At 44.8% G+C, this 72089-nt stretch overlaps 2 long non-coding RNA genes across 2 annotated transcripts; both read left to right on the top strand.

The window, feature by feature from the left end:
* Positions 1-40637: 40637 nt before the first annotated feature.
* LOC123386827 lies at positions 40638-45602 on the top strand. Its single transcript, XR_006601269.1, has 2 exons — positions 40638-40800; positions 45254-45602. It is a non-coding gene; the product is annotated as an uncharacterized LOC123386827 (long non-coding RNA).
* Positions 45603-63953: 18351 nt separating this feature from the next.
* LOC123386826 lies at positions 63954-66370 on the top strand. Its single transcript, XR_006601268.1, has 2 exons — positions 63954-64223; positions 66124-66370. It is a non-coding gene; the product is annotated as an uncharacterized LOC123386826 (long non-coding RNA).
* The last annotated feature ends 5719 nt before the right edge of the window (positions 66371-72089 follow it).

The following is a 72089-nucleotide window of genomic DNA, read 5'->3' as shown; positions in this document are numbered from 1 at the left end:
ACGTATTGATGTTACTATTGATTTTTACACCTTAAGGATATCGCTTCCAAGAATACTTTCTAAAAGCTGAAAAGATTGTACCTAACCCATAACTGCAGCAGGCTAGGAATGGATGGGGTTCCTGCAGTTAACCTTTTAAGATCAACTCTACCTATGCGCTCCAGAGCACTCGAGACCTGCAGAGCCATTTGCTTTTTCTAGAATGCAGCTGCTGTTTCTTACTTGCCCACGCATTCTCCCTTCACTACTCCACGTTTGCCTGGCAATTGTCCTCCGAAACAGACCTCAGGCATCACCTTCTGGAAAGGTGTCTCTACCCAAGACCCACCTAACTCCTAACTGCATTTCCACGCTTAGACGAGCTAGCACCCCGCTGTAATCAGTGATCTTCATTTCCTCTATGGGTGGTAAACTCTTTGAAGCTCACAATTTTTCGGGCTTTGTCTCCCAGCACCTGACCCAGTGCCTGGCACATTAGTGGTGCTCAGTCGATGTTAAATGACTGGTGCCAAGAGCTTTTGCAAGAGAGGCTGGAATGAGGAATGGAAATGCCAATTCAAGTCATTGTCTCCCAAAGTCTTACTTCAGCTCCCGAATGGATAGTCCTGGAGTACTTCTGTGTATTCCTTACCAGGAAGTTTAGCCAGGCCATTCAACAGCTTTGGTGGGTCAGGTGTTTCCACAGCTACCAGCAAATGGAACTCACCATCCAGTGGTGATAATTTCATCTCCCCCCACCGCTTATTTTTAAAAAGTCATGATGTACGAGTACACACGCAGAAAAGTACGTAAACCACACGTATATGTTTAACAAGTAAATGAATAAAAATAAAAAGAACGCCCAAATATCCACCAGCCAGGACAAAAGGAACACTGTCAGCATCATAGAAGATCCCATGGGCCTCTTCCTGATGACAACGTTGCCCTTTCTCCCTACAGATGACCACTGTGCTTTCATGACCATATTTCCTTGCCTTTTTCTAGGGTTTTACCACTCATGTATGCATAACTGTAAACAATAAAATTTTGCTTCCCATTTTTGAGGTTTATATAAATGGGACTATTCTATCCCTATTCTTTCATCTGACATTGGGTTGGTGGGATTCATCCACGTACCTGCACATGTTGGAGTACTGCCATTGCTGTGTAATGTTCCATTCCGTGAATAAACTACAAAGTAATTCATCTGTTCTTTCGTCCATGGGTATTTACGTCATATCAAAGTGGTAGGTGCCACAAACAGTGCTGTTATAAATATGCTTGTGTTTCTTGGTGCATCTGAACAAAATTTGGTAGGGTATATACCTAGGGATTCTATTTCTGGGTATTTATATTTCTTGGTAATATGTTAAATAATGCATAATTGATTTCTAGGTGGGTGCACTGACGCTCTGATCAGCAGTCAGGAAAGTTCCCAATGTTCTATCATCTCTTGCCTGTCAGATTTGAAGAGCTTTTGTCCATCTAGTGAGTATGGAAGGAATCCCATCCTGATCCTATTTGATTTCCCCAAAAATTTACCTTATATCTAAGTGGCAATCATACTTCCTTTTGGTGAAGTGTCTAAGACTTTTTCCCATTCTTCCTATGGGTTCTCTGCCTCTTATGGGTGATTTGGGGGGTTTCTTTCAATATTTTGAGTACCAATCTGTTGTTTGCTGTGTGTGTTGCAGTGTGGTTTATACTTTTTCTTTTTTATGTTACCATTTGTTGAAGAGAATGTCTTGATTTTAATGTCGAGAAAATTTACAAATGTTTTTCTTTGTACTTCATGTTTTTTGTGCGGCTTATTTAGGAAATCCTCACCCCAAGATCATAACAGTATCTTTCCTTATCGATTTTCCTTCTCCCCTCCACCTCTCAACCCAGGGAAACCAACTTTTATAGTAAGGTATGAGGTATAAAATCCAACTTAATTTTTTCCATGTGGATACCTCATTGCCCCAGCAATTTCCTGAAAAATCCTTGCTTTCCCCACGGATCTTGATGTCTGGAAAAGCCAGTGAGTTCTACTTTTTCAAGAGTGTCTGGGATATTCTTACGAACTCTTTGCATATCGATCTGAATTTTAAAATCAGCCAGCTAAGTTAAAACCACAACACCAACAACAAGTTTATGAAGTTTTACTTGGGTCTGCATTAAATTTATAACCTTTTGAGAACAAGTGACATCTTTCAAAAAACTGACTAATCTGATTCATAAACTTGGTGCTATCTCTCCACTTAAGTTCATTTTCTTTTTTAATGTCTCTCAATAACATTTTATAATTTTCTTGGTAGACATCTTAGACAGAAATATTTTGTTAGCGTTATTCCCAAGGGTATCATCTTGCTTTATGTGATTGTGGATGGTAGCCCTTTTATTTCATTTGCAATTTGTCGCTTGATTATATGAATGAAATTTATTGCTTAAGTATTGAATATGAGTACTATAACCATGTCAAACCCTCATAATAATTATAGTGATCTATCTATGAGTTCCTTTGGATTTTCTATGTGTAATTATATCATCTGTGAATAGTGACAGTTATTTTCCTCAACTTTTTAATTCTTATACCTTTTATTTCTTTGTATTGTATTAATGAGCTGGCAAGCAACTCCAGGCCAAGGTTAAATAGAAGAAGCACAACTGGGAATTCTTTTTTTGTTACAAATTTCCAAATGAGAATGATCAAAGTTTCAACATTTAGTGCGATGTTTGCAATAAAATTGTTGCAGATAGCCTTTGTAAAATTAAGGAAATTTCATTCTATTTCTATTTTCATAAGAGTTTCATTATGAATGGATGTTGACTTTTACCAAATACTTTCTCTGCATCTCTGTGATATGCCATTTTTCCCACTTTTTCTTTTAATGTGATGAATTACATGAATCACTTTTCCAAAGTTACACTAATCTTGCATTCCTAAGATAAACCCAAATTAGTCATGGTGTATTTTTTATGCATGTTGCTGGATTCAGTTTACTAATTGCAGTTTATGTTTTGCATTTACATTCACGAGTGAGACTGGGCTCTAATTTTCCTTTCTCATTTTGTCTTAGTTGAGTGTTAGAATCAAGATTACGGGTAGTGTCATAAAGCATAATGAAAGATTTGCCCCATTAACTCAATTATCTGAAGGAATGGGTATAAATTGGAAATCTTTCTCCCATGAACGTTTATAGAACTTTTTGGTAAAACTATCTGGGCTTAGAGAGTTCTGGAAAAGAAGATTTTGCTTTACTGGTTAGAGAAAAATTCAAAATTCTTATTTCTTCATGAGAAGGGTTTTGTATATTATATATATATTTCCAAGAATGTATACATTTTGTATTTATCTTCAAACATATTGGCATTAAGTTGTTCATATAGCCTATTATTATCTTCTCAATGTGTGCAGTAACAGTAGTAATATATACTTTTTCATTCCTGGTATTATTTGTGAATTTCTTCTCTTTTTTTTTAATCAATTGCACCAGAAGTTGTCAGTTTTATTCATATTTTTGAAGAACTATTGGTTTTGTTTATTTTCTTGATTATATTTCTATTTGGTATAATAATTTTCTATTCCATCAATTTCTTTCTTGTTTTCTTTCTTGTATTTTCGTTGTTTTTGTATTGCTTTGTTTCATCTAGTTCCTGAAATTAGAATTTCTAGCCTTTCTTTTTTTTCTAATTCATCCTTTTGAGGCTATAAATTTCCCTCAATATAATGTTTTAACTGCATCTCTTGGTGTTCTGTAACTAACTTGTGAGAAAGAAAGAAAGAAAGAGAGAAGAAAGAAAGAAAGAAGAAGGAACTACAAGAAAGAAAATGAAAAGGGAGGGGAAGGGAGGGAGAGGAGAGGGGAGGGGAGGGAGAGGGGAGGGGAGGGAGAGGGGAGGGGAGGGAGAGGGGAGGGGAGGGGAGGAGAGTAGTGGAGAGGGGAGGAGGAAAAAAGGAAAAATCCTGATATGTAGCATGCCAGGTCCATGTATCTGTGTTGTAAGTACTCCACCATGACTGATTTCAAGCTACTAGTGAGTTAACAACCAGCTATTTCTAGAATTTTTAGAAATTTCTTGAATATTTAACAACTGGCTCCAGCTCCAGCATGCTACTGGCTGTATGTCTCAGATTTTAAATAGCATTTTCACAATTGTTTAGTTCAAAATATGTTCTGATTAACACTAAACTTTCTTTTTGGCTATACTTCTTTGATTATTTAGAAGTGTCTAAATTTCTAATCAAATGAGAATATTCTAGTTAACTTTTGTTTTTTTATTTCTATCTTAATTGCATTTTTATTAGAGGTCATGTTTAATATGATTTCAATTCAATAAAATTTATTGAGATTGAATCAACATCCAGAAATAGTTGATTCTTATAAATATTATATGTGTGCCTGAAAGGAATATGTTTTCTGTAATAGTTTAATGCAATGCTCTATATCCAGCCATTAGGTCAACTTTTTATCTGGTTTAAATTTATCATTATGAGTTTTTCTGTAAGATGTATCTATGACTGAAAGAGGTGTATTAAAATCTCCCATTCTGACTTATTTTTTCCTTCATATACTTCTGTTGATTTTAAGTTTATATATTCTGAAGCTTTATTTTTTAGGTTTTTTCCATATTTTAAATTATAATATTTTTGTTAATTAAAACATGTCATTTGTGAAAGTATACTCTTTTATCTCTGAAAATGTTTAGTCTATTTTGCTTCATAGTTCATGAAACCTTCCAAGATAACTGTCAATTAGTATTTTCCTGCTATATTTTTCCCATCCTTTTATCTTTCACTTTTTGGTATCCTTATGTTTTAGACTTGTCTCTCAAAAATAATATATACAGGAATATATATCATATATAATCTAGCCAGAAAATCTTTGAGCTTTGTTGTTGTTGCCGTTTGCTAGAGCCCTTAACCCATTTAAATTTGTGTAAGTTCTAATATTTTGGGGTTAAAAATCTGCCATGTTATTTTGTGCTTGTATTTGCCCTACTAATATGTTTCTTTTTCTTTCCTTTATTGCCTTCCTTTGAATTTATTTATTTTTATTTGTTAGGGAGTTATACACTCTATTTCTATTCTACTATTTACTCCAAAAAATACACTATACAGGGGCACCTGGGTGGCTCAGTCGGTTAAGCATCAGACTTCGGCTCAGGTCATGATCTCGCGGTTTATGGGTTCGAGCCCAGCGTCAGGCTCTGTGCCGACAGCTCAGAGCCCGGAGCCTGTGACTCCCTCTCTCTCCCTCTCTTCCCCACTTGCTCTCTGTCTCTATCTAAATAAATAAATGTTAATTTTTTTTTTAATTTTTTTTTCAACGTTTATTTATTTTGGGGACAGAGAGAGACAAAGCATGAACCGGGGAGGGCCAGAGAGAGAGGGAGACACAGAATCGGAAACAGGCTCCAGGCTCTGAGCCATCAGCCCAGAGCCCGACGCGGGGCTCGAACTCACGGACCGCGAGATCGTGACCTGGCTGAAGTCGGACGCTTAACCGACTGCGCCACCCAGGCGCCCCAATGTTAATTTTTTTTAAATAAAAAACAATATACATAATTTATATAATTTTTAAAATTAACCAATACTCATGTCTATTACAGATAGTATAAAGACCCTAGAACACTTAACTTTATTTTCTCCCACCAACTTATATGTTTTTTTTTGGTGGATGTTTTCTTTTCTTTTTTTTTTTTTTTATTTTTTTTAATGTTTATTTATTTTTGAGACAGAGAGAGACAGAGCATGAACAGGGGAGGGTCAGAGAGAGAGGGAGACACAGAATCCGAAACAGGCTCCGGGCTCCAAGCTGTCAGCACAGAGCCCGATGCGGGGCTCGAACCCACGGACCGTGAGATCATGACCCGGGCTGAAGTCGGACGCTCAACCGACTGAGCCACCCAGGTGCCCCTTTTTGGTGGATGTTTTCATTCTTTTTTTTTTTTTCTTTTCAATTTGATCAGACTTACGTTACTATTGTTTCAACAATCAAGTATACTTATAATGGAATGCATATTCATAATTTAGTCCTTCCTTTCTTCCTTTGAGAAGAAGACCTGCCTGAAGGCAGATGTGTGTCATAAAGACTGGAAACCCGGAACGGATGGTGAGACAAGCTTCACGGTGAACACCGGGCGCTTGCTCTGATTGATGCAGCCAGATTCATGGGGCCATCTGAGAGCTGATGGTCAAGGCAGAGCTCTGGTCAGAGTTAGGAGAGAAGACAGAAGCCAGGAAGTCTAACTAATGAGAGGAGCCAAATTTTAGGCGAGCAGTTGGGAACCAGGGACTGGGGCAAGCAAGGGACAGGGAGGACCCAGCAAGTTGTCCTGAGCACAGGTATAAGGCATCACAATCTACAAATTGAGGCAACTCCCAGTACAATCAGGGAGCATCTTGCCATCTGCTGAGGGGGGCATGAGCCCACCGATGTGGCCAATAAGTAACGTCAGAGAGCTGGAGGCTGAAGAGAAATAGGGGTCAACAACAAGAGCAGATCCTATTGTATCTGTTGACACTTTCTGTTCAAAGTACTGATCTCCAGAGCATAGCACAATACCCAGCACTTCATAGGCACTCAGTAAATGCCTGTTGATTTATTTGCTACCTCTTATTAAATAAATGGGACTGTGCCAGCCTTTAGAATGATAAAAACATGGATTGTACCTGTTTCCTAACCTCAGGGCACTTATATTTAGGGGTTGAGATCAACATTTAACTACAATATAAAGCAGGATGACATCATGCTAAGCAGAGCTTAAAGTGCCAGGGTGGAGCCATGAGCTCTGCATGAGATTATCAAAGAAGGCTTCAGGTAGGACGAGGCAGGCTTATTGTCAGTGTCATGTCCTTGTCATTGTCATGAAGATGACAGCGTCAGGGGCCTCACTAATATTCCGAGCCTGTGCTTCCTGAGATACTAGCACGGGAGGTCAGGGTGGGACTTGCTCTGGGGTGGCCGGGACTTGCACAGGGGAAAGTCTGGCAAACGAGAGAGAGACTCCTTCTCTTCCCCTCTTTCCCCCCACCAGCCACCTGGGAGCACGGTTGTCTCTGCTTCTTATTACTTTCCTTCCCATCCTGTGATACTTGTCATATTCTATCTTGTATTCCAGAGAAACACATCCTGGGCCATTCAAAGCTTGTGAGACTGGGAAACGAACCAAGGCAGATTCGTAAGGATCCCCAAAGCCCTTGATGACAAACATCACTGGGATTCAGCACTAGGTGGAGGGCCAGCGGTGGCCTTTACCGCTTCCTCTCCCAGCCTAGACCCTACTGAGTTTTCACTGCAGCAAAGAAAGCAAGTGATGGGCGTACTGTGTAGCTTCCACACGCTATGCAGGAAGCCTCCAGGTCTGCTCCGACACTCAGCTTTGTCAGAATCCCATGTTAGCACCAGAGAAGTCTCTAGAAGGGGAAGCAACACAGAGACGCTGTCTGGGATCCTCTCACCTACAGCTTCCTGCCTATCAACAGCATCCCAGGACCCCAGACTGAGCACACGTAAAGCACAGCAGCACAGGCAGGAGCCCTCAGATTATTAGCGGGGTCCTATGTTCTATCAAGCAGCAAAAGATAACCTTTACCTGTGTCACTTCACAACCTGCCACCTTGTCCACAAGACTTTCCCTGTGATAGTTCCTTTCTTCGTACTGTTTTTGAACCTCTATTTAACACCTTTCCATCCCACCTTAGAGTTTCATATAGTTGATGTGTTGTCACCCACGAAGACTAGAAGAGTCTCGCGCGTAAAATCATGTCACATCTGTAACATCCCAGAGCTTAGTATAGTGCCACTCATCAAGTAATAGTCAAATTGCAGGTCAGGCAACAAATAGTTACGGTCGAGTGTTAAATGCCGGGAGCGTGCTACACTCAGAGACGTTCCATGGGAAGTAGCTTCCTCCCAGGGTTTGACTAATGCGCTCGTTTCCTGGGGCTGCCCTAACAAAGTATGATAAACTGGGTGACTTAAAAGGCAGAAACGTATTGTCCCACAGCTCTGGAGGCCGGAAGTCCAAATCACTTGTGTTGGCTCCTTCTGATGCCGTGAGGCAGAATCGGTTCCAGGCCTCTGTCCCAGCTTCCGGGAGTCTCCGGCATTCACGGGCTTCCAGATGGTGTTCCACCTATGTTTTCATTTGGCTCCATGATTAAGGTAATGTAATGAATATAAATGCATCTGAATAGTGTGGCTGTGTGCATGAAATGTTTTTATGTATCAATTCCCCGTGTAGAATTCACTTTATCTCTCTGGTTCTGCCATTTGCCATGTTGTGTGTGTTTCGAGCGGTTGTAGTTGGCGTGACGGTGCCATCTTGGTGTGTTCAGTACCTCCTCCGGTTTTGCAGAGGTGAGGCACTGCCTGATGTGATAGGGTGCCCTTTGTGACAGGTTGGTGGGGCCTTTGATCAAGAAGAGAGAAGTCAGCACAGATGGGCTCTCGGAAAAAGAGATTGAAGTCTCAGCCATCAACTCCTCCTAAAATATTATGTAAACTCATTTTCCATTCTGCAAGCATGGTCTTCTGTCCTGGATTGACAACTCCTGGGAGAGCGGCCTCTGCAGTCTGCTCAAGGCTAAGAGGAGAGTTTGTCACATGTCACCTTCACTCAGGCACCACATAATCCTTTAGCTTGCCCCAGCTGTGACCCAGCTGCCACTTTTGAGAAGGGCCACATGGCCATGTGCAAACAACGGATGCTTTGCAGATGTTTTTGGCATCAGCGATGGTGCTGATGGAAGCACTGGTGATGCTGGTAGAACATTCTGGAGGTGATGGTCATAGTAATGGTGACAGCGATGGTAGGAAATGTAGTACCTTAATCTATAGCTTTAGTGAGTGTCACAGGAGCCTGAAGTCTGGTGACAGGTGGAGTCAGGCTGTAGAACTTCTAATGTCCCTTCTAATGTCTGGCCCAGGACGCTTCCTATAGTAGATTCTAAGTCGAGATCTGACAATTGGACAGATATTCAATATTATCATTTCCTATCAACCTCACAGCTCCCTGCTTAGGAATTGAATCCTCACTCCGCAACTTATTAGCTCTGTGACCCCACAGAATTTATAGGAACAGATTTTGGCACTCTACCTGGACAGAGTAAGCTGTCAATTTATGAGCTTTGTTCATAGAATTATTATCCTCACTTGGAATTTAGTAAAAAAAAGAAACACCTGATGTCTCTATAGGCTAGTCATAGAGACGGAGAACCTCTTTGGCCACTTCAAACAGCAGCACGCAATGGGTGAACTGCAAAGGCCCTGACATTCCGCAGTCAGCACCCTTCTGTTTCTGCCCCTACGCAATGCTAACGGTGGGGTTGCAATGAAGGTGGCAAGTTTATAAATGACCGGCATGCCAATATGTGACTCAGCAATGAAGAAAGAACTGGGATTGTTGGTATTGATTCATTAAATCAAACTTCATTAGCTGTGACTAATGTCTCTAAGCCCTCTGTCTTCGGGAAGGAAGGACCAAGCACCTGACCTCAGATGCCACCTTCACCTCCCTATTGGGGCACTTTTCAGAGACGGGAGGCACGAAGTTGTAGATGAGGTCAGTGCCTCATCTACAAACGAGATTCTCTGCTAACGTGGGCTGGATTGCCTTTCCAATGTTTCTTGTCTATTTCTTTTTCCTGACTGCGGATTGCTCCTTCATACTCTCTCCCCATTCCCTCAGTGAGGTGTTAGACTGATTCATCTCATTTCTTCCTGAATGAGAAGAGGAACAATTTTAAGGAAAAGGTCAGGTCCATTTAAAATTCCTTATAAAGGCATCTCGGAGCTTGCAAGAGAGTGGTAGCAGCCTTTCAAGTAGCTGGCTCAGAGGAGAAACACTGCCCATCCTTGGTGTTAAGTCAGAAATTACTCATCAAGGTTGAAAATCTTCTATCTCTTGTATACACACGCATGCACGCACGCACACACCAGGCCTTCAGATTTAACAAACATTTTTAAACCAGCTCTTGAGGACGAGGTGACAGTTTAGGTAAAGAGACAGGTGCACAGGAGAGAACTGTGCCCTAGGCAGGGTGATCAGTACTCTGCTGGAGGTACAACGGTTTGCTGTGAGAACCCGAATGAGGCCAGCTGGGACGCTTGGAAAAGTCAGCTGCAGCCCATTTTAATCAGGGCTTTGTTTTTCCCAGCTTTGTTAGTAGCTGATTGTCTCAATTTTGTTGGGATCTGAATCAGCTGTTAGCATTGTGGAACTAACTAGACCAGCTATGCCTCTACATTCTTCTTAATAATAGCTCACATTTATTTCGTGCAGCTTTCCCACACAGCCTCTACATGCATTATTTCATTTTATCCTCCCACTATCCCTGTGAACTTGCTCTGGCAGAAAGTACGGATGGCCCAGTGCTGAGCTCAATGCTGCCACCCAGTAGAAACTCACCGGGTTTTGTTGAATGGGGTTGGCTGGCCAGCTGGATGAAGGAAATTTCCTATTTAGGTTAAGTGACTCTCCCAAAATGCCACGGGTCTTTAATACCAGAACTGGACCAGAATGTCCACTCTGTCGCCATGTGCCACATAGTCAGGGATCAGCCAGTCCCAAGGTGGGACTAGCCCTCTGCCCTGAACTATTTGACCTTACTGCAGTTGGCATATTTTTCATAGGGCCGCCATGATTATTTTCAGTTTCCATACTGATTTTCAGGTTTCAGGATAACAATCAAAGAAACATTTTCTTTTGGTTATCAGTATCATCACCATAGTTACCAAAACTCATTTGGTAAGAGTGTATGGCAAAAAGGCATAGGACATTTGCGTTGATCAAAATCACCTTTTTGCACTTCCATTCTTTGACCATACGGACTTCCCACTACTAATGGCCCTAAACTTCAAGTGAAATGGGTTATATGTTCTTTATGTTAATTATATTTATGCCCACATTTTTATTCAAAAGATAATATAGCCACAACCTGAAAGACATGGGAAAAATCAAAGTCTGACGGCATTAATACCAGCTTCATCTTCCCATATCACCTTCCCAGGTTTGTTGTCGAGCAACGTGATAGTTAAGATGCTAGTTTTGGACTCTTTTTTAAGCTTTTTTAATCAGTTACCAGTCTATTATATTTTCCATATAGCTCCATTCACATTATAACTACCATTTTAATAACTGCATAACATCCCACCATAGTGATGCACCACGATTTACTGAACCTTGTACCTCATTGTTAGGCATTAAGTTATTTCCAGTTATTTGTTATTATGATAACATTGCAGTGAAGATATTTTAATTACAGACCACAGTGTTTCGCTTTGATGCCCATGACTCACCAGGATGCCCAGATAGGAAGCTTGATTTGTAAAATTCAACAATGTTCATTGTATAGAAACCTGTGCTTGATGTTGTGTTGTGGATACTAGAATACTGCAAGACACAATTCTCTCCTTCGGGAAACTCACAGCTTTGCTGGGAATGGGGTAAATGAGCATGGGACCATGGAAGCTATAGAGGAAGGTGCAGTAAAATACCCTCATACAGCATAGACACAAAAGGCCCTGAGCACTTCGAAAATGTGAACGTCAAGGGAGGTGATTGGAAGGTAGACAGAGAGGATGAAGCGCAGTGTCTGCTTTCTTGCTGTTCTTACCTCCCCTGGGGCCTGGGTGCCTGCCCTCGCCCATGCCCACTACTTACCCAGTCCCAAGAAATTAGTGATGGGGAATAGGTGAGCCCCAAACTGTCAGGGGGAGGGATAAGCTGAGGGAGTCAGAGGAGAAAGACAGCTCACAGAATTGGGTCTCAGACCTAGAATTGCACTAAACAGGACAGGAAACACCCTCGGGGCCAAGGCATGGGCAAGATGCTCCGGGGGAAACAGGCATCCGTGTTGGCCTCACCCCTTCTACAAGGTAGAAACTGTCCGGAAGCATATTAATCCTATTGAACAGCATGATAATGTTTCATTTGGATACCATTTAGCAAACATTTCTAAGATAGCCACAGGGCTTCTGCATTCTGGGAGCTGTGCTAGGCTTTTAGGTACACATCTGAACAAAATGTGGCTATTTTAAAAAATCTTCTAATCCGTTTAAGGAGACAGACTTACCAACAACTGTCTATCTACAAGATAGAGCACAATGCAATCAGTGCTAAAACTAGAGTGGCGCATTTGATTGGGGCAGTCAACTAAAGAGTCTGAACAGATGTGGTATTTGAGTAGGGCTTTGGCGGCAGAGGATTTCAACGGACCGAGAAGGGAGCAGATGGTAGGTACTAGGGCAGCCGGTTTAGGCAAAGACCCAGGGGCACGAACAAGCAGGCCGTGCTTGAGTAGCTGAGAGCTGTATGTTGTGAGGGTACTAGAAGCTGTTCCCAGAGATGCGGTGGATGCTAAATTAAGAAAAGTAGGTGGGGCCAGGTCAGAGATTATCAATCAGTGCCAAGGGACGTGAATCTGAGCTTGGCATCCGTGAAGGGCTACCGAAGGAGCCAAAGAAGTTCCCCCACCCCTTGGGAGCCCTGGACTTAGAGGGGACTCGCTTCCAGCATCCCATTTGCCCACAAGCTGTGATTCTCGCTGGGACCCCACCAGGATCTGGAGTGTCCCAGAGCAATTGCAGCCTCCGGCTCTGACCACACAGCCACTGCCCCTTGCCCTCGTGCACAAGCCCGGATGGAGCACCTGCCCAAGCTGCGTTTTGCACCCAAACTCCTGGTTCCGAGCCGGTCTTGCCTTTGTGACCCCGCAGTGGTGCAGACCCCTAGATGACTGAGCCTACCTTGTCTCCAGGAGGAGGTGGAGTAAACCCTGAATAATCTAGGTTGCCAAGGTACGGAGCTGGGAGCCGCCATGGGGCTCTGAAAGAGCGCCATCCCAGGAATGCAAAGTCAGGAGGCCTCTTAAGGCACCTAGCCAGGGGCCCTTTGTATCGACTCTCCAATCCACGTGGCATTGGGCATTCTGCCCAGGACAGAAAGAGCATGGGTAGTGAAAAAGCCAGAATCTTTTTGACAATCAGGAGCAAAGAACAGAAAAGGACCATTTTCCGGTTCTAAAATCTAAGACTTAGAGGCCTCATTTTACGTGGTGCGTCTGTGAGATATTGGTTCACTCAACTAAATTTAACTGAGTAATTAATATTTGCTCAGAATTGTATTGAACGTTCTTTCAGATGCAGAGGTGAAGCTGACACAGAGCCTTCTCTCAGGAACATATAGTTTTCGTTAGAAAATGAGACATAGCCTTCAGAGAATGCAGGTGACGTGCTATAAACTCTGAGAGGAGGAATTGATTTCTTCCAGCTTGGAGAGAGAAAGAGGTGGGGCAGGAGGAGGCTTCAGGAAGAAGGTGATATTTGAATCAGGGGAAAGGAAGCGTTGAGGCAAGGGTGGAATCTGGGCAGGTGTAGATGGGGGCAGGGGGAGCATTCTAGGCGATAGAGACAGAAAGGTTAACAGCCCAGAGGTGGGAAGGAGGCAGAACTGGTAAGCTGCTTGAGATCAGAAATGTGGCCTTTCATTTCTGTGTCCTCAGTGCCTTGCGCAGTGGTTCAATAAATAGCTATTAAATAAATGAATGAGTGAGTGAATAAAGAGAAAGTAGTTTGATTTAGTTGAAGCATAGGGAGCACGAAAGGAGTAATGAGAAATCGTGTTGCAAAGGCCACACCTTGAATGGATGTGGACTTTATTCTGCGGGGAATAGAGAAGCCACTGAATGGTTTTTAACAGGGGTAGGGCGTGATGAAAGCTCTGTTGCAGGCAGATTGACCTGATATGTAAGACTGATCTGAGTGAGGCAGAGAGACCATTCAGCCGGTTACTGCTGTAGTCCAGGCAAGAGGTAATAAGCATCTGAATTAGGGCAACAGCAATGGGAACAGAGGAGGGGACAGGTGTGAGAGGTAACAGGAAGGCAGAATTGACAACAGCCAAGCTGTTGGGGGCAGGGGAAGGGGAAAGGGAAGCAAAGATAACAGGGAGATTTTGAGCCCGGGTGGCAGGGAGGATGGTGATGCATTAACAAAAATAGACAACACAGGAGGGGATGCGGGGTTAAGAGGGCAGATGACGAGTTCTGTTCTGCACACGCTGAGATGTGGAGACGCTTTCTTTTCTACCTGTAACATGAATCAACTCTTTACTGGGAAAATACATGAGAGTCGTGAATGGGCTCCCCAGGCAAGCGGCAGCATCGGCCCATATTTAGGGACTGGGTCAAGACCCAAGTCATTTCCTGAATGCTGATTTTGCCAACAGAATCTAATGGTGCTTGACACAGAGAAATGTTGGGGAAAAAAATAATTCTGTATTAATAACGATTTGAGATAAAAACCTGCCAGCGTTCTTCCTTTCCCTCATTACTAATGAATTAGGAGATACTCAGACCTAATAAAAAAGCACATAAAAGGCTTGTAAGCATCCTTCAGATCTTCCCTACCAGTCAGTCACTTTCATTTTATAAAGCCAGAATTTCCAGTTTTTAAATATTGCATAGGAGCAGCATTTGACTGTGGTTTTAACACTCTGTTTCGACAACAGAAGAAGAATGAAGGAGCACTCCCTATGGACTGGTACCATACCAGGAACTGCAAAGATAGTGTTGGAAAGAGGAAGCCACAGTCTAGTGAAAGGGATAAACAAATAAAAACAATGAGCACATACAGCATAGGATGTGCCAGAATAGAAATGTAAGTAGGCAAGAAATTTGAGAGTTATTTATTCTATCTCCAGAGAAGGAAGTAGAGAAGACTTTGTAGACGAGGTGACACTAGACAATGGATTTGGAGGACTATTGTGGAACAATGATGGGGAATTGTTCTACGTAAAGATAGGAGAGGATGAAAATGGAGACAATTGTCTGTAGAGGTTGAGTGGAAAGAAGGAGAGAGACAAAAAAGAGAATCGGAGGCCACATCAAGAAGGGCCATTACGTATGTCAAATGCTGAGGGACACAGACCTTGTTTTAATGAGGTGGTTAGACCAGCACTCTGGATGGGTCACTGTGGCAGCACCATAGAGAATGCCTTAAAGGGATGAGGATGTGAGATGGGGAGAGGACAGCAGTTAGAGGTATTGTCCCAGTCCAGTGACAGACGGTAAAGGTCAATGGAGATACAGAGGCAAGATTAAAACATAAAAGATGGTTTTAGGAGACAAAATCCACTGGACTTGTTGATTAAGCAAAGAGAGAAGTCTTAGGATAGATCTTAGATTGTGGAATGATGATTTGAACTATAGAAAAGAAAATCATAGGAGCAGAAACATTTTGAAGCAAAAACAAATTTTGACTTAGGATTTGGGCGTGTTGAATTAAATATCTTTGGGTGAAGGGGCGCCTGGGTGGCTCGGTCGGTTGGGCGTCCGACTTCAGCTCAGGTCACGATGTCACGGTTCGTGAGTTCGAGCCCCGTGTCGGGCTCTGTGCTGATGGCTCAGAGCCTGGAGCCTGCTTCGGATTCTGTGTCTCCCTCTTTCTCTCTGCCCCTCCCCCGCTCGCCCTCTGTCTCTGTCTCTGTTTCAAAAATGAATAAACATTAAAAAAAATAAGAACAAAAAATCTTTGGGTGAAGCCATCCAGGTATCGCTGTCCAGTAGATATATACATCCAGTAGATATATACATCCGCTAGATGTATATATGTCTGACACATAGGAGCAAATTTAGAGCTGAACATTAAGCATGGAATTAAAACCACAGGATTCATACCATTCTTCAGCAAAACATGAAGAGTGAGAAGAGAGAAGCCTCAAGGACAGAATCTGGGAATAGTCAACCTACAGGAGATGACACGGATACAAGGAAAAAGACTGAGAAAGAAGGGCTAGTGAGTTAAAGGAAGAACAAGGAGACTGTGACTCGAGGAGCCAAAGAGGAGACAGTGTCGGCTAGAAGGGAGTGGTGGGCAAACCCAAACAGCACAGAGAAGTGTAGTAAGAGAGGACTGTTATTGTATGTTGTCATCAGGAAGAGACCAAATGGGGACTGGATGAGGAGAGAGAGTTATGAAGAAGAAAGAAACTGTAAGTCTAGACTAAATTGTCTGGAAGTTAGGGTAAGAAGGGAAGGAAAGACCGAGGTAGGGACAAGGGTGGGATCCTTCATTTACTAGAGGCATTATGGGGTGGCTAGTGTTCTCTCAGCTCTGCAAAGTCCACTAGATTAATGAGTAGCATGTATTCCCTCTTTCTTAGTTCCCTCCATCCTATTGCAACCTCTCCTAAAACACATAGACATGCATTTATTATTTACCTCCTACTGTGTGTCAGCTACTGTACTAAGGTTCTAGATGTTGGGGAAAGTATGATAAATAAGATACAGCCTTTATCCATAAAAAAACAATTGAAAGGCAATGGGATAAATGCTATAAAATCTCTCTCTATATGGTCAGTGGTGACTTGAGCTGGCTCATACTAGCTCATTCCCACCTCTGCATTCCGTGACGTTAAGTTGGTAGCTTGAAACCAGCTATTGTGGAAGTATTTACACAATGGGAATTGCCATTTACACAAATGGCAATCATTATTTTTTTCTCCCAGAGAGACGGTTGTTAAACATTCACCAGCGAGTCACCGGATATGGCAAAAGTGAATGAAATGGCAGAATAATGGGCTGGGGGAAAGCCCACTTCCTGGGGGAATGGGAAGGGTCTTGACAAATGGGCAGGAATTTGATGGCAAAGAAAAAGGGGAGGGGTCTGTAACTTGTGGAAACAGCCTGAGATACAGGGGTGGGGAAGCATCAACTCCAGTGGAGACATTAAGTGGTGAAGTGCGAAGGGCTAAGGGAAATCCTGAGCCTGAAAAGAAGAATGGGCTTTGGGGTGCCCGAGTGGCTCAGTCGGTTCTGCGTCCAACTCTTGCTCTCAGCTCAGGCCCAAGATCTCATGGTTTGTGAGTTCAAGCCCCGTGTTGGGATCTGTGCTGACAGCACAGAGCCTAGTTGGAATTCTCTCTCTCCCTCTTTTTCTGCCCCTCCTCCACTCATGCCTGCACACTCTGTCTCTCTCTCAAAATAAATAAATACTTAAAGAAAAAAAAGAAGAATGGGTTTTCCCAGATCATATTGCTTCTTATATGTCCAGCTAAAGATTTTGAAGTAGGGAGCCACTGAAGGATTTTAGGCATAGCAGTTACACAATCATTAAATATTTTAGAATGACCTTTCTGAAGGAATGGGCAAAGATTACTAGTAACCCACCAAACTCTGTTCTTCTCTTCTTCAAAGTAATAAACTTTAGTCTTGTCCCATGGTCACGTAGCTAGCCAGAGAGTATATTCCCCTTTCAGTGATATATGGTTTTGTGGCTTAGTAAGCTAATGAGATAGATGTAAATAAAAGTTATGCATGAGTCTCCCAGGTCATTTCCAAGTTCAAAGACAAGGAGTTTATCTTCCTTTGAACTGGTACTCAGATTAGACTGGGTTCAGCTTCAACCATGCAAATGGAAACAACGTCCCGGGGGATGGCAAAGAAGTAGGATGCTACATTTCCTGAAGAGACCCTCTTTACCTGTACTTCTTACCTTCAGATATTCTCATACAGAGAAGTAATTATTTTAAGCCACTGAATTTAGACTTCCATTCTGATGGTGTAACAGTTACTAGACTTTCTCGCTCATTATAAAAATACCATCAACTGTAAAATGCGTGAAGTGACTTTTTTTTCAGGCATTGAAAAATAGGACGTTCAAGACCATTGAGAAAAGGAAAATACACATAGGGCAGTGCATGGTATCTTATGATCCAGCATTAGAAGCCACATGGTGTTTTTTGGTTTTGCTGTCACACCGGTCTGTCTAGGTTCAAGTAGTGAAGACATAGACTCTATCTCTAGATGGAGAAGAGGGGAAGTTCCAGAAAAGGATGTGGGACTGAAGATATTCTTGTGGCCACATTTGGGAAATGCAATCTGTCATACCTACCCTGTGATCCAGAAATCCTACTCTAAGGTATCTACCCAAGAAAAAATAAATGTCCACAAAAATACTTGTATATGAATATTCATAGCAGCATTATTTATAATATTTGCATTTGATCCAAATGTCCCTTGGCAGGAACATAGAGAAACAAATTGAAGTATATTCATACAATGGAATACAATTCAGCAAGAAAAAGGAATAGATTATGGACACACATAATATTCTGAATGATTTTCATAGATATTATTCTAAGCAAAATAATGAAAGAGTATTTCTATATTATTCCATTTTTATTAAGTTCTAGAATAGGCAAAACTAATCTTTGATGAAAAAACAGATCAGAAAAAAATATTGGCTGATGGGAGACAGCAGCAATGACTAGGTAAGAGCCTAAGAGAATTCTGGGGTGATAGATATATCTCTTGATAGAGGTGTAGGATATCTATAGGTACAGACATAAGCATTTGACAACACTTAATGAATTGTACACTTAAGATCTGCACACTTTCACTGTTTACATATTTTACCTGAAAAAAATTATAAACAGATGTTAAACTCAACTTAGTAAACTTAGTTTTAGCAGTTGCACATATTAGGAGTTCTGGAGTTATTTTCTGTTTACTCTAGGCTTGGAAAAAATGAGTAAATATATCGGAGATCATGAGAGTCAGGCTTCTTACTCTTGGAGAAAAGAATCAGACATACAAAAAAAGGAGAAAGAATGTGTCCTATAGCACACGTAATTTTACTATACATGTATATATCAATCTATCTGTCATATACATGCATATGTTTTAGTTCTGTCTCTTGAGAAAGCCTGGAAACAATGACCACTTAGGACCACTAGGTGTATACAGAACCCAGATACTGGTTTCTAAATACTATTCACCATTAAAAGGAACAAGTGTCCCTTGGAGAAAAGGCTCAAAGGACAAGATGAACCTGACACATCGTGTTGTGTAAGAAAGAAAATTGTCAAAGAATGGTGGAGAGACATCAAAAGGACACAGGAGTCAGCTAAAAGGGGCTCCCACTTGCTAAATCAGGGCAATTTGAGCATCGAATGATTATAATTGACTACAACCTATTGAATAAAATAAGAATCTATAAGTTTTTACAGATATAAATAGATTATTATTAAACAGCCCCAATGAGTAAACATGAAAGGAATGAAGGAGCTAGAAAACCATCAATGGATGTTAAAACCACTGGGTGAAAATTTGACGAAAGACATGATAGTTCCCATATTCTCAAATTATTTCCCCATAAATTACTTACTAGTTACAAGAGAAGAAACAATAACTTCACAGAAATGAAAACTGGTAGATGCCACCTTAACCAAATAATCAAAGTTAATATCACTAGTATTGGGACGAACTGACATCACAGACCTGCCAAAGCGATATTCCTGCCCAAATTGCCAAGCCTGAATTTACTTACAAGGAAACATCAGGCAAATCCAGACTGTGTCACATTCCACAAAATAACTAGCCTGTACTCTGAAAAACTGTCAAGGTCAAGCAAGACAAAGGAAAGCAGGGGAACTATTTCAGATTAAAGAAAAAAAAGAAAAAAAACTAAAGAAGCATGACAAACTGAATGCAATGTATAATCCCGGGCTACACCTTAGACCAAAGGAAACAAATCTTACAAAAAACATTATTGGGAGGATTGATAGCACTTGAATACGGACTGTGGGTTAAATGTAACTATTATATCAATGTTAAATTTCCAAATTTTACAGGGGCGCCTGGGTAGCGCAGTCGGTTAAGCGTCCGACTTCAGCTAGGTCACAATCTCACGGTCCGGGAGTTCGAGCCCCGCGTCAGGCTCTGGGCTGATGGCTCGGAGCCTGGAGCCTGTTTCCGATTCTGTGTCTCCCTCTCTCTCTGCCCCTCCCCCGTTCATGCTCTGTCTCTCTCTGTCCCAAAAATAAATAAACGTTGAAAAAAAAAATTAAAAAAAAAAATTTCCAAATTTTGATTATTCTACTATAGTTATATAAAAGAATGTTCTTTTTCTTAGGAAACATGGAAAGGCACAATGAAGTATTTAGTTGTAGGAGGTCATGATGCCTCAACTTACTCTGGAATGGTTTACAGATGAAAAGCACACACATGTAAGGAATGAGAGAGAGAGAGAGAAAAATAGAAACAATTGATTAGTTTGGGTACGGGACATATGAGAATTATTCAAGGGTTACAACTTTTCTGGAAAGCTTGAAATTATATGTAAATAAAATAAGTCTAAATCAAGACCAGGAAGAAAAAAAAAGTGATAACTTTTAGAGAGGTGTAATGGGGATGGAACAGACTATGGAAAGGAATTGAAATGATTGGGTTACTTGTAAGTTTCTAATGGAGAAACTAGATGAATAGTGTTGTTACAAATGAAAGCGTTCCCATGGCGGACGGGAAGTGTCTGGGCGGGTAGTGAGATAATGAGATCATTTGTAGGCAGTATTGAGTTTCGTTGCTAGAGGGTCATCTGGTTTGAACTATGCAGCAGGCAGATGGTGTACTGGTCTGGGGCTCCTTCGTACAACGATCCTATGTGGCTCAATAATCCCTGAAGTTGGGAAGAAGAGAGAGCCTCAAATAGCATGCTCGCTTTAGTCCATTTACTCTAGCCTGACTCTGACATTCCAGGGCACGTGCCTAGACTGTAACTCCAGTGATCACTTTTTGAAATCAGGAGGGCTTTGAGGAAGACAAGGACTTGACGATTGATGGGGCAAGAGGGGGTGCTTGTTGGCACAGCCGGTCCACCATGGAGTTCATTTCCTCATGAGGGACTAGTACGGGCTGTTGCGACACAGCTACTTCTGGGAGACCTCTCCTCTTCTTCATCTCTCATGTCTCATCTGACCCCCTCCCCAACCTCCACTCAGGAGGAAAAACTAGACCTAAAAGCCCAAGGTCCTTCAGACAGACAAATAGATTCTGACCAACGTGATAGAACATTTGCTTGGATCCCACGAACTTTAAAAAATATATATATCACAGAGCCCTACTCATCTGGTTTAATATCATTGTGTATGCCCAGTTCCTTCTTGGTGGACCACCCCTTGTCTGGCTGTGGAATTCATCTCAGCAGGGTCTTGCTGACATGCATTGCCTCTGATTCGGCGTTTTGGAGGCTTTTTACCGGATGCCAAACGCACCAGGCTACTTTCTGGTCAGGTCCAGAACTCGACAATACTACGAGGCTCCAAATCCATTCTAGCTGCTTTTGAAAAATATTATGAAATATCTCAGATGTGCAAAAATTATACGAAGAAGAAGACTATGAGGTTGTGTGTGTTAGTTTTACGTTACCCATGAGACACTCAGCAGTTGAAAACGACATTCGTTAGTGAGCTCACAGTTCTGTGGGACGGCAGTCTAGGCACCGCGTGGCTGGGTGCTCTGCTCAGGGTCCCACGCTGAAATCAAAGCATCGGCGCACTCGTCACTGTTCCTCTCCTCTGTGCCTCAGGGTCCTTCTCCTGGACCAGGCTCATTCAGATTGTTAACAGAATTCCGCTCCTCGAAGTTGTAGGACAGAGGACCCCATTTCCGTGCTGGCTGTCAACTGCCACCACCCTCAGCCAACAGAGGCCACTCTCAGCTTGTTGCCACCCGGCCCCCTCCATCTTCGATCCAGCAACAAAGACTTCCTGTCACGTCAAATCCCTTCCGTGCTTCAAATCTTTCGCACCAGGATGAGTTCAGCTGATTACCTCAGGCCCATTTAGCATAATCTTATTTTAAGGCCTATCTTAAAGTCAACTGATTTGGGACCTTAATTACATTTACAAAATCCCTTCTCAGCGGAACTGCAATTAGTGTTTGATTGAATATCTGGGAAAAGGTACGTGTACACCAGGTGGCGAGAATCTTGAGGACCCTCTTAGAATTCTGCCTACCACACCGTGAATCCACCGCTCAGTTTGAGAAAGAACCTATTCTAATAAATGGACGCCCCTATGTACCCCTCCACTCCCCACCATAATGAATGTAGTGTTTTCCATTCCTCTACACTTTTCTTTTACATATGTAGGTATCCCTGATCAATACAGAGTCATTGTTTTACATGTTTTTAACCCAACGCATTCTCCTGCAACTCGCTGTTTTACTGCATTCATGAAATGCATCCGTGTTGATCTGCATAACGTCCGCTCATTTATTTTCACCGACGTAAAATATTTCATTGTATGACTATATCATGATTTATTCATTCTCCTACTAACAAACATACAGATTATATTACCATCTTTGTGATTAACAGATGCTGCTGCTACAAGCATTGCTCCACGGGTTTCCTATACGTATGCAAATGTATACCCAGGAGAACAGTGGCTGGGACATAGGGTTATGCATGCACACCTTTGACTTATCCAGACATGACCAAATTGTTCTCCAAAGTGGGTACACCAGTTGGCACACTCATTCCAGCTGCTGGTTACTAGTGATACAAATGACCAACTTACGGTGCATTCTTTATGCAACGTGTAATAATCTCTGCACACATAGTGTCATATTTTGTAATCATGAACTTATGAACTAGGTATCATTATTATACCTACTTTACCAATGAGAAAACTGAGACTCAGAAAGGATAAGTATCTTTCCTAAAGTCACATCGTTAGTAACAGAACCAGGATTTCAGTCCATCGACCTGAATCCACAGAATTTGCTCTTAATCACTACACAACACTGACTCCCTTTCCCCCAGGGAAAATGAGACAAGCTGCAGGAAGGGAGGGAGAGACAGGGTAGAAATGAGACTCAGATGTGTGGCCTCCACCCCCATCACCACCACTTCCCTTCTCATCCAGACATTCTTGGGACTCCATCTACTGGAAGATGAGGCATAAAATCTTATCATGTAGGAAAAGTTCAAATATGACATCATGCTTTTTCATAGGACTATAGACCCATGCTATGCTCTAGGAAGCATACTGTTCTAAGGTCAAGCCGATCTTCATTTGAATCACATTCCACCATTAGCCAGGTGATTTTTGACCAAGTCTATTAACTTTTCGAGTCCTCACTTTGTTCAGCTATACAAGGGATAATGATAACAGCTGCTGAACATCTCGCACTGAGCCTGGAATGTGGAAGCACTCAGTAAATGCAGAATTGAATCCTTGAGAGTAGGAGGTTTCAAAACCTCAGAAGTTCTATTCCGTCTTTGAGATCTGGAGAAGCTAGGCATCAAGGGTGCGGTGACCCATTCACAGTAGTAGAAATGGTCCCGCACTGTCAGCAGGTCTGGTGGAGGGAAGGGATGGCAAACAGGGGTGGCAGCAGTTATATAACTATGGGGGTGTGATGAGTCACATGGCACACAGGGACATGGGGACTCTCCACGAGGGAGGGGAATACAATATGCTGTAAGCCCCCATCTATGGCCCACATGGCTCCCGCACGCAGAAACCAGATCCTCAGGCACACAGAGATAAGGCGATGCAAAGGCAATGCATGTGGTTGGGCCTGATCTTAAAGGGAGAGACTGAAGGGCAGTAAGGGCCCAAAGGTAAAAGCATTGACATTTACTTTAGCTGAGGTCAGAGATAGGCTAACAATGTCCGTGGGGCAGTCAGGCAGGATTCACTTTTCTAGGGCAGCTTCTCAAAGATACCATTCACAAAGGCACACACACGCAAGTCTGTCTGTTTAGTCTACAAACGACCACTTCTTAAAAGGGGTGCTAGATGGGGGCTGAATTGGGCTAACTTCAGTGCACCCAGCTCTGCGCTTGGTGCCACGTTAAAAAGAGAGATGAGCCAGACCTGTCCCTGGTTCTCAGGGAGGCTGGCTCCTGCTCTGTTCCAGTGCCCTCCATGAGGGCACTCTACAGCTGTGGGCTCCAGGTTTCTATTCCTCCAGGACTCCTCTCCCTCCTGGAAGAGTGTTGTCTCAGGAATGAAGTCTCTGAGCCTGTAAGATAAATGATCTATTATCTTGGTCCCGGCTAAAATGTGGTCTCCTCGCTAAGGAATGCTGCTAACACAGAGAGAACTTCGGGTAAGCAAGGGAGATGCGGTTGGTGAGGTGATCTCTTGGCACAACTCTCTCCTGCTGGGGAATAAGCAGGGGGATGATTTTTGTACATCACAGTTCTGAAAGAGAAAGAAACTGTGGAGACATGAAGGCGTTGGCTCTGAGAAGGCCCAGCACCTAACAGCATCATTAGCCCTGATCTCAAGGTACGTTTTAGCTGACGGTAGCCTCATCTGGCAAAAGTTCCTCATCTAGGAGGAGCCAAAATGAGAAGGGAGGCTCCAAATGCCTCTGCCCCAGTGAGGGAATGATTACTAAGAAGATGCATCAGTGCCAAAGCCAGAAGTCCAACAGTGAGGAGGGACTGGGTCAGCCAGATGCCCATGTTGTAGGGAATAATGGACAAGGCGGACATCTTACTTTGCAATGGAATGATCTTGAAGGCCAGCAGGCAAGCCTTAAGGAACCTGAGCCATTAAAGATGTTGAAAAAAAGAGGAAGGGAAGGGGGGAAGGGGAAGAGAAGAGGGGATCCTGCTTCTCACACGCAAGCCCCAGGATCCGGAATCTTTAAGGGGGAAGTATTGCCTGTTCACACGATCATTTCTGGATAAGAATGGAGAAATAGGGCTGGTTGTTCCCAGACTTCAAGTACTAGAACTTTCCCCACTGGGGTTGCGCTAGATAAACAATGGTAGCAGGGCCATCTAGGTGCAGGATGGTGCCCCCAACACCAGTCTGGGGGAAAATAGTTCTACTATTGATGATAATAAGCTACCTTGGGGATTAAGCCCCTAAGTGAAGAGGCAGATGGCCCTGGTTCCAAACTGTTTCTTTGTGGCTGTATCACAGTCTGGCTGGGGGTGAGTCATTTCCCGGAGCATTTTGGTTTCCCATCTGCAAAGTGCCCTGATAGTCCCAAACCTGGGCAAGGGGGAGGGGAGGGAGAAGGAAGAGTCCAGAAGGAGCAAATATAACTTCAGATTCAGCTTGGCTTCGAGAAGGAAGCAAGGCACTGCTTTCCTTTGGTTGAGAAGGACGCTTGCTTCTATGTTGGGTGACAGATGTTTCGCCAGTTCCACCTAAGCTTAATTTTTCTCCAGGGCTGAGGGCTATAAAAGGTCTGGCCTTTGGAAGGGTAGCAGAGTTTATAAAAGCATTCCCTCATACTAGCCTCCCAGGGCATGACTCAAATATATGCCTCAACAAAACGGAAAATTAGCATATGTTAACAACCTTTAGGGTCTCTGACAAAGAGTCAAAACTATAAAAATATTGGTAATGTTTATTAAATTCTTTCTGATTATAAAAGTGATATGTGCACATTTCAAAAACATTAAATGTTCAAAACCCATAAAGAGGGTAATGAAAATTACCCGTAAACAATGGTCAATATTTGGGTTTCAATCTCTCTATATGTAAATAAGATAATGGGAATGCATGATGTGAATCCAGTTTTACATCTTACTTTTTATACTTTATACTGTGAGCATTTTCCAGGGTCATTAAATATGCTTCAGAAACATGATTTGTAATAGTTTCATAAAATTCCTTCCTATGAGTACAATATAATTTATTTAACCTTCACCCATTTGGGGACATTTATGCATGCTGTTTCCTATTTTTCTCCCTTATAAATAATGGTATAACTTAAGTATTTTATATGAATTTATGATTATTTCATAGGAATAGATTCCTAGAAGTGAAATTCCTGAGTCAAAGTTAGCAGACTTTCAATGGCAAATAGCAGAAAACAAAACTCAAATCGGCTTAAAAATAAAGCAATTTTGTTGTCACATGTTAATTAGAATTCCAGAAGCAGACCAATTTCAGGTTGACTGATCCAGTGATTCGGAGATGTAGTCAGGGATCCATTTTCTTCCTCTCTCATCTGTCAACCACAAAGGCAACTCTGTCCTCGGCTGACTTCCCTCATGGTTATAGGATGGCTACCAGCCACAGTTAAGGCTACAGATGTTCTCACTTACATCTAGTGGGAGAGAGTACATTTCTGTCCCTGCGTTTCAAGCCAGAGTTTTGCAATCCATCCTGATTGGAATATAGGCCCTAAGCCTGTCCACAAACCAGTGACCGTGGACCAGGAGTTCGGATGCTCTGATTGGGTTAAGTCCACCAGAGCCTATCCGTGATGGGAGGGAGACAGGGAAGTGGTCAGTTTCCCTGAAACATATGGGTCCTTGGAGAAAAATGAATGATCAAATAAAAACCTTAACAGTAGGAAGAGGAGAAAGGCAAAAATGAGGGCTGAATTAGCACCAACAGACATTTTTTAAGGGGCTTGACATGAATTTTCAAATTATTTTCCATAAGGGTTATACCAATGTAAAATCAGCAGTATATTAGAAGGTCTGTCTAACCATACCCTCACCAGCACCGATTATTGTAGCTTAAAATATTTTAAAACTACTTCATTCCAATTTGATAGGCCCAAATAATTATTGCATCCCTATGTAAATTTATATGATTGCTTATTATTACGTGCCTGTGGCCATTTAAGATTTCAAAACCTTAAAAGTTAAATTCTGATTATAAACACTCCAAGCTTACGGCTGACCTACCCCATCCCTAAGCATTGAGTAACAAAGATTGTAATATCTGGGTGCTGTCTCTACCAGTGAGTGGAGGCGAGGTTTACTCTCTAGCTCCTAACGTTCCCTCAGTGAGCACCCGGGTGCTTATATTGTCTGCTATGCTTCTAGGAAAACAATTCTCCCCTCATTCCAGCCCCAGTTCCTAGCTTGCCTTCTAACGCCCCATTAGGATTGGAACTCCGATATTCTCCTCCAACTAGGAGGGGTATCTGGCTAAACCCCAGCACCACATTTCAGTCACAGTGCTTTTGCTGAAGCGGGAAAGAAGCGCTCTTCTACCAAGGTCCTGGATTGCTGTGCCCTGAGAACCAACACTGTGCCCTCTCCTTGTACCCTGAGCTTCCTAAAATGCCATTTCTACATCTCAGACTGGACCGGTGCTTATGACATAATTTGACTGCTTACAAGGGCAGTTCTATAGCCAGGGCAGTCTCTCTAGAATTGCCCTCATGACCCTTGATTACTTCTAACCCCCTCCAGTCCACCATTGCATTGCACCTTTCATCTTTGCTACAGCTAACCTGATGTGATTCATCCAACACACAGAAGTCTCCTTCCTCACCATGCTTGGCTCCTTTTGAAACCCTCCACTCCTTAGTTTCCCCCTTCCAGGGGGTTGAGAGGAAACAAGGGGAGAAGGTGCGTATCATCAAAAGGTAGAAACGGGCTCCAGACCGTACCTTCCAGACAAGGCACTAGCAAGAGTCACCAGGAAGCAAGGCCCTATCAAATAGGTTGCAGCATTCACAATAGTAATATATGCTGTGCTGAGCTCAAACCTAGGCTTTGAACACAGGGAAAGAGTTCATAGCGATTATAGAAAAGTCCCCCAGGATGCTGGTTCAATGTGCTGAAAATCTTGGACAGGTTCCTCAATGCATGGAATGTTGTAGGTAGCGGGGATGTTAGAGAGCATCTTCATTCGTCTCACTTATCGGCAAAAAGTGCCAACCTTGGGCTAGTTGCTGGGAATATAAACATGAATCAGATATGAGCTCTATCCCCAAGAGTGGGAAAGGCCAGGAGAAACAAATGCATACAAAAAAGTAGTATTTGTGCTGTGATAGACATTTGTTCATCTGGAAACAGAGAAAGGTGAGTTCAGATGAGCTGCACAGAAGATATACCTTGAACTAAGTCTTAAAAAGTACACAAGTTTTCTCTAGGTGCACAAAATGGGGTGGGATATGCTAAGTACAGAAGGAAGCTGAGGAAAAGTTGGAGGGCATGAAATATCCTACCATATTCTAAAGAACTCTGAGTAATTCAGTGTTGCTAGAGTTATGAGGAGGGATGGGCAAGAAATGGGACTACAGAGGGGCGCCTGGGTGGCTCAGTCAGTTGGGCGTCCGACTTCGGCTCAGGTCATGATCTCGCGGTCTGTGAGTTTGAGCCCTGCGTTGGGCTCTGTGCGGACAGCTCAGAGCCTGGAGCCTGTTTCAGATTCTGTGTCTCCCTCTCTCTCTGACCCTCCTCCATTCATGCTCTGTCTCTGTCTCAAAAATAAATAAACGTTAAAAAAAAATTAAAAAAAGGAATGGGACTCCAGAAATTGATCAAACAAATGAAAAGATTTTGAGTTTACACTGTGGGCCGGAAAGGAAAATATGTAGATATTTATTTCAGATATCTCTGTGGAGATTGAATAAGTCACCATACTGCAGGGAAATAGGAGATTATAGTCACAGTTCAGGTATAAGATTGAAAGGAGGAGACATATGAGAGATAACGAAAATTAGAATGCCCCAGATTTAGTTACCAGTTAGATGAGAAATGAGGGAATAAAGGAGTAGTATAGGAAAGCTACTAAATCATTTATTCACGCACTCATACATTCATTCAAGCCTTTATTTATCTACTCAATAAATATTTGAGTGCTTGCTAATTGCTACTTAGGCTTGCAGGATATAAGCTAGTCATGATCTCTGTCTTTATGAAACTTACAGATAATTGAACAAGTGGTAACAATAAGAGTCATTAGTGTTATGGTAAGGGGAGTACAGAGAGATTAGGCATGATTAATCTTATCTAGGGGACAGATAAAGCCTAGCTGAGAAACTGATGTTTACACCCACACTGGAAGGAGGAGCTGAAATTCACCAGGTTGAGACAAGGGTGAAGGAAGTGTTCTGCACGGAGAAAAATAATTAGTGCAGACCCAGAAGAGAAAAGCTTGCCACATCTAGAAATTGAAAGAGGAGAAATATGACTAGAGTATAAAAAGAGAGGGCGAGGGGCAGGATATGAAGGCAAAACCAAGACTAGACCCAGAAAGTAAATGCTTGGTAAGCAACGGGAGAGTTCAGACTAGATTCTAAAGGGCTGGTAAGGATGGGGGGCCTGGGCGGCTCAGTCGGTTAAGTGCCTGACTCTTGATATCGGCTCAGGTTGTGATCTTGTGGTTGTGATCTGGTGGTCATAAGATTGAGCCCCACTTAGATCGAGCCCTGTGCTGGGCTCAGCGTAGAGCGTGCTTAGGATTCTTTCCCTGCCCCTTCCCTGCTTGCTCACTCTCTCCCTCTCTCAAAATAAATAAACATTAAAAAAATAAAGGGCTGGTAAGCAATTTTGCAGAGTGCAGAACATACTGCAAAGTGTCCAAACTCTGCAACGTGGCTTGTCAGGTGACTGGCATCATCAGATATGCATTTGGAAAAGATTATTCTGTCTGCATGATGGAAACTGATTTGAAGAAGAGCAGGCCTTGAGGCAGGAAGACCAGATAAGAGGTTGATGCAACACTCCGATAAGATCAGAACCAAATTAAAGGGAGCCGCTTGGTAGTGCCTGGAGTGTCAATTTATGGAGGGAAATGCACACCTCGGTAAGTTTCTAAAACATCAATAGAAATGTATCAAGGTAGACACAATTATATTTTCAGATGTCCTGCCCACCAGAAACATGGTATGTAAAGAATGCTTTGATCAGTGCTGTAATTGTGGAGAACACTCACTGTGGTTATGGGGGATACCTTGCTGCCTCAACCACCCCCTTCCAACCCTACAGGGAGAAATGGTAGACTTACAGAACATGATTTCTGAATTATTTCACAAGGAAGTATGCAAGTGTGGGGCCAGAGCTGAACTGTTGAAAACAATAGGAGATCAGCAAATATTTTCTGTAAAGAACCAGATAGCAAATATGTAAGCGTTGCTGGCCAGTTTGTTTCAACTACCAAACTCCATTGTTTTTTGTGAAAGCAGCTAGAAACAACACAGAAATGAATGGGCATGGCTGTGTTCCAATAAAAGTTTACAAAACTGGTAACTAGTACACTAGCTTTAGTTTCCCAGCCCTTACAATAGAAGGTAATTCTTCCATGGGTCTTCCTTCTCTGTGCTTTCCCTCTAAATAAACAGTGAATTTACCTTTACACAATGTTGTTTTGAAGGTATGCCAAAAAACTAGCCTGCCTGGAGAATCCACACATCTTGCATCCATCCTTGAAGGACAGATGGTGGTGATCTGGATTATGGCAGCAGAGAAGTGGATAAAGCCAAGGTCTATTTAGATAGTGGCATTATTAGGACTTGGCGATTGGTTGGATGTGCATTGAGGCAGAAGATGGAATTAAGAAGACTTCTGCATTTCTGGTTTTGCCAACCAGTAGACGCTAGGGCAGTAGAAAAGAAGAAGCTATTTGGAGAGTGGAAATGAACAGAGTACTTCAGATGTTTTCTATTTGAAATGTCTGAATGGCATACAGAGAACGATAACTCTCTAGTAAGGAGTGAGATTTCGGAGCCTGGATCCCAGGAAACAGTTCCTGGATTGGAAATATAGGTTTGAAAGTCATCAGTAATTAAATGAGTGAAATAACTCAGATATAGAGAATGGCAGAGGGCTAAGAACAACAAGCCTGGGGACAAGCATCTCAGGAACAGGCAGAGGAAGAGAAACCAGAGAAAGGGAAAAGGACCAGCCCAAGGGAGGAGAGTAAATCCAGACAAGTGTGGAATCCCAGAAGCCAAGGAACATGGATTTCGGTAAAGGGAAAGTGGTCAGCAGGGTCCAATTTTTAAAGGGAAACAGAATTTTCTTAGAATGCTAGAGACATAAGCATCTAGCAATGCCCCTGCTCCCCACAGCTCATTTTATGTAAAGGAAAGAGATCTTAATCCTAGCTTCCATTTTTCCTTTCCTCTTTCCCCAGCAGAGGCAACTAATGAGCAGAAATAAATGTTCCAAGATCAACATCCAGGGCCCAATTGCACATTAGATATCAAGAGGAAGGAATCTGGTTTCCCACCAAAAGTACCTGGGATTCTGGGAGATAAAGATTAAAAGGGGGCAGAGGTCCCTTTCCTCCACTCAGATCCCTCAGAACATCGTCTCTTGTCTTTTCTGAGGACCACAACATCCTGATGGGCTCAGACTGCTGTCTCTATTTGCCTTCCCAAGCAAATCCCTTAAATCCCTTACTGTCTCCTTCAGTGCTTCCTCTTCTAAGGCTGCCACCGTTTCCAAAATCACCAATGCTATCATGCCCAGGCATACCAACAACAACCATCTAGTTTATCAAAGAAGCTTGAAAATAACTAATTAATTCCATCTCCCATACGGTGCAGAAAACGAAAGTTTGTAATGAGGAAGCCATGGCTGAGCTGCCCTTGCTGTTCTACAAGACAGGAAGTGCTAATTATAGCAATAAGCCCCTGCTGCGGTCCAGCAGGAGGAACACAACTGACTTCCCAACCTGCCACAACCCTTTTCTCCCTGCCTTCAGTCTCCAGGAGGGAGCAGGGAAGAAATCCTGGGTGGCCATCCACCCCAGAATCTCAGCTTGCAGCTCACAGCCTCTTGGGACGGTGCATAAACTTAATGGGGCAGCTTAGTGGGATGTGTACCGGGGATGAAGAAGAAAGCCCATTACCCAGATAGAGCTTGACGGAGGCCACTGGGAATTAGACTACGATAGAGATTATCTTGGATCCGGAGCTTTCTGGTGCTAATCCGGAGGCCAAGGCTCGATGTGAAAGGGAGTCGTTCCTCTAAGCTGTCTATGAAACAGCTCTTACGTTGAGGGAGTTCCATTATTACCCTTGGAGCTTCCTCAGAATTCAGTCCCGAGGGTTTATCATTACACAGATTTAATCACAAAACATTAGCGATTAGAGCATTTAGAAGTACCACTGGTTCTAGTCCATAAGCTGGGGAAGTTATAGGATTGTTTCTTACCTACATTGTCATGGCAACAAGCATGCAGCCTGAGAGTAATCCTGGCAAGCTTCCCAAGCATCTGGTGGGAAGAGAATGTTTGAATCTGTGCATAAGTGGTTTATTGAGCAGTCAGAACTCGGTGGGGTGTATACATAAAATAATTGTATTTTTTCCAGTCACCGCTTCCATCTTGCTCTGTAGAACCTCCTTTTCCTAACACATAGCACACCCTTCAATAAGATTTGAGGCAGAGTCCATCATTTTCTGGTCATTTTTGGCCCTTAAAAACGCAGCCCAGTTTCAAGTTTCAGTGGACTTAAAATCATGTCTCCTTCCCTCCCTTCGCCATAGCACTGAGCTGTATATTGGTTTCCTAGGGCTGCTCTAAAAAAGTACCACATGCTAGGTGGCTTAGAACTACAGAAATTTATTGTCTCACCATTCTGGAGGCTTGAAGTCCAAACCCAAGGTATCGTCAGGGGCATGAAAATGCCTCTGCCTGAAAATGCTAGGTGAGGACTTCTTGGATCTTCTAGCTGCTGGTGGCCCCAGGTGTTCCTAGGCTTGGGTCATCACATGGTGCATTTCGGTGTCTTTTCACATCACCCTCCTTTTGTGTGTGTTTGTGTCCAAATTTCCCCTTTTCTTATTATCAGAGCCCACCATAATGACCTCATTTCCTAACCCCCAGTCCCATCACATTCTGAGGTACTGGGGGTTAGGATTTCAACATATCTTTGGGTGGGGGACATAATTTGGCCCACGACAACCTGGGACGTGGGACGGTGATCTGACTCTGAGATACCTCCTATGCCCTAACTGTACAAATCCCGACTCTTCCAATAATGTTGGGGTGGGAAGAAAGGAGAGAGAGGAGGACACGTATCTCCTTACATGGCTGGTCTCTGCTGTGGTCCTTTCTCTGCCGCTTATAGCTGCTCCCTTAGCTTACACAGATTGGCCACTGAAGCTCTCCATGCAGTGAGCTTCCAGTCGTGGGCTGTCTCTCCTTAGACACATTTGTGAATTCTTCAGAGTGCCATATGAGCCTACCCACAGCACGATGCTGTGATGGAGAAGATTCAGCTCAGGCTTGACCTCTTCTACCCCCTGGCCCTCCAGCTCTAGACCCGGGAGCTACCCCTACCTTCCCAGTGTCCTGCTGCAGAGATCCTGACCCCCAGCAGGCTCTGTGCTCCAGATACAAATTCCAAAACAATAGGAAACATTTCAGTCATCATCCTGTTAGGTATGTTGCATACATACATACACGCATACAGACATATATCTATACCTATAGATAGATATAGATATAGATATAGATATAGATATAGATATAGATATATAGATATATAGATATAGATAGATAAGTAGGTAGATAGATGATAGATCATAGATAGATAGATAAATAGATAGATGATACATCACAAGTAAGATATCACTGAGACAAATCAACAGCAGATTAAATTAGCCTTGGATAATGCAGAAAATGTAATAAATTGTTATCACTCTAGAATTATGAGAATTATTTAAGAGACAAATTGTCCTTGTCTTTACTCCTTTTTTCTAAGGCTAATGATTGGTTTTGAACATCATTTTCATGAACTAAGAACTTGTCACAGAGATAGTTGAAGAAATAATAGCCATACATTGCTGATTACAGGGGGACAATAGTGAAAGGGACAAAACATAATGATAGCTACTCCTTATTGATTACTTTCTGTATCCCAGGCAGTGTGCTGATTGCTTTTGTAAGCACTCTCTAGTTTCTTCCTCAAGCTTTGTAAGATAGGAACTGTTTCTGTCCCCAATTTAAAAGGAACTGCTCAGATCAGTAAGGGTCATGAGCAAGACCAAGCAGCTGGTAAGATCCGCAGCTGGAGGGTGAACACAGACAACCTAAGTGCAAGTTTACATGCTTTCCACCATTTCTCCCTACCTTCCTTGGAATCCATGCCATATGCACACCATCACTGAGTCCTGCTGACCTGGGGGGTTCTCCTGGCTCATGTCTCTCAAGATACTCTCTTTCTCTCACTCAACACAACTATGCTTTGAGTGCACAAAGCATTCAAATCAGTGTTTAATGTCATTCCCCCTGTCCCGCCTCAGCCTCTGCATCTCTCGGCCTCTAAGGAACCCTATGAATTCATACCTACCTGCGCTGAACTGAGCCATAGTTTCTGCCAATGAAGACTGAGCATGGAGTGGAATTCACCAATATTTTAGGTTTAAATAAGGGTTCAGGGTACAGGGAATAAAAATAGGCACAGATAGGGAAGGAAAAAAAGTGTTCCCCTCAACACACACCTAAGAGAGAAGAGGGGAGGCTGGGGAAAATAATCACATGCTAACTCCTTTTACCTCTCATAGGTCAATTTGAAATATTCAGGCTAGAAGAAAATCTATGTCATATAACAAAATCCATGTGCAATTATAATTAGGTGTGACAGTATCTGTGTTATGCTCAAAGCCTCTTTGAATATGAATTTGGGAGAAGGAGCAGAGGGCTGACAGATGAGAGAGTGTCCTGACTGAAGTCGAGTTGGGGAGGGAAAAAATTTGTGTTCAAGTTTCTCTGACCCTTTCTCAGCAGAGTGCCACCTCTCAAGTGAAGTCAACCATTGTTAAAGGCCCCAGAAGCACCTGTAGTAAATGCTGGACCACAGTGCAGGGTTTTGCATCAGTGGACAAAGGTAAACAGAGAACAGGGCAGGAAACAGCTGGGGAAAGTGAAGTATAATGGACTGATGTGCATGATTCACAGTCCCAGCAAATGTGAATGAAAAAGAAAACTTACAGTTCGCAACAAGCAACGACGCTGGGTCCTCCTATGAGGAAGAGACAGCAAGCACGTTAACCCTCTGAATGGAAGAAGCACTGAACCGATCACATAGAACACACACACACATACACACACACACACACACACACACACACACCATCTCCTTTCACTTGCACTCACTGCTCATTGCTAGTGGGCACCTTAGTCTCTGACAGTCACAGCTTAGCGTCCGATGCAGGTGCACTAAGTCATTTTCATTTCCTAGGAGACATAACAGACTGAGTTCGGTCCGTGAGAGTGGTCCAGAGGTGGTTAGTATAAAGACTGTCATAAATAGAAAATTCGCTCCAATACATGTTCCAAGGAAAGAAATTTGAGATGGAGGCCAGGATTGCTATATCATTGAGGGGAAAGGAAGAGGGCTAAAACCTCAGGTACAGATTACCTTCATTGTCCAAGCACTTCAAGAGATCTACAATTTATACTATTTTTGACACTCTCAGTTTAGTATCTATCAGCCTTTATTGCCACGAAGGGCTCTCTTAACACCCAACCTAAGTCATTCTTATCAATGTTCAGCATCATGCAATCACCAATCAGATAGGAAGCTATCCCAAGAGCCACCCCATTTGATTTTACTTCTACTTTCCAATCTCTTAATCACATTTCTGACCAAATACTAAAAATTTCTTTCTGTCCCACTGAAACGATACTGCATTCCTGCAGGCCTCCATCAGTTCATTTGTGTACGAAATGATCAAGCGCTTACCAGCGTATCAGATCTTGTAAGGGATTCAGATGCAGGCATCCAAAACATGTTTCCCATCTTTCAGAAGCTTGCAACCCCATGACCTTGAATTGTTGAATCACTGTGTGATAGAAATATCGAGTTACAAAAGAACCTGTAGTTTGTTTAACCCGCTCGGCATTTTTCAGCCATACACACCAGTACTATTGATATTTGTATGAACCACTGATGTTGATGGGCATACCATGGGCAGGGAGTTGTACCCAATCTCCAGGTAAGTTGCCATCCTCTCCCACTCAAGGAACCATAGCCAAATGCAAGTCAGTGAATACAAAAATTATTATTTGGATAAATTAATGTGCTTTGAATTATTATTATCAAAAAGCTTGGGGAGCCTGGGTGGCTCAGTCGGTTAAGCATCCGACTTCAACTCAGGTCACGATCTCACGGTTTGTGAGTTCGAGCCCCGCGTAGGGCTCCGTGCTGACAGCTCAGACCCTGGAGCCTGCTTTGGATTCTGTGTCTCATTCTCTCTCTGCCCCATCCCTACTTGCGCTCTGCCTCCCAAAAATAAATAAATGTAAAAAAAAATTATTATTATAAAAAAGCAGATCATTTACAAGCTTGTATAATTTGCTACCACTAGGAACAACACTTTTGAAAAACCATAGTTGAAAAGTATTAATCTAACCCAATTTCCCACCAGGTCTCGGAGTTTTCCTGTGCTATCCATGGTGTAGTCATCCGGTCTTTGGTCAGAGAGTTTAGAACCAGAGCGTTCCTTGCCTAACTAAACCCCTTCCATAATCCCCCCATCTTGACCTCCGCAGAGCAGCCCCCACTGTTGAAGAGTTAAAGCCTCTCTACTTGGAGTGACGTGCACTGCTCCGTTCTGCTGCTACGTATCCTATCGTAGTCTGATACCTAATTTGTCAATTCTAAATGTAACTGTAGCCTAAGGTTCAGACTCTGGCTTCCAGCTCTTCTCTCTCGATACTTTTTCTTTCGGAGAAAGCCCCTTTAAATAAAGCCCTCTCAGGGCTACATTTCCCCTCTCTGTGGGTTTTCCACTGCGCTTTAAACCTGCATTTGCCTCTGCTTCTGGACGTCTCCCTCTCTTACCTGGAGTTCTATGCATCTAAAATGAAATTCTACATCCTGCTCCACATGATTGAAATCTAAAGTTCCTCCTTCTGGTTCCTACACTTCTCTATACGATATTGCCTGTCAGAATCTCTGGAAGATATTAGGCACCCTGAAATTGCTTATTGGCTACTGACTTTCTGTACGCCACAAGAAATTTGAAGTCAGGGTCCTGTCTTAATCATCATGGTATTTTCCACATCTAAGCCTGACATCTGACAAATAGCACACACTCAATAAATGAATGAATGTGCATGTATGTAGGTGAGTGGGTGTTACTGAATCCTCCTGAAATCCAGGCGTGAAACATTCAAGATCCACATTTGACCCAACTCTCTCTTCAACCCCATATTTACCCAGCCATGAAAACTTGTTGATTTTTCTCTCCTAGTTTCTCTCTCTTATGTCTACCTACTCTCCACAGCGAATGGCCACCCCTGACCTTGCTAGGTTGTTCTGGCCTCATGCTTAGACATCTGTGACAGCCTCCTAAATAGCTGATCTTTTTTTTTTTTTTAATTTTTTTTTTCAACGTTTTTATTTATTTTTGGGACAGAGAGAGACAGAGCATGAATGGGGGAGGGGCAGAGAGAGAGGGAGACACAGAATCGGAAACAGGCTCCAGGCTCCGAGCCATCAGCCCAGAGCCTGACGCGGGGCTCGAACTCACGGACTGTGAGATTGTGACCTGGCTGAAGTCGGACGCCTAACCGACTGCGCCACCCAGGCGCCCCAGCTGATCTTTTTTTTAATGTTTATTTATTTTGTTTGAGACAGAGAGAGAGACAGAGCATGAATGGCAGAGGGTCAGAGAGAGAGGGAGACACAGAATCCGAAGCAGGCTCCAGGCTCTGAGCTGTCAGCACAGAGCCCGATGTGGGGCTCGAACTCACGGACCGTGAGATCATGACCTGAGCTGAAGTTGGACGCTTAACCAACTGAGTCACCCAGGTGCCCCAATAGCTGCTCTTTTCAAAGCCATTCTTTATGCTGCCAGACAAATCACTCAGAAACACCATGCCCTTGTGCAAAATCTTTACTGTCCCTTAATTGCATGGAAGGTGATACGTAAACACGATATTATAGTTTTCATTGCCTTTAGAATCTGGTCTTAATCTTTCTCCCCCCTTTTACTTCTGATTACTCTGTTTTTCATCTGCTCTAGGCAATCTGGTCAATTCCGTTTTCCTCTGACACGTGTTTTTCCTTCACTGCCTCTACACTTTTGCCGATGTCACTCTCTACACCCCCTTCCTGAAAATGTCTTTCCTCATCTCCCATCATCTTGGCCAGTCACACACATCCTTGCAACACATATATAGGTCCCATATCTTTTGAGAAGTCTTCCTAGCCCACCTTTTCTGAGCTCCTAGAGCTTTTAGTGTCTACCTCATTCCTTGAGTAATGTCTACATTTTAGCATCTACATCATTCCTTGAGTAATTAATCACACAACGCCTTCTGACATCTTCTGTGCTGTTGTTGTCTTAAGCTGCTATTTGTCTCTCATAATGTTACTTAACTTCTCACTAATTTACATCTGGGCTCTACAACAAGATCACAAACTTGCCAAGGGCAGAGACCCCATTTTATAATCCTTTGTATCTGCCGTAAGACTTAGTCTGATATCTTATGCATAGTAGGAACTCAATAAGTATTATGATTTATTCTCCCCCACCCCTCAAAGTCCAGCTAAATGCCATCTCATTCATAAACCCTTCCCTTAAGACGCCAGCGCACATTCATTTTCCTCCCTCCGAATTCCATTGCACTTACTGCCGGTCCTGCTAAATGCACCCTTTATGGAGGATAATCCCTTTTGTGGCACCTTGTGTATAAAGCGTGTTCATCATACTAAGTAGTCTGTTTCTCGCGAACAGGGCTATTATCTTGGAGTGCTCCTATAGTCTTCTCAGGGGTAGGCACTGGATAAGTTCTCCGTGAGTATGTATTCAGTGACCTGCAATAGTTTCCCAATTACGGATAGTCTAACAAGACAGACATTAGGGATAGTCTAACAAGATACCTCCAAAAGGCTGGAATGTGTTATCACAGCTCAATATAACTTAATTTACAAGTAGGCATCTACAATATTACATATATACACACACAATAGGATGTATATTTTCTAGGTCTGGATTTCAACCTTAATGAAGACACATCAAGTCACTTGCCTGGGATCTACTTGGCAAGTTAGAAACGGACTCAAGCAAACATAAACAACCAGAAACTCTGTTGTGAAGGCTACTCAGACAACCTGTGGTCAGCTTGTAGGACCTTTTACCCACTGGCAGTTGCTTCTTCAGATATTATGTGTTCAAAAGGGGACAATAATGAATAATATGAAATAATGCGTAATAATCCCTACAGCCTTTTTATTTGATAACATACTTATTCATTGATTCATTCATTACAGACACTGTGTTAGCACTGGTTGTACAAAGGTGAACAAAGTAGAAACGGCCCTTGCCCTGCAGGAGGAGAATGACTTACCAAATAACCACAAATAAATGATGACAAATATTATCAAGAAAAATATGAAGAGAAAAAAGACGAAGCTGTTTTCACGTAAAGGACAAATTCTCAAGAAAGCACACTTAAGCTGAATTTTGAGGATGAAGAAGGAGCCAAAGGAGAAGCTGGGCAAATAGCAATCTACAGAACTGTATGTGCAAAGGTCCTGAGATAGATTGAAGAGCCGAAGGAAGAGCAGTACAGCTGAAACACCGTGAAGGAAGCAGCTTTTATAGAGAATGGACAATTAAGACATTAAAGGCATTGTACCCTTTAATCCTTGTGGAGGGCCAGACCTGAAGCGGCGCCCCAAAAGCAGAGCACCATAGACTGTGGTTGATAAAGGAGTCAGCTGGAGGCAGAGGAAAGACATTGAACTTTGTGATAGACCTGAAGTGACTTCCTAATTCTACCTCCAGGTAGCTGTGTGACCTTGGGTAATTCATTTCACCTCTCTGGGCCCATATGTGATCTGAAATAAGTGATTCATTCATTCACTAATCCATTCATTCATTCACCAACTGTACCCAAGTAGTTATGTGCTAAGGTATATTCTAGATATGTGCCAGGGTATATTCTAGATACAGAATATATAGAAGGGCATATGTATTGATATAGGTGATACAAAAAGTGAGGAAAGAAAAGAACAAATCCTTGCACTCCTGGAGCTTACATTCTAGTGGGGACAGGCCACTATAAACTACATACCTCTCTCTCTCTCTCTCTCTCTCTCTCTCTCACACACACACACACACACACACACACACACACGATATTAGAAGTCAAAAAAGTAGAGGAGAGGTCGGGTGGCACTGGGGAAGAGTGGGGAAGGCCTCATGGAGAAGATCACAGTTGAGTAAAGACTTGAGGGGCGCCTGGGTGGCGCAGTCGGTTAAGCGTCCGACTTCAGCCAGGTCACGATCTCGCGGTCCGTGAGTTCGAGCCCCGCGTCGGGCTCTGGGCTGATGGCTCAGAGCCTGGAGCCTGTTTCCGATTCTGTGTCTCCCTCTCTCTCTGCCCCTCCCCCGTTCATGCTCTGTCTCTCTCTGTCCCAAAAAAATAAATAAACGTTGAAAAAAAAAATTAAAAAAAAAATACTTGAAAGAGGGGAGCATGTGGGCCAAATGGGTATCTGGGGAGAGTGTTCCAACAAGGAGGCTGGTGTGGCTGAAGCAGAGTGAGGAAGAAAATAATAAGACCAATCATACCTGATGTCAAAATTATCTTCCCCTAGGAAATGTAGTGGCTCCTTGCTAATCTTCGAAGTAGATTATCCATAGATAAGTGATTGAAATGGACATACTGTGATATGCCAGGAGTTATAGGCTCCCTGGATTCGAGGGAACCACTGGTATAACCCAGGAGTGCGTGGCAACAAATAGAATGTGAGGCTCTAAGGGAGAAGGTGGGATGCTGACAGTGAGGGCGAGGGGCCAGGACAGGGAGGGAGGGGGTGTGGAGGTGGGGGGTGGAGGGGCGTTAAAATATACAAATCATAGGGCTGGGTCGACCACAATCAAGGCCCAGAGAACTGCAACTCTTTGCAAACGGTAAAGATAATTAACTTCAGCCAGTGTGGCTTCAAAAGAGTAAGTTTTGAGACTTCACGAGTGGGAGGCGTGGGTGGGTCAGTCGGTTACATCTGACTTTGGCTCAGGTCATGACCTCGAGGTCTGTGAGTTCATGCCTTGCCTTGGGCTCCGTGCAGAGCCCAGAGCCCAATTCGGATTCTGTGTCTCCCTCTCTCTCTGCCCCTCCCCTGCTCTCTCTCTCTCTCTCCCTCTCTCTCTCTCTGTCTCTCTCAAAAATAGGTAAACATTAAAAAAAATTAGGGACTTCATGAGTATTCAAAAAAATGAAACAGAAATGAAAGGAAGCAAAAGAATCCCCAGCGAAAAGAAAGGGTTCTTGCCAGGAAAGTGAATCAATGCGAAAACTAAGTTTTGGTCGAATCGAGCCTCCTTCCTTCAACAGCTCCCGATGCCAGATGCTCAGGTACGTGGTTTACAGATGGCATTTCATTTAGTCATTAGGACCGCCCTAGCAGTGGGCCTTATTTCCCCCTTGGACAGGTGAGAAATGTTCAGGCTCTTCTTACACTCTGTCTTCAGAGGCTGAGCTCCCTGGCCCGGGTGCAGGGAGTGTGCCTTGGCTGAGTGAGGCATTTGGTGACCCTCCTGCTCCCTCAGCTGCTGGGGTGGCTGGAGCCCGTGGCAGTAGCCCTCTCCACGGGGACCTCTTCAGTCTGTCACTATTCACGTATGACATGAAAAAGCCTGAATGCATTCAAAAACTCTGCAAAGGGGGAGGAAAGGTGCACTTAATGTGAAAGAGCGTCTAACTGCTGAACTGCTTGGTTTGCGAAGGTGAGGGGCTAATGGGGGGGACCTCTCTCTGCAGGTCCTTGTGTTCTGAGCATCCGATGGCTGTAGGTTTACAAGTCTGGAGGCACAGGGGCTGAGCAACGAGAAAGTGAACAGCGAACAGAAAGCGGTTTCAGAGGCCTCCGGAGGGAGGATGGGGGGTGCACGCCGGCATGTGGGAAGTAGGGAGACTGAGAAGGCCCAGCCAGTGAGTCTGGGCACTGGGTGAAGCAGAGAGGAAGAGGGGCTGTTGATTAGCAGGGAAGTGGAAAGATTTGGGAGAGAAGACCTGCATGGAGGCTTACAGGGCTCATGGTGGAGGTGCACGGTGTAAATCCCTCCTCCATTTCTGTACAAAATCGTCAGTTACCTCCACATGGCTCCATAACAGGGGAGGGGGTGGGTGGAAGAGGTGGGGGGACATTCACCGAGAGGGAGAAAGACACACTGCATCCTACTGGCTTGCAGGAGAAAACGTCAGCACCCCCCCACACACACACCCGGCACCCTGCCCGGGGCCACAAGTGGATCCAGAACGCATGCCTCCATGCAGACAGGGAAACTGGGGCTCGGAGAGGGTGCGCGTCCTTCCCAGAGTCACACGGGAGCCAGCTGCTGAGGTCTTGCAGCCTCCAAAGCCCAAGTGTTTCCACTACATTGTGCAGTGTCCTTGGACCGTGTAGGTTGGTAACTTGGCACTTGGTCCAAAAATTCTGGCCTTGAGATGTTTTGTGTTTTTTTCCACCAACCTGACTGCTAGATAAAAGCAACATCTGCACATCCTTTTTTCCTTTTCTGTTGGAACACGTAAGTTGAAGACAGAAGAGGAAATAAAATAAACTAATACAACAAAGCTTAGGGTTGAGGATTGAATTGGAGCTAGGGCAGACACACGATGAACGAAAAGACAGGATGCTTGGTTTCACTATAAGTCATAGGAGGGTGATAAAAACAAACATATTATATTATATTATATTATATTATATTATATTATATCATAATGATTTAATTTTAAAATTAGCTTCTCTAAAATAATGCCTGAAGCCTGGGCAGTGAGAGAAAGCGGTCAGAGCCTACGGTTTCAATGCTTTTCAGTGAGCTCCGGCCCTCCAGCTTCTGCTGGGACAGGGCTTCTGCAACATTTGAGTAGCAAACAGCCTACCTGAGGGAGAAGTTTCTGCAGCCGCTGGCTGATGCTGGCTGATACATTGTTTTTCCTCCGCGTTGCTTCCACAGAGGTGAAGGAAGTGTTGGAACTGGTAAGAGGGGCCTGCATCTACCTCAGGGTGTCTTTACTTTTTTTTTCTGGACTTAAACCCTTCTGGGGATTGGACAAAGCAGAAGACGTTCCTGACACAGTGGCACAGAGGCCCATATGCGGGAGGTCGCATATAAATTATCAGGGAATGCGGCGGAGGGACAGGGACCCCAGAGCATAGGACCCCTGAGACGGGTAGGCAGGGTTTCTCATTGTGAGGTCCCCGAGCCACCTGCATTAGAGACCTGGGTTGCTGATGAAAACTGCAGGCCGTCTCCCTGCCCCATCACAGACCTGCTGAGGAAGAATCTGTAAGGCTTCGATTCCAGTGTCTGCCTTTGATCCCATTCTCCAGCTGATTTTTTTGTGTGCTAAAGGTTGAGAACCTTGCCCGCGTGTCTGTGAACCCCAGGTTTAAAATTCCTGATTTAGAACCACCCTGGTGTGCGGGTTCAAAATGCAGATTCACGCTCAGAAACGTTGGTGTCTAAGACGGGATGCAGGGATCTGCAGCCTAATCACTTGCGTGATTCTGGTGCAGGACTCCAGCCCCATCTTTTGAGGCAGTGGCCTGGAAGAACCCCCCCCACCACCACCACCAGAGAACTTTCCACCTAGTTTTGGTGTCCTTCACATATGCCTAGTGCTGGAGCTGACCCAGATCCCCAGGCTTTCCTCCATTATAGTTTCTCATTTAAATAAATCACCCAAGGGGCGCCTGGGTGGCTCAGTCGGTTGTGCTTCTGACTCTTGATTTCAGCTCAGGTCATGATCCCAGGGTTGTGGGATCGAGCCCCACGTCAGGCTGTATGCTGAGCATGGAGCCTGCTTAAGATTCTCTCTCTCTCTCTCTCTCTCTCTCTCTCTCTTTCCCCCTCCACCCACCTCTCCTGCTCCCTCATGCTCTCTCCCAAATAAATAAATAAATAAATAAATCACCCAAGAACAGTACCCATTCACTTCTCATTCTCTGGTAGCCTACCCCACCTGAGAAGAGTCATGATTGCTAAATGTTAAAGCTTTGCTGTGTCAGGTAATACAATTTCAGATATACTTCTATTTGTCAGGGGCCTCTGATACCTCCAGCCCTAGTAGGGACCGACGGTTTTCAGGCAAGAGGTGAGAGACAGATAATCTGGTTGTTGAATTCTGCAACTCTACCACCTCCAGACTTGGAGCCGTCTGAGGACGTAGGCTATAGCTTCCTTAGCTTTGTACGGGTATCTCTGGCACAATTCTCAGAACATAAGCCGTGCTCAATAACTGGGATTCGATCCTCAGATCCATGAAGCATGGGTGGGCGAGCACCCACCCTTGTCATTTGCTTTCTTTGCTAGATCCTTATCTAGATTCTGCACCTGGGTAGGTCCGGGGAGCAGGTCTGGATGATCAAGGTCTCACCAGAATGGAAAACACGTCCCCCCCCCCCCCCCCCCGCCAATCCCATCTCAGCAACAATTCAGTCTCTGGTAATACAGAAGGGAATAGTCCCCAGTGATTTGGTTCTCTTTCAGCCTCCTTTCCTCAAGGCAGACTGGGTTGTTGGAAGCAGAAAGACATGAATGCTACCACCCTGAACAATTCTTAGGGCCAAATCAGTGGTCTGGCAGGTTTTTGTGTTCCAAACGGAGCAGCTGGAAGACAGTAGACAGATTCAGAAAGGCAACTGGTCTCAAGAAAGTTTCCTCAGAAACTTCGTTTAAAATTGGCTTGGAGAAGAACCCAGTCTCATCGATTAAGCACTGGCTGAAAGGCGATAGGGCAATGATAAATTGCCAAGGAGCCCATTTGGGGTAAGGGTCTAATTGGTGCCACAGGGTTTGGGCTTCCTTCACGTGTCTTCCTTCACGGCTTTATTAATGATCTGGAAGTGGTTGGAAATGCTATGTTCATGCTCAATTGGGAGCTTGTACAAGCAAGAGAACAGTAGAATAATGATACAAATAGACTAAACAAAGTGGAAAATAGCCCCATGACATTCAGCTTAGAAAAATAAGCTTTAAGATTTTTTTTTTTAATCAGGGGATAAAGGGAAGCGAGGGGATTGAACAGAAAATACTTAATGGATATAACAAACCTAGAAATACTCAGATAGAATAGGAAATACACAGCTCTTTGAAGTGTCAGACAGCCAGAGGTCAAAGTTATTCTGAGAACCCACAAAGCGGGGGGGGGGGGGGGGGGGGAATAGATCAAAGCCAAGAGCACTCCACGTAACACCAACCCTGGCCCTAGCAGTCCCACATGCTCTCTGCTCTCCGTGGGAGTCCTGAACATCCCCTTGGGAAAGAGAATCTGGGTGGCTGTTGATATAGCTCAATGTGACATGGCTCTGTAGCTGGCGTATGGGTTCCTGACACTTATAAGCTAAGAGAAGGGTCCTTGGAGGAAACGTCAGGAATTGGAAGGTCAAGCCCTGGTTGGTGGTCAAGGAGGACACTCTGGATGGAGCCAAATGTCTCAGACCTGGAGAGGAAACAGAGCTAGACGGGCACTTCCTGGTTGAAGGAAGTTTCATCCTGAAGTAAAACACTCTTTCTCAGAGAAAACTGAAGGGCACACTGGCATGGGGAGGAAAGCACAAGCTTTAAATGAAATTCAGCGGTAACAGTTGGACAAAATCATAAAAACGAATATAGAATAATATAGATTGAATATTCACGTCGCTTCCAAATTCATTATGTTGAAACCTAATACCCAATGTGAGGGTATTAAGAGGTAGGTGGGGCTTTGGGGGAGGGGATTAGGTCCTAAGGGTCTAGCCCTCATGAATGGGATCAGCACCTTCGTAAGAGACCCCAGAGAGTTCTTTTATCTCTTCCACCAGGTACGGTTACAGTAAGAAGACAACTCTCTGTGAACCAGGAAATGGGTCTTCAAACACAGACTCTGTCAGCACCAGCCTCCAGAACTGTGAGAAATTATCTTCTGTTGTGTTTAGGCCACTTAGACTGTGATATTCTGTTAGAGCAACCAAAACAGACTAAGACCCAGAGTAAAAGTCACCATGGATGAGGCATCCAGTGGTGTTCAGAAGAAACAGACATGTCGATGTCCATGCTGATTCTCATGACCTTACACATCTACGTTTCAATGCACAGACTCAGGCCAAGAAACAAGCGATCTTAAAATCTGTCACAAAGAAGTAAAGAAATACATAAATACGGTGTGTGGCATACCGACGTGTGGCAGTTAAGTGACAAGAATACCGGAATGAGGGTGGGAAGAACTGGGTCTTTGAAGCTGATGCCTCTGCCACTAACATACACATGGCCATATGAACTTTTTCATTAACACTTAGTTGGCCAAGAAAATCCAGTGGGATCTAGATGTCAGAGACCCAACTCTCGGTGGCCCAAGGCATCGTGCCAGCCTATCAAGTACCTATTCTGCGCAAGCCCACTGACAGGGACTAGAGCACGATGGTTAAAGCCATTGGTGCGATCTTAATTCTAATACTCCCCTAAAAGTTTACCCATAAATTAAACCTCGAGTAAGATTTTGTCTCCCAGACACACCCCCAGGAAAACATACTTCCAAAAGGGAGTTACTATCAGACATTGAAACCTGAGTAAGGATTGGCTCATCAGCTCGGTTCCCATCTTGAGAGCGAGTGATCAAAGCATGAAATGAGGGGAGGGGGTAGGATGGGAATAGGGGTGGACACAAGAGTGAGTTGGGCGGGCAGTTCCCTACCGAGAAGGGATCTGTGGTGGAGGGCTCCAAGTATCTAGATCCCAAATGAAGGCACCAAGCATCTGAGGGAGGCAACGCGGGACAAGAGGAGAAGAAGCCAGAGGGAGAGGTTTGAGGATGTCAGAGCAAATTTTGCCAACCTCACGATTCTGCCATCTGGAGCTCTGAAAGTTCAGGTGCATGCAATTCAGAGAATCACGGCAAAGCTAGTTTTAGTGCTGTTACCGTGTCGGCCCTGCCTTGGTTTACTTACTAAGCTATTGGTCTCAGAACAACAGGAGGCAGTGAACACAAGTTATTTGTATAATAGGTATTTTTTAAATTGCTTTTCCTCTTCTACCTGCAGTCTGTTATTCTTTCATTTTTGTAAGAAAGAAAGGAGAAGGGAAAAAAAAAAAACCCTCTCTCTCTCCACAGCTGGTGTACCCCTGGTGCGGCCTTCTACCGGCCCAGAGTTGGGTGATCCGTCTGTAGATAACTTGAACTGCCTGGTGGTTGGTATTCTGAACAGGCCTCCTGTTTTGGATCCCAGTTCCAGAGCCTGGACTGGCTGGGCTCCAGCAACCGATGCCCAGAGATACAGCTCAGCTGTCAGGGCGCAGAGACAAGAATGGAGGTTCGCACAGCAGCCCAACACAGACCTCTCTCCCAAGTGAGAGCTCAGAGATACGCCATCACGGTGTTTCCCCCATGGTCCTGATCACAAGATCAGCTAAGATGTTTATTTATAATAGAGTTCTGGAGCTCCACCGTCGAGCTGTACATTAGAGTCTCAAAGGGAGGGACCTGGGAGTTTGTAGTCTAGCAACCATCTCAGGTGGGTCTTAACGATCAAGGCGACAGTGGGCAACAGGAGGACGCGAAGCAGCTTTGTGAGCCGATCAGCTACATGATTTCTTGGCATTGGTCTGGAAGGTGGGAGGAGGGGGCGTTGGGAGGCAAAGGCAATGAGACCACAGGTGGGCACCATTTAAGGGGGCTGTTTCAATAATGCAGGAGAAGAAAAGATGAGAGTCTGAACCACGGAAAGGAAAACAGTGGGCGATGGGGGAGCATAAAGGCATTAGAATCGACAGGTCTTAGTAAATGAGCAGGCAGTTCTCAGAGGTCCACCAGCTCATGCTGAGAGCCCCTCAAGGAAACGTCTTGATCTACTGGGTTCATTAAAACAAGAACCTGTAGGAAGCGAGAGGCTTCACGGTACTCTGCTGAAAGTCAAAATGTGCTGAAACATATTCTTTAACTTTCTGACCCATTTCCTGTTAGCCGATCAGAATGGGTTTCCCACCATGTAACAACCCCCGCAAGTTTCTAAACTCCCTGACTGATTGTGGCACGAGCCCTCTGACTCCGCCTTGCACACCACTGTTCCTGCTCTGCCCACGGGCCATCCCTGGTCTGCAAGGTCAGGCAGGTCCCGATGGACCGTGACCAAGAGGTCGTGCAGTCCCTCAGAGCTCCCCTGGTGCCCGGAGCTTCATGGAAGGGGTACAAGTGCTGTCCTTCAGGACACGTGCCTCCTGTCCCGGGGACAGCCTCTCCCCTGGGCTCTCTGCCTCATCAACTCCCGCACCGTCCAATCTCCTCCCAAGCATTTCTTCTGTCCTATGCCCACGCCTCCTCCTTTCTGGTTGCTTCTGGTATTGACTCTGTGACTGAATGTTTTAATTAAATCACCATAAAACCCTTTGTGGGGTTGTTTTCCTTAAATCCCACACTCACTGGCCACCATCTGTGTTATTAACCCTCACAGCATTCCATCTGCTGCCAACAGTGGTCTGACGGGGGGGAACCTGGGCGTCCTGTTGGTTTGCTCTGTGGAGATCATGCCCGGCGGGGCGATCTGGGGCTAGTGCCCTGCGTCTGCCCTGTGGGGAGATGGAAACTCCAGGGTGACTTTCCTTCTCCCATCACAGAGGTGGGACGTGGAGGGAGGGTGGGAGACTCCTCTCCACTGCCTCTTCCCTGTTACTTGCTTTTCCTGGTTTTGCTATTGTTCTTCCTTTCTGCTTAATCCTGACCTGAACAGCTCTGTGGAGAATGGATTGGGGGAATATGCCAGTGTTCAGACAACGTGCTCTGAAAAGAACAAGGCAGGGCGGCAGGGGACAGGGACATTCTGCAGGAAGGCGGGGCAGAGAAAGGAGAGGTAGAGAAGCCATTCTCTCCATCCCCTGATGGCATACTTGGGCCGGGTAGCCAGTTGTTAGTGCCAGGGTGGGAAACCTGTCCTAGAAGGTGGGCTGGGAGCCACCTAGAAGGTGGGCTTCAGCCTGCACCATGGCGTGTCAGCGGCAATATGCCTGTTGCTGCCTCCTCTGACGTCCGTGCCTGGCTCTCCCGCACCGTTCCGGGCACGGAGGACTGTCACAGCCACCTGCCAGGTCCTTCTCAGCCCACTCGGGCATCATCTTGCAACGGACACAATTTGGCAGTGACCCTTTGCTATAAGGCAGCAAAAAAGAAAAAAAAGCATTGACAAAATGAGAGGCAAGGGTTTTTTCTTTCTGTTGTCTTTTGACTCATTTTTCTTCCATGCCTCAGATAAAGGAGGCAGAGGTGTTTTAATTATGTTTTCAGCAGGAGAATACAGCCTCGTCCTTTGTGCAATGCCCAGGGTTCCCTTTGGGGCCGCTGAGCTTTTTCATGGGTCTGTTTTCTTGCAAAGAAAAGAAGCAGCTTCTCTGTTGCTAGGAAAGACACAGCCAGCCTCATTCAGGAGGTTGGTGGCCAAGCCTGAGGGGGCCCCAGCCACGACGGGAGCTAGTGGTTGGTGCTCAGTGTGGTTTCTGAAGGAAGATTCTCAATTGCACGTGGACACGCTGGTCTTCCAAAACTTGAACATGAGCCTGTTGTGCAGATGAGTATAAATGAGCTGAGGCTCTATCCTGGTATGGCTCGTTGGTCTGGTTGTCTTGCCAAGGCAGCTAATATTAATCACTGCATTGTATTTGTACAACCTTCTCATTTGTCAAAGCACCTTCACACCGATGTCTCATGTGAGCCTCCTCGGATATTCCTGTAAGATGGGAGGGCAGGCATAGTTATTCCCACTTTTCTTTAACTTGAGAGAGAGAGAGAGAGAGAGAGAGAGAGAGAGTGGGGGAGAGAGTCAGAGGGAGAGAGAGCAAGAATCCCAAGCAGGCTCCGTGCTCAGCACAGAGCTAAACCGAGAGCTCAATCCCATGACCCTGGGACCATGACCCGAGTCGATACCAAGAGTCGGATGCTCAACCGACTGAGCCACTCAGACTCCCCGATCCCCATTTTACAGCTCAGAGAGATGAAGTGACCACACCACACACACACACACACACACACACACACACACACACACACACCAACGATCAGAGTAATCAGGATCAGATTCAAGCACAGGCTTCCAAACCCCACCTGCCTCAGCTTCCACTTCATCCCTTTGGCTTAAAACCTTTGATTTTCTCCCCTTCCGTCTCTTTTTCTCCCTACGACCTACCAGTCGTAGCCAGGCCATGCTGATGCTTCCTTTGTATGATCTCCCTCACCCACCTATTCCTGACACCCAGCACTGCCCCAGGGAGACCCTTGGTACTTCAGCACGTGGAACAATGTCCTAACTGCTTTGTCTGGGATCTGGGATCCCCTTGTCTTGATTCCATGCACCACCCATTTACCAGACTCGTTTTCCCACAACACCATTTGTTTACCTGCCGTGGCTTTCTCTTCTCTAAAGAATAAAAGCCTGCTGTTCAAGGCTGGCACCTGCTGACTTCCCAGCCTGACCCCCAGTTATTCCATCATACTAACCTTCTGCTTCCACTAACCTGCCTGCCCTTCTTGACTTTCCTCCAACATGTGCTCATGCCTGCCTGTGATTAATTGTGTAAGTGTGCTGGCTAAAAAAAAAAAAAAAAAAAAAAAAAAAAAAAAAAAAGTATGGTTTTGCATCCCTGCTTGGTCTCTTAATTGTTGGGTAGGTTGGGTTGCTAAGCCTCAGTTTCTGCACCTGTACAGAGGGATCAGTACTGGGACTTGCTCATAGTGTATAAAGATAAGTGCTTAGCACAATGCTTATTCGTAGGAAGTGGCTGGGAAATAGTCATTATTTTTATTATCTAACTTTCCTTTCTTGAAGTCCACTTTTTAAAAATAAATTTATTTATTTTAATGTTTATTCACTTTTTGAGAGGCAGAGACAGAGTGTGAGCAGGGCAGGAGCAGAGAGGGAGGGAGACACAGAATCCGAAGCTGGCTCCAGGCTCTGAGCTGTCGGCACAGAGACTGATACGGGGCTCGAACTCACGAACTGGCAGATCATGACCTGAGCCGAAGTCAGACGCTTAACCGACTGAGCCACCCAGGCACCCCTTGAAGCCCCCTTTTTAAAACTACCCTTTAAGTTCCCCCAAAGTCCAGTGATGACAATAGCAGTCATGAGGTTAATAGCTAACACTTACATGGATGGCCTTTCTCTCACACCAGCCACTATTATATGTGTTTTACAAATACTAACACATTCGTCCTTCTCATCAACCCTAGCATAATACTATGAGATCCATAATAACAAGAGGAGATGGAGTTCAGAGACATTAAATACCTTTTTCCAAGTTCACCCAACTAGGGAGTGAACTCCAGAAACTTCCTCTCCAGACCCTCGCTCAGCACCTAGCTTATGCCATTGCCTCCCCGGTTCCTGTAGGGCAAGGACCTGGTCCCAACGTGTCGCCTTTCACCTGGCAGATGCTTGGGAATTAACGTTTCTGCCAGTGTTGATGATGTGGCTGCAAGCATCTCTCCCCTCTCCTGATCTAGGCAGGGTTAGGGTTAGGGTTAGGGCTAGCTTCCAACCCCTCTGTAACAAATTACCACAAATTTAGCAATGTAAAACAATAATAGATTTGTTATCATGCAGTTCTGTAGATTTGAAGTCAAATAGAGGTCTCTCTGCCTCACATCAAAGCGTCAGCAGGACTGTTCCTTTCTGGAGGCTCTGGGGGAGAATCCATTTCCTCGCCTCTTCCAGCTTCTGGAGGCTTCTCACATTCCTTGGCTCATGGCCCCCTCCTCCATCTTTAAAGGCAAAAACAGCTGACGGAGCCCTTCCCAAACCACATCCCTCTGGCCTTGTCTTCTGTACCTAATTCTGCTTTTAACAGCCTTTATCATTGCACGGGGCCCACCTGGATAATCCAGGGGAATCTCCCAATTTTAAAATCAGCTGATTAACAACCCTAATTTATTTGCAACCCTAATTTTGCTTTACCATATCACATAACTTAGTCAAAGCTTCCAGATTAGGAGAGGGACATCTCTGGGGGGCCATTTGTCTGCCTACCACAGCCCTTTATGAATTAAAAGTAAAAGCAATTCCTAATCGTAGAGTAAATATAAAAGAATCTAACAAAATGCAAGTCTTCCCCATAATTACTACCTTGGTGACTTTTAAAGACATGAAATACAATATTTTTTTTTTCAAAATCACATCCTTGGCTGCCCTGTTTCACGGTGCTCTATGTGTGTGCCTCCTCTGGCTGCTGGACAGTCCGGCATTGACTGAGGTCTTGTTGAGGGAACAGCTAAGGGGAGGCCAAATGACTGCCCGCCATCTCTCCCCACGCCCACAGCTGCCCACCTGCTCCCCTGGCCCTCGATGGGAAGAGGAGACTGGAAAAGATATGAACAGTAGAGATCAAGAGGAAAACATAGCGCAAGGATCATCCAGAAAGGAATGGATGGATTTAGGCCCACAAACGTGCTGAGTGGACATCCTGCCTCCTTGCTCCCTGTGGTAGCCAGCCGGGGTGACTATGGGGCCAAGACGCATGGAAACCCTCAAAGCCAGGGAACAAAGTTATAACAGGCCAGCAACAGCAGAGAGAGAGTGATTAGTGGGATGAATGCATGGAGAAGATAAAGCCGTGGTCCTATTCACATTAAATGCTTTTCAGTTTTTATCGTAATTAAATGTTTTTTAAATGTTAATAGAATAAATTGAACTTGACGTCCCCATTTTCTCCAGATCCTGCAATTATGCTCAAGCCCTGTCTTGAAAGGATGCCAGAGGGTGATGGATTAACTCTAAAATAAATCAAATTTCCCTTGTTACAGAGTTAGGGAAATACAATAAGGATTCTATCCTGCCTCTGGTGATGGAAGACTTGCCTAGCCTGTTCCCTGGGCCACTGGCCATTCGGGCTAGGAACGGCCTGAGAAATAAGTTTGCTAATATTGTATCATAAACTAAACCCCATCAGGGCGATAAACCTCTGTTGCCACAGCACAGCGGGTGACTGGGTCTGGGCAACATTTCTGCCGAACTGCCCCCTCTCACCAGGGCTCCCTCCCAGTAAATAGCTAGTTAGCAAGCTCTTGGAAATGAGCTGGGTGTGATGCCAGCCAGACTTCCAGCTTGCCAGGATGGGTGGTGCAGAGGGCCAGGCACCTGCTCCCTCTGCTGTCACCGGTGTGGGGCGTTCATGCCGGGCTTTGCTGACTGGGGGGATCTTTGAGCAGGACCCAGGAGATCCAGTGCTCGGTCTGCTCCCAGCTCTGAGTCAGCAGCAGAAACTCCCATCTGTGTCTGGAAATACTGCAACCAGGCTAGGAGTGAAGCCAGGTGGAGCCCTGGGCCCTTCCTTGAGGTCAGTGAATGTGGGATCATCTGAGTTCACGAGCAGTGGGAGTCTCCCCTCCACTCACAGGATCTGATGCAGGCAAATAGAAATGGATACAAGTTTCCTACACTAAAACCCCCCAATTTACCCCATCCCTCTGTCTTTATACCTCCTCTCTATCCCCCACCTTAAAATGTTTCACTTCTCTCCTTCTTTCACGTTTATATATAATTTACCAGTAGAACATCCATGGGAGTCTGCATAGAACAGGAGTCAAAGCCTCACGCTATAGGGATAGGGTGTTAATGGGGAAGTTTCAAGCAATGGCCAGGAAAGATGTTTTGGCTATTAAGATGTTTTGGCAAAGATGTCTTTGGGTAGTTTCTTAAACCAAACTGAGTATATAGAGTTTTCTATTCCTGCTACATACGAGGGACTTTCTGACAACATTCACGTCGATTATATATTGTCTTGACTTATCTGTTCCATTGTGTGCTGGGATTAGTCCGACCCCAGCATTGTATGTCTGGAGAGCTTTCTGTACATAGAGCCCTAAGCTGGTCTTCTGGAACTTTCAAAATCACATACGCATTTTGAGGGCTTCATAGGAAATCTAGACAGACTTCATACATTAAAGCGCTCTCTCTTTCTTGTGACTCTTAAAATTTCTCATCAGTCTTTCTTCTACCTTTATTGATAGAGTATTTCAAGTCATTTTGTTAAACTTAGATTCTTCATTCTGGCTTCTTAGGGTGATGTCCAGAAGGGAAGGCAAAATTCTAATGATATTTGACCAGGACATTGCAGAATGGAACATCATGTCCTCAGTTGCAGACTCTCTGCTTCTGTGATTATAGCCCCAAACTCATGCAGCATTACAGGAGACCTCACACCACAATTTCAGATTCTGTTAGGGGCGCCTGGCTGGCTCAGTCAGTTGAGCCTCTGACTTCGGCCCAGGTCACGATCTCACGGCTCGTAGGGCTCATCTGTAGCCCCCGCGTAGGGATCTGTGCTGATGGCTCAGAGCCTAGAGCTTGCTTCTGATTCTGTATCTCCCTCTCTCTCCGCCCCTCCCCCACTCACTTTCTCTATCAAAATTGAATAAAAACATTAAAAAAATTTTTAAAAATTGCTGATTCTGTTGGCACAAACTGCCAACCCTTCTCACGTGAGCCACTGCTAAACCATGTTCTCTCGTACCCATACTATTAGGTGCGTTTGTTAAATATCATCTTGCCTGATTCCACTGTTGAATCCAGCCTTTGAAAAGTCTATATCATCTTGCCTGATTCCACTGTTGAATCCAGCCTTTGAAAAGTCTATCAGCTGAGAGGGAGATTTTCCCAGTTTCCTGTCTTCTGAAAATCTGTATTTCCATCTAGTCGTAGATAATAAACTTGAATGCAACAGAATGAAGGGGTGGGGTTCTAAATCAGACAAGTACAGATGTGTTTTTTGCACATTCATTGAACAGTGTTTTTGGGGCCCAGATGCTCAGCTAGTTACTAATGTGCCTGTATACCTGCGTATCCAATTATGTGTTTCTTTCTTGTCTACAACTAGACCGTGAACGTCGTTGTCATTCAGCTGCCGAAGCCCACGTGGTCTTCCTTGACCAGTCTACCATGACCTTGTCAGAGAAAGATGTCATGACTCTGCTCTGGTTTGCCCTCAGTAGAGCCGTGTTGGATCCCAGAGATCCTAGAGTCTTTTCCTAGGTGCTTCTGAAGAAGCCCTTCAATAACCTAGTAGAATTTGGGCTGTGTTTTAACATCAAACCCACAGGTCTGTTGTCTATAAAATCTGTCTTTTGGGCACTTGGGAAACCAGAGTCCTGTCCTAATAATGGACATAACTGAAAAGCCTGGTTTATGCCCCACCCCTTAAAACTGCAGCCTCTACTCTGGTTAATTAGCCACTGTGGCTGACATATGGCAAGCAGACCATCATTTGTCTCTTCTCCTCTACACTTTTAGGCCAAGTGCCTTTTCCAATATAGTTGTATGTGAGCCTCCCACCTCTTGTATGAGGCCCCAGAAAACAACAGGGAGGCTCACAGTAGGGGAAAAAGTTTGTAATGCTATGCCTATGAGTTGTCCTAGTGAGTTCTGGGGTTTTACCTCTGGACTTTGGTTTACCTGATGCAACGGATGAGTATATGGCCACATGAAATCCCAGAAGAAGCCTAGAGTCCAGCATTTGCTTTTACCTATAGTTACTCTGCCACCCTTCCCGTGTCTCTCGCCAATGCTAACCTCAGCCCCTCCTCCAAGGCCTTGAGTCAGTGTCCTCAGCAATAGCCTTGCTTTTCCAGGTCACATGTTGGGAATGTGAGCCCCTAGAGAGGGGCTGAGATTGGGCAAAGCCCATGAAATAATGGAAACAGGATGAAGGGAACCACATGCCCCAGAGAATGCATTTGAAACTCACCAGGTTAGGACCTGGGTGCAGGTTATGATACCCGCTCCACCTACCTCTCTGGGAAATGAGTCAATGCTCGGGCACTAGAAGGTGAGGGTTATTACTGGATGGGTGGGGTGTGGCTGAGAGAGGGAGAGTGGGGAAGGTCACTTGTAGAAGTTTCAAGCCATGGGACAATTATCTTAGTGCTTTTGGGAAACAGCTTGAAGAGAAAGGGGCAGAGGACAAAAGAGCTTGCCAGCTACTTCTGAGAAAAACAAAGAAGAAAAACAAAATCAAAATGAGGCCTCCTGGAGGTAGGAAAATCTGTCACTGTTATTCCTCTCCCTGCCTTCCCTTATAGGACCACCTGCTGTATTTCCACCCTTCCCGGGTCAGGGGAGTCATTTGGGGCTTGTGTTAAAAACAGAGTCCAGAGGGGTGTTTCTCAACCTTGGCTATACTTTAGCCGCTCCGTTATAATAAGCTCCGTTATAATAAGGGGAACGCTGCCCTGTTGAGCCCTCTTTGTCCTTTGAAGGCTGTACCTAACACTCTTCGTGTAAGCTGTGTTTCATCTGCCAGGAAATAGAGGTGGGAAGGGTGGAGTGCCCCACTCAACACGTTAGGATGGCCACTGAAGACTGAGGTGTAGGGGAGACCTCGGGAATTCTGGAAGGGTCATTACTTGGGAGCCCAACAAACTGACAAATGAAGCAATTTCCATTTCAAACAGAAAATCCAGATGAGATCAGAGGCATTTCCAGGCAGCATGCAGCATACATAGTTCGAGCTGCTCCAGGGACTCACCCACAGGTTGCCCCCAACTATTGCAGGGCTGGGGCAAGTGCAAATGAAGGCTTGAGGTCCACAGCCCTCACCCATTTCTTTTCCTACCACAGGCTCCAACCTATACCACTCCGGGCCACATGCACATGCTTGTGGGCACCCCAGCCCCCAGAGTAGAATTTCACCCATAGCTCCAAATAGTCACGCCTCAGGCATGGTTGACCCTGCAGAAAGGCTCACCAAAGGGCTGAGACCATTAGGGCTGGAATTCTGGGTTTCAGGTATAGAATATAACAGAGCATGGCAGGGGATACCGGCTCTGCGTGGGTACATTTTGTGGCCCAGCTGACTCCTTGCCCCACATGGGAAGACAGAACTAGAAGATGACTGGAGGGGGACCTTCAGAATCACAGGGTCCAGGACAGGGGCCCCTTGCCCAGATCTCAGGTCAGCTATGCCCACGCATACACAGAAAGGAAGCCTCTGTGCCCAGAGGATCAGCCCACTCTCCCAGAGGGGGTAGAGCCCCCCAGCACATATGTGAGCTTCTTTCTGGTAGACCTCATTCTCTGGCAGGAAGGAGATCCACACAAGACCCACCTCCTCTTGCCACCCTATCCCTGCTGATTCATATTCCCCTACTTCTTCTGGGGGCACCAGTTTTCTTATCCTAAATGGCTTTTCCTCCTCTGCTTCTTTTGACAATATTCGCCGGAAGCTCCCATACCCCTCCTGTGTCCCTGATCCAGACTATGGCCACACCCCACCTGGTTTCCTCTGCAAACTGCCCACCCGCCTTTTCCCTCCTCAGCAGGGCTGTGCCCCTGGGCGGACCTCTTCTTGCCTGAAAGTGCCCTTCATACCTCAGAGGGAGCTATGTGCCTCGAGGTTCTATCATCTCTGGCTAATATCCTGGCCTCATATTCACTCCCTTGACCTCCTCTCCTTACCTTTACTCCATCATATGAGAATAGGCTGCTGGGCAGGGTGTCTGATACACAAAACCAGACTTTACGTTTCCAGATAGTTGCGATCTTCAAACTGGTGACCTGTACTTATTTCAGTAACATTCTCATTGCCCCCAAATGTTATTGCAGCTTCCCTTTTAAAATTGCCTTTGAGAATTGCAGCACCTACTTTGAATACCCTAGCCCAGGCCCGGCTTTGTCCACTGTTCATGGATTTAATGTTTTGAAGTCCTTGATTTCCTTTGGAGTAAAGCTGGTAAATGAAGTAAACTCTGAGTAATCAAATTAAGACATGCAAAGCATGGGGCTCCTGGGGTGAGCATCTGCCTCTTGATTTCGGCTCAGGTCATGACCCCACAGTTCATGGGATCCAGCTCCATGTCAGGCTTCAAGCTCAGCATGGAGCCTGCTCGGGCTTCTCCCTCTCTCTCTGCCCCTCCCTTGCTCTCACTCTCTGTGTCTCTCTCAAAATAAATAAGGAAACTTTAAAAACAAAAGAAGAAGAAGAAGAAAAGAGGGCATCTGGGTGGCTCAGTCGGTAAAGCATCGTGACTCTTGACATTGGCTCAGATCATGATCTCACGGTTTGTGAGTTCAAGCCCCGCAAATGAAGCCAGCTCTGTGCTGGCAGCATGAAGACTGTTTGGGACTCTCTCTCTCCCTCTCTCTCGGCCCCTTGCCTGTGCTCTCTCTCTCTCAAAATAAATAAATAAACAAACTTAAATAAATAAATAAATACATATATACATACATAACTCAAAACATGAAGGGTGAGTTCTAGGAACTTGTCCGAGGGAAATGCTTCTAGATAGGTGAAAAGACTAAGTGAGGTAGATTTCCAGAATAGTAAAATAAACATAAAAAAAAAAAAGAAAAGAAAAGAAAAGAAAAGAAAGAGAAAAGAAAAGGAAGCATCCAACAAAAATGTGCAAACAGCACGGATGCGGCAAACATAGTAACTTCTTGTAACGGAATAGTTGTAGCCCTCAAATTGTGCAAGACCACGTGAGGCCACGGAAACGTCATGGGAGGGGTGGTGGAGAGGATGGAGGGTTATGCAAGGAAACACGTGGGACCCTTGTGGCCCGGAAAGGCTCACCATCTGACTGTGGAAGTGGATACACAGCCTACCCACGCTAGCGCTCTGTTGAGCTCTGGTCACGTGGGCGCACACAAATGGGCGCAGCTACGAAGATCTGAACCAAATCCATGGATTGCATTAACATCAATGTTCCGCTTGTGATACTGTGCTGTAGCTTTCTTTGCAAGGTGTTGCCATTGGGGGAAACTGGACAAAGAACAGCAAGTTCTCTGCATTACCTCCTAACACTGTGTATAAACACATACTGGCTCGAGAAAAGTTTCACTTGAAACACACATTTGAACTGACAGGGCATGACTTAAATGTGGACACTGTTGCTTCAATGTCCGGCAGGAATTGGATAAACTCACCCACAGTGAGGTGAACACAAATGATTTAGCGTAATGCATTTTAGGGGAAAGGTTACATTTCTCCAGGCAATTAGACTCACATTTGTCTCCAGCTGACAGAAGGAGTTTGTTTGGAGCCAGGCCCACCGTTAGGTGAGTGGGGCTTCTGCGGGCCCTGAGAGTGAGCGTCTCCACGCAACCTTGCACCTCGGTGCCTCTCTCGGCTCATCCCAGTCCTGTCTGTTCTGAAATGCCACTTTTGGCTGAACTAGGAGCAAGGAGGCTGCTCGGGGAAGTGGGCAGCCCATAGCCTCGTACCCTGCGGGCCACGCAGACCCTGCTACGGATTCCGTTTCCGGGCTTGTGGAGGAGAGAGAGGAAAAACGGAGCTGAGTATATGCAAAGCGGCACAGCTTCTTAGGTGTTCCTGGTGTAAGTTTACGAAAAGAGAATAGCGGCCGTGGCCTTTTAAACACCACTGAAATATTCCTGTTCCTACCATTTGCGGTATTTTTTTGTAAATATTTGTATAAGTGCCTACTATGTGCCAGGCATTTTTCTAGGTTCAGGGAAGACCACCCTGAGCAACAGTCTTTTCCCTCAGGAGGCTTACATTTCCTCATTTCGAGACTGTATGATCCAGCTTAAGAAGTCCCCAACCAAAGCGAATTCTAAGCAGAAAAAAGGCTACCGACTTTGCGCCATAGTTTAAGCTCCGCGTTGTTATCTCATTTTGTCCCTTTTGACAGGTTTTGATGTGCTGGCTATCAACGGGACTGCAAAGTGTTAGCAGATGGAGGGGCAGGAAGGCAGCGGAAAGAGCCTCCCTCGCAGACAGAGTGATTGATTTATATTAAACCACACACGGCTATAGGGGCAGTAGTCACCGTGGGTGGGAGCCTGGAGCCTTGGCAGCGGGCAGACTTTGGTGGAAGCTCTGGCTCTGCTTCTTAGTCATTTCCATGGGATTCATAAGACGACACACCATCCGGGATGACCGTGACAGCTGAGTATGGGGAAATCACAGACGGAAGCTTTTAGTACAGTGGTAGCCATGTAGTAGGGAGTGAATGAACTAGAACTGCTATTATTAATACACTGAAGCCTTCCAGGGTTACCTTTGTAACACCTTTTTCACAAATGACATCCTGGCACAATTTGGGGCAGAGAGCCTTGCGCATCTGCCTGTGATTATGCACAGACAGCTGGACAGTGTCGTTATTGGAAAGGCCTTGAAACCAAGCACGACTCTCAAGTCTTCGATATTTTCCTCAAGCATCTACTTCTAGGGCCCAAGTAGAACAAGCCACTCAAGAAACCCTTGCAGATTTTAATTCAATTCAATAAATATTCATGGATCCCAAGGCTGTGAATGGAGCTATTGTCATAGACAGTAGATACTTCTGGTGATGGAAGCATTTCTCCTGGCGCTCAAAAGCATTAAACTGTGAACAACTAAGAGTCCTACGTAGAATATAAATAAAATGCATGTCAATATAGGTCCATGAAATGAACTGTGGAACACATTATCAATTTTTTAATCCACTAATTAAGAACACTCCACAGTGGTCTATGATATGCCAGACACGATGTGCGAGACCCTAGGCTTCCAGAAACAAGTATTGAAACTGACGCACTTCATTCTCTCATAGTCCATCAGGGGAGACAAAGGAATAATTATGATTTTAGCATAAATAGATACTAGGAAAGAAATATGTACAGGGATCACAAATAAGAAGGGGTGAGTTAGGATGACTTTATACATGAGGCTTAAAAGATAGGTACAAACTCCTCAGGTCATCTAGAGAGGAGGACACTCCAGGTAGACATATCTCCACGTGCAAAGGGAGGATGGTTGCCACCAAAGGGAATGGTGCCTTTAGGGGAAGGGTAGGCAGTTCCCTATGGCTCCAGCTAGATTTGCAAAGCAGAGAATGACAGCATACGAGGTGGAGACATAGGAAAGATCTAGTTCTTGGAGGCCCTATTACGCCCTGCTAGGAACTTATGCTTTGTTTTGTGAGCAGTAATGATCCCCAAGGGGTCTTAAGGAGTGCCCATCAAATTTACCTGTTAGAGCAAGAGTAATTTGGACACAGGAAAGGAGAGGAACTAGAGGGGGAGAGATGCATTTCCTTCCTGGTCTGGGACCATTTTCAGGCGGGAAGATAAGCGCTTGAACTGATGCCAGAGTGGAGGCGAAGAAAGGAAAGGTTGGAGACAGGAGGTACTTTAAAGCTGAAATTCCAAGGATTTGGTGACTGATAGGATGTGAATAATGGGAAACATGGGGAAAATTTTGGCTGAAGGCATTAGAGACTACCACAGATAAGATGGCAAGATTTGTGGCAAGCAGAGGAGTGGAGGAGGAGAAAACAGCTGTCATGAAATGTTCTTTTCCATCTTCAGATGCGCGGGCTGCCCCAGGACCCGTGCTGTGCAGCCACGGGAGACCAGACTCCCGTACGAGCTTATCTTGGGTACAGACAGGGCACAGCCACACAACATGCACATGGCTCTCCTCTCTCATTCTGTCACATTTTCTAAAGACTCTCACAAGAGCCCAATGTTGGCAGAGCCACGTTCGGAAGTCAAAACTTGATAATTGATGCCGTAATCCCCTGGATTCCCTCATTAGCAGCTGCTAATGGCTGGTGTGTTAACGATTCAATTAGGGCTCTAATAGGCCCATTGTAAACCACATCCCTTCAAAGGGAAGAGAAGAAGCCCTGAGATGACGGAAGCCAGCAGCAAAGGTCCCTGATAGCACCGGGGCCCTCTCCACTGTGGGTCTCTGACTGGGGCGCACTGGGTCCAGATGAGCCCTCTCCAAAAGACCTTTCAGCTAGGAGGATATTGTATTGCAGAGGGAGGAAAGTGGACCTACCAGAGCTTCCAGCCAGGAATCTGGAGACTTTCTCTGCCACAAAAAGAGGGTCCTTACGAGTCTAAACATCCAGATCTAAACTTAGGCTGTGGGTTGCCCTCTCCCAAGCCAATAACTATGAATGACGTCTTTACTCAACCCCGCTCTGCAGCCCCAACTCAAAGGCATATTCACAGAACCTGAGAAGGACTTGAAGATTACTATCGTAGCCACCTCCCCTCCAGCATCTGCCCTTGAGTCCCGGTCCAGTTCCATCTCTCTGCCATCTTTTTCCTCCATGACACGTGTTTTTGAAGAGAGACAGTTTGGTATTTGAAAGTTGCAGAGTTGTTTGGTGGGGGTGAGGGTGTCGTCAACCCAGGGACCTCACACAATTCGAGAGACCCAGAGGAAAGCCTGGGGCATGACTGTCTTCCTCTGGTTTATGGGACTAGCTCTAGAAAGATCTGCCTTATTAGGGCCAAATGTCTCAGCAATAAAACGTGGATATCGTTGGTGGAAGGCATCCCTAACTAGAGGGGGCTCGGTTTGCGTATTTCCCAAGGTGATTAGAAGAGAAGTATGTAGTCACAAAGCTTTTTAATCAGCCCTTTGGTTGGTTAGTGGAAATGCAAGCAGATGCGATTTTCTTAAATAGTTTGGCCTCAGACTTCAAAATCACCACCTAGGGGCACCTGGATGGCTCAGTTGGTTAAGTGTCCAACTTTGGTCGGGTCATGATCTTATGGTTCATGGATTTGAGCCCTGCATCAGGCTCTGTGCTGGCAGCTCAGAGCCTGGAGCCTGCTTTGGATTCTCTGTCTCCCTGTCTCCCTCTCTCTCCCCCCCCCCCCGCCCCTGCTCATGCCCTGTCTCTCTCTCTCTCTCTCAAAAATAAACAAACATTAAAAAAAAAAATCACCACCTATTTTTCACTTTCTGCTCTATTTTTCACTTCCTCTATCCTTCATCCTTTTAATGCTCACTTCTGAAAAAAAAATTCAGATACTATACATGTATGTAGATATTCCCTAAAACATGAACTATCCTGTGTCGTGCCCACCAGCCTTTTCAAATCCTGCACCAGGCCTCTCCTTCCTCCCCTTGAGTCTTGGACCCTCCAGCGTCACATCCAGACCTTGGGCTGGCCCTTAGGGTTCACATCACAAACCTACTTTTGCAGAAAAACTCGAAACCAGGGAGCTTGACTGTACTGCCTACTCTTCTTGGCATCTTTTTTCCTAGCCCTGCCTGTCTTTCTCATCTCAGTTTTCTTCTGCAGCTGGTGGGAGACAGGTTCTCTGGGATGCTCTGTCAGAGTCAGCCAGCATGATGCTTGGAATAGGCAACTTCCCATGCCCTGTAGGCCTCACTAATGCAACCTTACCTGCTGAACTGCAGGGCTGGCGACACACTGAATACACAATGGAAGGCTTTTCTGAGATCATCTATTAGGCCAGGGCAGAGAACCAGCAGTGAAAAGAGCTGACCCTAGTATTGACCTAGAGTAGCAAAACCATGGAACTAAGGGCTCTAACTCATTTTGTAAACTTTGGTTAACCCCTCTCCTCTGGAGTCATTTATAAAAGAAGGAGATTGTTGTACTCATCGTTCTATGACATTCTATGTAAGGAAGACTCAGGCCCAGGCTCACCTTGTCAGAGCTCTCAGTGCTGGGAACACACCCTGGGTAGATCTTAATGCCTACCCCGATCCTAGAGACCACATGAAGGAAAAACTAGTGTAACTAGACTATTATCATCTACCCAGGAAGTTGGCAGAGAGGATTTGGCAGAAGGCTGACAGAAGGTCCCGAAAATGAACCATGTTACCATTGTTCCCAGAGGCCCCAAGAGAGGGCGATGTGATCTACAGGGTTAGCAGAGTTCTAAAATGGCTCCAGGATCTTTACCCCCAGATGTCACCCCCCCCCCCAGATTATGCTACATGACATGACCAAAGGGATTGCAGATGTAATCAAGGTTACTGATGGGTTGACTTCCAGATAGGGAGGTTACCCAAGTAGAACCTAGTCACATAAGCCATTTAAAAGCAGAAATTTTGTGGGACACCTGTGTGGCTCAGTTGGTTGAGCGTCCGACTTCGACTCCGGTCATGATCTCACACTCCGTGAGTTCGAGCCCCGCGTCGGGCTCTGTGCTGACAGCTCAGAGCCTGGAGCCCGTTTCAGATTCTGTGTCTCCCCCTCTCTCTGCCCCTCCCCTGCTCATGCTCTGTCTCTCTCTGTCTCAAAAATAAATAAAACCATTAAAAAAATTTTTTTAAGCAGAAAGTTTCCTCTAGCTGGTGGCACAAGAGGAAGTGAGAAAGATGTGAAGCGTGAGAAGGATTTGACTTGAGGGGGCCACAGAGAATGACTTGAGGATGAAAGAGCGGACCTACGCTGGCGGACTCCATCTTGTTCTGTGTTCTCCACCTTGAGTGACTATGTCCCCGACATGGCCCCTTTCTGGAAAATCGCAGAAACCTCAGACCACACCTCCTCCCCTTGAGTAACCTCCCGATCACCCGTTCAAACTTCCCGATCAAAACACGCCCGGCAACCTGCAAAACGGGACTCCGACCCTTCCCCAGCCAATCGGCTGAGGCCACGACCCTTCCCCAGCCAATCGGCTGAGGCCACGACCCTTCCCCAGCCAATCGGCTGAGGCCACGACCCTTCTGCAGCCAATCGGCTAAGGCCACAGCCGTTACCTCACCAACTGCCCCTAGACCCCTATCAAACCTTTGTGCTTTTGAAACTCACTGGCTCTCTCCGGCATCTCACCGCTGCGTCGGTGCAGGTAGGGGATTGAGCTCGAGCTAGCTCGAATAAAGGCTCTTTGCTTTTGCATCGGACTCAGCTCCCTGGTGGTCTTTGGGGATCGTGAATTCTGGGCATAACAAGGAGAGTGGTCTTCAGAAGGTGTGAGTGGCCAACAGCCGGCAGGAAAACAGACACTTCAGTCCTGCAACTTCAAGGAACTGAATTCCACCAACAACCTTCATGAGCTTCAAAGTGGATTCTTCTCCAAAGCCTCCAAACAATAGGTAATGCCTTGATTTCAGCTTTGTGAGACCAGCTGAACCCACCTGAACAGACCCCTGAAATGGTAAATGGGTGTTGTTTAAGCCACAAAGTTTGTGGTAATTTGTTACACAAGAAATAAAGCAAACTCGATAAATAGCTCTGACCTTATGTCATTCTTCCTTGCCAAATAAAGAGACTGGGTATCTTGGATCTGGAGCTGGTACGAGGGCTCGTATCTCAAAAGAGGAAGTGTAGTACCATGGAAAGATTTCCAAATTTGAAAGTCAGGAGCCTGGATTCCTATCCCTGACCTGCTGTTTACAAAACGCCTTGTGACCTTGAAGAAGACACATAGTGCTCCACTCTTTCCTTACCTGTGAAATGAAGGGCTGGCCCCATCAGTGCTCACAGCCCTTGAGGGCTCTGCCAGCCAGGCTCCAGACCCCACATCAAAGAGACAAGCTCTGCTTTGAACTATTCTACACACAAGGCTTCCGAGTCAGATTTCATTAGAAGAAGGGTATCTGTTGCCAAGATGAAATTTGAAAACCACTGATCTGGCTGCTTATTAGGGCCCTTTCTAGCTCTCATGGTCTCGAAAATAAAGCTCAGGCGGGTCACAACTGGAGCTGTGGAAACGTGGTATGAATGGGGGCTTGAGTTAGTAGACAGACTAGCTGAATCAGACGTTCTCTGTCAACAAAACCTCCTCCTTCCACCTCTTTTTCTCTGGAGGCCTGAATGTCTGGGGCTATAAGATTAAACCATACAGATTCCAACTCAAATCCTGACTCTACTTTCAAATCCTGACTCTGGGTAAATACATTTCTTAAATTCTCAGAGCTGCAAATTCTTTAACTATAATGTGGTGATGTCGCTTTGCTTGAGTGTTGTGCAGATTAATCAGTGCTATAGACAGAATGTTTGTGTTCCCCCAAAAGTCATGTTGAAATCTTCACCCCCAAGGTGATTGTATTAGGAGACGGGGCCTTTAGATGGTGCTTAGGTCAAATGAACTCTAATGAACGGGATTAGTGCTCCCAGAGAGGCCCTACAGAGCTCCCTTTCTGCCATGTGAAAACACAAGAACATGGCCATCCTTGAACCAGGAAGAAAGCTCTCACCAGACACTGAGTCTTCTGGCACCTTAACCTTGGACTTCCCAGCCTCCAGAGCTGTATGAAATAAGTTTCTAAAACCACCCTGCCTATGATATTTTGTTACAGCAGCCCAAATGCATTAGATATTGTGGTCAAAATCGCTACAATGGTTAGGCCCCCAAAATGCAAAGGCTTAAGAGTAATAGAAGGTTGGTTTTTTTTTTTTTTTTTTTTTTCTCATGTTAATAATCTAGAGCAGACCAGTTGGTGGACTGTCTGTTCCAAGCATTCTTTCAGTATCCGGGGATCCAGGCAGATGGTGGTTCTATTACCTGCAACTTGTGGCTCCCAAGGTTACTCAGGATTACCATTCTAGCCATCTGGGGCAGGGAGGAGGGGTGTGTGGTCTGTGTAGGACTTCTTGAACTCTTTTCGTGGTCAGATCTGGTAGTGGCTTGGGACACTTCCACCAGCGGTCTATTGGTAAGAGCTTAGTCGTGTGGGCATATGTGGTTCCAAAAGGAGCCAGAAATCAGTTCTTGGCTGCATAGTCGTCTCTCAGCTAAAATTCTCTTACCCTGAGTTTGCTGGAAAATTAGCAGTGGTTTCCACCACATTATACATAGAAGAGTGCCTAATACCTGGAAGGCTGGTGCTCAGCATCTCCCCACAGGCCCAGCTCTGCTAATGAAGTGGGTTTCTATGCGGGGTACGTGGAGGTGGGCAGCAACATCCCTTATGCTCAGTTCAGAACTTTCCATAGCTGCTTTCATTCTACTTCCCTTAAATAATTCCCTTTTCTAAATCTCTCTTTTCCTAGATTGGATATAGCAATCAGCTGATGCCCTTCCAAGGCCTCAGGCTCCTTTGGTTTGCAAACTTGCCCTCACCGGACTGTCTGGAATCTAGCCATTTGAATCTTATCAGTCCGTTCTCCATCACCAAAGGACTTCAGTGGGAGAGTGCCAACCAGGCTGTCAGCCACAGGCAAGCTTTCTGGAAAAGATGTGCCAACTGCTGCAACAGAAAATGCCGTTCCCTTGAATAACTTTGTTAATATTTGAAAATTTGTTTCCTTGCTCCTTATCGTATTACTGGGTATTCAAATACAAGAGAAAGGACAGGGGCAACAGCAAATGAAAATGACATTCTTCTCACACACTCACAGATATGGAAGGGCAGGCCTTATTCCCTATCATCTTGGGTGGTTTGTTTTGTTTTGTTTTGTTGTTTTGGAGGCTCCCACTGTCATTAGACCAGAGCTGCCTTAGGGATCATTAAAGAAAATGTTCTGAGATTTTTTTCCCCTTTATATCAAGCAACTGGTAGCGCACACTTAAATTAACATTCTTTGAATCCCAAGCCCAGAAAAGAGCTGCCGTGGGCTGAGTTCTGCAACTCGGGGCTCAGATTTTACTCCCATGAGCATGGGACATTGGATATGCCCAATTATGGGATGATGAGCCCAATTATGGGCTGACAGTTTCCACATGGGTGCAGTTTAGGTTTAGAGCTGGGTACAGGAGCATGTCACTGTGTTAGCACCCAGGCCACCAGATGACTAGCCAACAGACACGAGCTTCAGACTGAGATAAGAAGGGTTGTTTCCCTCCAGTGGCCTCCGTCTCCCCCTACTCTTCTCAAACTTGCTATCAGGAAACAGTCATATACTTTAAAGAGCCAATGACTGATTAGACCTATACTATTGCTCTCAAGGTTTCTGATATTTTAACAAATTGTTTTGAAGAGGAAAGAATGAGTGATCAATGTCAAAATTTTAGACATTGATGGGACGTTTGGGGAAGGAAACTATTTCAGCCTCCCCCAACACGCGCGCGCACATACACACACACACACCCTAAAGCCTGTAGTTGAGGTGGTGACCTACTCTATCTAATCTCAGGGATAGATGGGTCAGAACAAGTCATCTGACTATATAGTCAGGTGGCAGGGAGTATTGGGGAGACAAAATGACAAAGACAAAAGTAACCAGCGAAAACATACAAGTAGAGGGGTGAAACGGAAGTGTTTAGGTTTGGAGAAGCTTTCTGCTCCTAATGGGTAGGGAGTTGAAAAGCACCAATCTCATTGCACCCCCTTGTCTTCATGGAGAAATTGAGGAGCCAAGAGGTTGAAAGCCCCCATGGAGGCTCATCCAGTCAGTGAGGAACCCAGGTCAGAGCACATGCTTCCATCAGTTGAGTTCTTAACTCTCATTTGAGAGGTATCACCTCCAAATGTCTGAGTTCCATTGACCTTCTTTGTAGCAACTGAAGTAAGAAAAACAACATGAAAAGCCTCTGCCTCTTGGTACCATTTTCACATTGATTGTCCGTGTTTCTCCATAGAATCAAAGGGCAGCATTTTCTCTGTGCCTTCTCCTCTTGCCCGACGCAGATAAAATGTGCTGCTGTTGCCCTTGGTTTTCCCCGGATGTTCAAGTAATGTCCAGGCCTCGGGAAAGTACGACTTCTTGCTTTTCACTGGCAATAGGTGTACAAATTAAGAGTCTTCCCTGAGACAGTATGCATGATCTCAGACGCATTCTGCTTGATATCAAGAGCTCCTCGCCAGCAAATCCACCAAGGCTAGAAAGGAGAATGCTGGAAGGAGACAGGGGTCTGGGACTGCAGATAGGGCTGTAAATGAGAAGGGGGAGCATGCAGAAACTAAGGAAGATGTGAGGCATCGATGCCAGCAGATCAAGTGTGACAGGTGTTCATTACATGGATCATATTACATTTCCATCATTTATATAAATCAAAAAGAATTTCCACAGAACTCCCCCATAATCTAGCATTAGCCAGCTTTAAGACACAGACTTTCTTCACCTCTTAAAAGCACTTTTATCTATCTAGCTTTCATTTGCAGAGTGGGATAATCAGGGGAGGATCCTCAGCCCTGTTGTGTAGCCCAAGAGCTCTGCTGAGCAGGTCTGGTGCCGGCAGAAGTCCTCAGAGACACAACGCAGTCGCCTGCATCCTAACCCCTGCTTTCGCAAATACCGTGCTCGCATTTCCTACCGGTTCTGATTTCTCCAAGGTGATGACAAATTAGGAGTGTGCAAACTCCTCAGGCTCATTTACCATCTGCATACAAACCACAGGCTGCCAGCCTCCTGGGAGTTTGAAGAAAGTCTGAAAGGCTCTCCCTTTCAGCTGCCGTGTTTGATAAAGTCCAAGGGAAGCAGAATATCGGGGATTTCCATAGCCTCTGTTCTGCGGGTCTCCTAAGAGCTTTAGAATGGCAAAAGCATAGGACGGCCACATTTTTCTATACAGAAGCCAGGGTGCTTGGGAATAAAGGAGCAGCCTGGAAGGAGAAAGGAATTTTAAAAGCCATGGAGAGTCCATGTAAAGTGCGGTTGGATGCCACACCAAGAAAAGGAGGGTGCTGAAGGCAGACAGACCTGCTCCTTTGCCTTATTGCTGAGGAAGGAAATTTAAGCCAAAAGAACAAATGGATACATTGGAGATTCCTTAAAGTTTTTACTGTAATTATATAGCCTTAGGAGATGAGGAATTGAAAGTAGATGTTGGCTTAAACATTGGACATTTTCCCAAAAGGATAATTGTTTTCGTTTCTTTTTCCCCTTAGAAAAAGAAACAAAAAAGTCATATTAATACTGTAGTCAAGACTCTGAGAATGAGTCTGTTTTGACTATTTTTATACCAAAAATAGGAGACAATCTTGTAATGACCAGCAAAACCTAACCAGAGAAGTATTTTTATTTCTGCTATTAGTTAAACACTGACTTCTTAAATAAGATGAATAGCTTGGCCAATAAGAATGATTAGAGTCTGACCTGGTCTTAAGAAGAAAGAAGTCTTAGAAAGAAAAATGCCCCCATGCTGATAAGCGCCTCTGCCCTGACTGGTTGGGGATAGGGAGGACAGAAGGGGAAAAGAACACCATGAGGGTGGAAGCCACCCAGAGATCAGTTATCAATTCTGGTAATTTCCTCTACAAAACAAAAAGTGGAAACTACATCTCCATAGAACACCTGACACCTGAACACCTGAATTATGAGCGTGCCCTAATATTGGAACCAGTGATAGGAGTTTAGGAGCAAGGTGGGTGATTATTGTATCTTCCTCCTTTTTCCGACACCCAAATAATTAGACTGCTTTTCTCTTGGCTCTGGAGTTAAAAACATGCAATGCAATGAAACCTTTGCAGGCTAGAGAAGATTGAGGTAACCTGGTCCTTCTCGGGCTAATCCTGAAGCCACTTGTAACAACGTGAAGACAAAACAGTAGTCCTCTAACTCCCTCCTACAGACTGACCTTGGAGCTCCTCAGCTCTCCCCGTGGAGGGAAGGAGTGCAGAGGAAGAGCAGTTTTAAGTCCCTGGTCAGGGTCTCTGAAGACAATTCCTTAGGCATGAAAAATGCTTAGACATTCCTCAAAACCCTGCATAACCCAGCATCTTAATTTGGATCTGGATGAAGCAAAGCTCTGACTCCAGATTCAAACACGGTTTAGTTTCAGATTGTAGGCTCCTGTCACAGCCAAAGTTCCTGAGGTCCCTCCTGTTGATTTCCAATGTCAAAGACATACTTCCTCCTCCTCCTAATGCTCTCCTTCTCCCATGCCCCTCCCCCTCCTTAGAATGAACTGTCCTGTAGAATTTACTCTTGGGTCTGGCTTCTGGGACAATAAACCTACTTTGTGAGGGGATGTGAATGAAGATCACACCGTGAAGTGTACTCGAGTTCCCAGGCAGGCATGGGCTCTGCCCGGCATAAGACATGATTCCTTGGTTACCTCAGCTCTAGAGACCTTTTCCAGCTCGTAGACCTATCTACTCCAATTCCAGCTTGTACTCTTCTGTTTAATGAGAAATACTTATTTCTTTCTTGTGTCAATGACTGTCTTATATTCTATATGACATAAGCCCCATGCTGGGAATCTAGAGTCTTGAGTTTCACTCCCAGATCTGCCATGCATGCGCGGAGACCTTGAACGAGTCATGTGACCTCTCTGGGCCCGAGGTTTCTCACTTGTACAATAAGGAAAACAAGGCAGAATACTGTTAAAGTCTCTCCAGCTTTAATTTTGTTAAAAATAAGTTGCTTCCTCTTCTGAGCTCCCATGGCACATTGTTCATCCTTCTCTGTAGAAATGTTATTAGAGTTTCTCTCTTTACAAACTTATTTCCCCTACTGGACCGTGAGCCCCACAAGAACAAGGACTGTCTCCTCACTATTTTGCTCCCTCTGCACCTGGGGAAGACAGAGGAAAGCAGAGGAGGAAAGGGGATAGGGTAGTACCAACCTTTGTTGAGGGTTTGTTAAGTATAACTGTGCCACACCTCATACATAAAGAACTTCTTTTAAATATAATCTCTCTTAAAAACAACACAATCGTTATTATCCCTGATTTGCAGATGAACAACTGAGAAATTAGTTTACCCGGCTCACAGAGCTAGACCAGAAACGAAATCCAGCTTTCCCTTCTTTGCCTACCTTCTCAGGACCTGGCATGGGGCAGCAAGCCTTTCCTAAAATTCCCCAAATATCTAGAAGATGCCCAATAAATACTCATTTAATGGATGTTAAATAAACCCTTTTGTTTGTCTTTTGGTCAGGCTTGGATGTGCCTTTGATCCTTACCTTTGTTGAGATGAGAAGGGGACAGAGTTGAGGTGTGGGGTAGGAGATGAGAGCACAGGGTGCAATCTTATTACAAGGATGTAGGAATTCTTTAATTAAGAAGAGGGCAGGGCAGAGCTCTTACTGAGTATGAAGAAATAATGATGAATATTCTCAAGGTAACTCAAGGTCTCGAGTACCTCACCCTGAAGAATAAGCTAACGTCCTAATTTGCATCATCACTCAACCTACACATTCACAGAGGACACAATTGTTTTTACGGCCCTGGAAGGTCACATTATTCTTTCTTGCTCTGGTGCCCCTCACAATTATGTACAGGTGAGCAGACAGAGAAATCTATATTAAAGGCTCAAAGCATGAGGGGCTCCCAGTTCCAGAAACCTGCAAGGTGCTTGCCCCAAGGACCATGGCAAACACTGTGGGGTCCCATCATGAGGCCCAAAAGGCAAAGATATTGGAATTGAAATGGATTACTGTCTTCAGGGCATACTGGCCTAGTACGGATACCTCAGAAAGGCTCTTTGGTTCTAGTTAATTTATCTTAAGCACAAATAAATTCTAGGAGCCTGCTGAGTTAATGTTCGCCTCAGGGGAGGAAGGAAAAAGAAAGAAGACCGTCTGTTCCTAAGGGTGCCTTAGGATTGTGCCTGAAGCTTTTAACCCATTCAAGATCCGCATAAATCTCTCCTGGGGGTATTTGATATTGTTTTAGCAAGGAGTGCAGTAGAGCAGTGAAGAGGAGGATGTTCATTTCTGCCTAGTGGTGAGTTAATGCCTGTCTGCAGGCAAAGTACAAAAAAAAATGCACATTACATTTACTTCTTTCTAAATAGAGTACTGCTTTAATAGCTGGTTGGAAGATGAGGCTGTTTGATATCCATTTTTGAAACAAACAACATATCCTAAGACTTCAGACAGGTAGGCTGTGCTGTCAGGTGTCCAGCATTTCCAAAACACCATATAATGGCCCTAAACTTTGACTGGCTTTTTCTGCTTAACTATGCAGTGGATTTTGTGTCTCCATTTGCTCAACAAATCCTAAACGAGTGCCTGCCATGAGAGCTAAAACGTCAGAGTGGTTAAGAAACACGGGCGCTGGAACCATATTCTCAGGTCTGAGTCTTAGCTGAGCCACTTATTAAATCCGTGACTTTGGACCAATTGCTTAGGTT

Source organism: Felis catus, chromosome B4 (assembly GCF_018350175.1).
Source record: "Felis catus isolate Fca126 chromosome B4, F.catus_Fca126_mat1.0, whole genome shotgun sequence".
NCBI lineage: Eukaryota > Metazoa > Chordata > Mammalia > Carnivora > Felidae > Felis > Felis catus.
This window is presented reverse-complemented; position numbering and strand designations above follow the sequence as displayed.